At 37.8% G+C, this 62,817-nt stretch overlaps 2 protein-coding genes across 2 annotated transcripts; both read left to right on the top strand.

Moving 5' to 3' along the window:
• Window positions 1-2,461: 2,461 nt before the first annotated feature.
• LOC103517229 lies at window positions 2,462-38,732 on the top strand (the record flags this gene model as incomplete). Its single annotated transcript, XM_026829399.1, has 10 exons — window positions 2,462-2,544; window positions 8,977-9,105; window positions 9,180-9,497; window positions 10,194-10,295; window positions 10,929-10,969; window positions 13,264-13,550; window positions 13,849-13,900; window positions 19,624-19,910; window positions 37,181-37,378; window positions 38,724-38,732. Coding segments are annotated over 10 exons (1,506 nt in total), but the record flags the coding sequence as incomplete, so codon positions are not given.
• Window positions 38,733-58,776: 20,044 nt separating this feature from the next.
• On the top strand, window positions 58,777-58,933 carry LOC103517228 (protein grainyhead; the record flags this gene model as incomplete). Its single annotated transcript, XM_008482249.2, is given in 1 exon segment — window positions 58,777-58,933. A coding segment is annotated over 1 exon segment (135 nt), but the record flags the coding sequence as incomplete, so codon positions are not given.
• Between the last annotated feature and the right edge of the window lie 3,884 nt (window positions 58,934-62,817).

Below are 62,817 nucleotides of genomic sequence, written 5' to 3' on the forward strand. Positions count from 1 at the left end.
AAATTAAGACCAAAGTGTGGTTGAACAATTTCCTGCAAAGTGGAGGAGACGATCCCCAGTACTCTGAGGACGAGTCGACCTACTTGAATTGGTAAGTCGAAGATTTGGTTTAGGGAGTCGACTCAATGACTCAATACCTAAAATCTAAGGTATATTGAACCATGGACTGAAAAGTTCTAACTCTAGGTTAGAAAACTGGCAATCGAACGTAGGCACCTATAAAGATAAAGAGGGATACATTTTCGAAGACTAGTGAAATTTTACCTTCAAAATATCTACTTGAAAATTTTTAAATGCAAATTGCAAATATACGATTATTTGAAATTTTGCAGGTAAAAACCTATAAAAACCTATAGACTGCCAGCGCAGCCTGGGACCCAAGAATTATCTTATCTATTCATGAAATTGAAATTTTAGCACATCCACTAAAACTTAACAGATAATTAGGTGACTATTCTCAATAAAATATCGTTGTTGGTAGTTTTGGCACATCCACCAATAATGCTACAAACAATGCTATTGTGGATTATGGAAGTTTAGGCACATCCACCAATTTGTGGTTTTAGCACATCCACCAATAATAATACAAACAATGCTATTGTGGATTATGGAAGTTTAGGCACATCCACCAATAATAATACAAACAATGCTATTGTGGATTATGGAAGTTTAGGCACATCCACCAATTTGTGGTTTTAGCACATCCACCAATAACAAATGCTAACAATATGCTTTGTAAATTGTGAGAAAAAATTACAATAGTGTCAAGTTTCAAATCTATAGATCCAGCAAAATATGACTCGAAAATTAATTACAAAATCTAATTCGAACAGATAGAAGAAAATAGATAAATAAAAGCTCTAAGTACCTAATAGTAACTAAGTATCTAATGGATCTAATCTAAGTATCTAATATCTAATGGAAAAGAGCAAAATAGCATGGTCTCGAGTTTACACTGTTGAATATTTAAGTTTTATTTCATTAGATGTGCGATATGAGCTTCTTAGTTTCAAGTTAGAGAAATTAACTCCCCACATGTTGAGATGAATTTCACAACACACCTTTGAAAAATCGCACCCCTTATTGTCGAAATAATCTATCGAAAAAAATACTTTACCTAATAAAAAAAGAAAGGTTAAATAATTATATTGCCTTTTTAATCCCATCAAAATAGAAATTCGTACGTATATAAATAGGTAATACCTAATACCCATACGTAAACATAAGGATATCTAAAAATAATAAAAAGTCATAAAAAAATGAGTATGAGTAAGCTCATGAAAATTCATACCAAAAATAATCGTCTTGGGAAGCTCACTCCCAAAAGTGATACTCAATTCGCAAAAATACCAAAAATACCTACCGCAAAAATCTTAGAAGTTTAGATTAAGCTTAGGATAAGAAATTCTTTGTAAAAAAATTGATACCAAATAAAACATATACCCATACCCCATCAACAGAAAACGTCGATTTGAAATTTAGACAGCAACTTGGACTGAAATCATCCCTAAAGGTTGAGATCCAGCTTATAAAATGGGAATTAGGTGTATTCCAAATTTCCAAGTACAGAGCCGACTTAGGGTCTTAACTTTTTCAGTCTGCTTTCAAAGTCCCCTTCTCTCAACTTCTTCAATCTCTTGCGAAAGACTTAGCGTATATTTGCCAACACTTCCTGAGGTGTATCCAGAGGGGGATGATGATGATGACATTTCATCATTCCAAAATCAGAGGCCTCAGTGCTCAGTGGATCGTATTGAAAAAAAGTGCTGTGTTTAGACTTTATAGGTTTTTAGACTGTTGAGAATGTTGAGCTAGGACAGGTAAGTAGGTAGTTCCAAGGGAGCAAGAGAACAGAAAATAGAGCCTTTGGACCGATCCAATATTTGATAAAATTGGGTTTTGGATTCATTTTGAATGAATTGGAAATTGGTGGAAGTGGTTTTCCGCAAATGGTCCCTAGAAAACTGGAAATACCTATAGGTGCCTCAGTATTAGGTACATACTCCATTACTCCTTCCTTTTTGTGCCACGTCTGATTATTTTTACAAGACAAAACATTATCAATATCACTGAAAATCACTGAATTAAAATTAATTTTTTTTCACCTTGAAAATCCCCCCTTCTTCTCTTTACTAGAAAGAGAAAAAAAGGACTCCCCTTTTTTGTATTAGATCGATCTTCAGATCTTCTCTTCTCTCTTTGCTAGAAAGAGAAAAAAGGACCCCCCCTTTTTGTATTAGATCGATCTTCAGAGCTCCTTCTGTTCAGTGAGAGAGAGAGAGAGAGAGAGAGAGAGAGAGAGAGAGAGAGAGAGCTAGATAATGTTAAATAATTGAGTATTTATTTGAGTTATGTAAACATTACCATACTCTGGGGTTGCTGTGATGAAGGGTTAGGATATCTGTTGCTTTGAAAGAAGGGTAACGCAGGGATGTACACTTGGACCTTTGTTTTTGTTCAGATAGCTATTTTTGACTTCTATGAGTACTATAAGATTCCGCAGCTGCAAGGCGCCGCAGGACAGAATGAGAAGGACGTTTGGCCGTAAGTATTTTAGCTTTAATATTGTAGTTGAAAGTACGGCTGGTACTTATTCAGAAGTCACGTCAGTGGAAAATTGCTACAAAAAGGTGTCAAAAATGAGCAGTGATCAGTGTTATTATAGGGTTAGGTTATACACAAAAATTAGCTGTCACAAATGAGCAGTGATCAGTGTACCAGTGTTATTATAGGGTTAGGTTATACACAAAAATTAGCTGTTTTATCTATGAGTACTATAAGATTCCGCAGCTGCAAGGCGCCGCAGGACAGAATGAGAAGGACGTTTGGCCGTAAGTATTTTAGCTTTAGGTAATATTTTAGTTGAAACTATGGTACTTATTCAGAAGTCACGTCAGTGGAAAATTGCTACAAAAAGGTGTCAAAAATGAGCAGTGATCAGTGTTATTATAGGGTTAGGTTATACACAAAAATTAGCTGTCACAAATGAGCAGTGATCAGTGTACCAGTGTTATTATAGGGTTAGGTTAAACACAAAAATTAGCTGTCACAAATGAGCAGTGACCTGTCTTATCATAGGGTTACCTATGTTAAAAACAAAAAGGAGCTTTGTTTTTCACTGTCGTGGCTTCTGAATAATTACCATAAAATAGATACCTTCATAATTAGAAATGCAAGTGTGAATTTTTTCAAGTATGTTCATGCTTTTCAGGAGTTGATTGATTTCAAGGGGTCATTTCTTTCGATTTGTATGCACCCTGTAAATTGAGCCAAACGCTTTTGGCAATTTTGAAGTTCATAGTTGTGACTTGGCATTAATAAAAGAATATTATAAATACCCATATCTATAAATTCTATAATTTAGCATTTCATCTGGGTATGAATTTTTATTATAAATATACCTAGCTACCCATATTAATTTAGTATTTTAGGTGATGTGAATTTTTAATATAATTTTTGGAGCATAATAATCCTCGTCAAAGAAAGTAGATATGGTAGACACCTTACATATAAAACTGTAAAATTGAGTAGCCAATAAAAATTTGATGCTAATTTTATGAATTTTTTGAAGTCCGAAAAATTTGTCAACCTCTTGATATTTGGATTTAAAAAAAAAAAAAAAATCATAGGTATATGAATATCTAATCATTTTGAGGAACAGTCAACAGTCAAAATTGTGTAGGTCAGCGGGCGGGAATCGAACCCGCGGCCTAGCGCTTACAAGGCAGACGCACTACCAACTAAGCTAACTAGGCTGGCTATTCACTACACTTGAGGACTGAGGGCCACATTAAATTTCAGAAGAAAATATGTATTGGCTCTCAAACTGCGCTGAAGCATCCATTCCAATCATCTTGGCCAAATTTTCTTTCAGTCTGGCTCATGAAATGGGGTGTTTATTGAAATTGATTATTGAACCATTTAATAGAAATGTAGGTATTTATTTTTGGATTTGGACAGGAAAAAATCTTTTATTTATTTATTTTTTCTTCATTGCTGGATATGAATTTTGGTCAAAAATTTTTCCAAGCCGAAAAAAAAGTCAATTTTTTTCCGCAGTATGTAATAGAAAGTCGTGCGATGTGGGATGCTCACACCAGATACTTTTTTGATAGATAGATCGATGCTTTTTGGAGTAAGAAAAATACAGAAAAAATAGAGAGTTCACGGCATTATAGCTATTTTTTTTTATTCCGAGTGTTGCTTTTCCTACCAATCTATTATATTTGGTCACCCGAGGGCAGGACTAGAAATGGCCAATCAATCTGTCTCAATATTTGTAGTTTTAGCTTGATTGAACGAATTAAAATTAGTTTACCCAATCTTGCTTACTTTCCGTGTCCTCCCCTCCAAACGAATAAGAACCTGTAACCTGTAACTACTGAGAGCTAATTGTCCCGAAATCGAAAAAACAAGAAGAAGAAGGACAAGATAGGAGAAAGCCATCAGCCATTCTGAGAATGAACCCTATCTTTAAAAAAATAAAAAAAAGAGGTTTGACAGAGGGAACTGTAACTGCTATGGTCTTATCGTCCCGAAATCGAAGAGAGAAGAAAGACAGGATAGGAGAAAGCCAGCCGTTCCGAGAACGAACATCATCCCATCAGGACAAAATCCGCCCCGGGCGGGAATTGAACCCGCGGCCTAGCGCTTACAAGGCAGAAGCGCTACCAATTAAGCCAACTAGGCTGGCGAACCCTATCTGTTTGGGATAAATTTTGTCCCGGACAAAAATCGGACCCGCTACAGTTCCCTCTATCAAACCTCTTTACAGTTCCCTCTATCAAACCTCTTTACAGTTCCCTCTATCAAACCTCTTTACGCACATCTACCAATAATAATACAAACAATGCTATTGTGGATTATGGGAGTATATGCATCTCCACCAATATGTAGTTTTAGCGTCTCCATTCAAGTTTCAAATCAATCGACTCGGCAAAAGACGGCTGAAATACAAAAATTCGACTATTTATGAAGAAACGAGTATGAAGTTCAAAGTTATTTAAAAAAAAAAAAAGTTGAAAATGGAATCGAATTTTTTATAGTTTCAAATTAGAGAAAAACCGTGGAGTTCGGGGTGCAATCAACCTCGTGAGGACAATTGAGTTGCTACTTTAATCGAGTAGCGACCAGTGGCGGCATTACAAGTCGAAGAGACGAGCGATAATAAATATGATGATTGAGTAAATGAAAGACTTGTAATACTGTGATACCCACAAAGTTGTGAGAAAGCTCTTTGCTTTGCTCTGTGACCGAGAGGTCCTGGGTTCAATTCCCGGCAGGGTCCAAGTTTTTTCGGCTCTGTGCTTGAAAGTCAGGCTCGTGAGAACAATTGAGATCTGCGATATCCATAAAAGTCCATAAGAAGCGTCCATTTACATGGTTTTACTCAATTTGTTCACCATAAGTGGTATGATTTCATGGTTTCTTCATTACACGACCTGTCTCGATGGTGTAGTGGTCAAGACGCTCGCCTGGTAATCAAGAGGACGTGGGTTCAATATCGAAGAAGCGTCCATTTACATGGTTTTACTCAATTTGTTCACCACTAGTATGTATAATTTCATGGTTTCTTCATTACACGACCTGTCTCGATGGTGTAGTGGTCAAGACGCTCGCCTGGTAATCAAGAGGACGTGGGTTCAATACCAGGTCTAGAATACATAATAACCTCAACAATTTCCGAGATTTCTACCACAAAAAGAGACTCTTTGGTTCTCTGCGCGCACTGTGAATAAGCACTAGTATCATTATTTCCTGATAACCCTGTATTAATATAAATTTTCTATGAATATACGGAGATATCTTCCATGTGTGTTCCGTGTCCTTTTGTATTGCTCCCCCTACCTTCCTACCTGTCTCCCTTCTTCTCTTCTCTCTTTGCTAGAAAGAGAAAAAAGGACCCCCCCTTTTTGTATTAGATCGATCTTCAGAGCTCCTTCTGTTCAGCAAGAGAGAGAGAGAGAGAGAGAGAGAGCTAGATAATGTTAAATAATTGAGTATTTATTTGAGTTATGTAAACATTACCATACTCTGGGGTTGCTGTGATGAAGGGTTAAGATATCTGTTGCTTTGAAAGAAGGGTAACGCAGGGATGTACACTTGGACCTTTGTTTTTGTTCAGATAGCTATTCTTTATTTTTTACTTCTTTTTTTAATTATTTTTTTAGCAGCGTCAGTGGCCGAGTAGGTATTCAAGTTTGCACACCGAAGGTTCCGGGTTTGATTCCCAGAGGGGTCAAAAATTCGGTTCTGTGTCTAGGAATCTTTGGATGTCTGTTACGTTGAACACTTCTTTCGTACTTTCAATTTCAAACCTACAGCCTGCATTTGTCATTACCTTATTATTAATAAATTAGCACAATCAAATAAATAATGAATCATTAGTTAGGAATCTTTGGATGTCTGTTAATTTGAACACGTCTTTAGTACTTTCAATTTCAAACCTACAGCCTGCATTTGTCATTACCTTATTATTAATAAATTAGCACAATCAAATAAATAATGAATCATTAGAATCAACCACCACAACCCATATTCCACACAACAAGAGAAACCAAAGAATCGGTTTTCGCCAGCCTAGTTAGCTTAGTTGGTAGTGCGTCTGCCTCGTAAGCGCTAGGCCGCGGGTTCGATTCCCGCCCGGGGCGGATTTTATCCTGATGGGATAATGTTCGTTCTCGGAACGGCTGGCTTTCTCCTATCCTGTCTTCCTTCTCTCTCCGATTTCGGGACGATAAGACCCTAGAGTTACAGTTCCCTCTGTCAAACCTCTTAAAAAAAAAAAAAAAAAAAAAAAAAAAAAAAAAAAAAAAAAAAAACAAAAAAACAAAACTCTTTCAAATCAAAACCGGTTGTATAGTAGACACCCTGTAATTTGCTTCTTGCTTTGAACTGAAAGAAAATTTAGCTTATTTTTGGATGGTTTTATATTTTTAACTTGAGAATTTGTGTTTGTTTGGTTGATCGATTGACTGATTGGTCGATCGATCGATTGATTGTTTAGGATAAATCAAAACCGGCTACCATTAATAGACACCCTGTAACTTCCTCTGAACAGAAAAGTTAAGCTCGCCACTCACGATCAGTTTTTGGACTGATACGATCATCGGTCCATCGCATGCGATAAATCTGATCGTGAGTAGCAGGCTTTAAGTAATTTTTACAACGAGCTTTAAAAAATTCAGCCAGCTTAGTTAGATAGGAAGGTAGACACAAAAAGCCCACTCCGAGGCTTAGATGTAGGGGCGAACAGCCCTAAAGGATGGGTTAAGCTTCTACGAATCTAGATAGGAAGGTAGAAGGTAGCGCGTCTGCCTTGTAAGTGCTAGGTCGCGGGTTCGATTCCCACCCGGGGCGGATTTTAACCTAAACAGATAAGGTTCTTTCTCGGAACGGCTGGCTTTCTCCTATCCTGTCTTTCTTCTCTCTTCGATTTCTGGGCGATAAGACCTTAGCTCAGCAGGTACAATTTCCGCTATCAAATCCAAGTCTGTGAAAATTTTAATTGCACTTTCGTATTTCCTCAGAATCCTTAGATTAATGTCCTTTCTCCACGTACCTGAGAATTCGAAGTAGTCTTAATTTTTAGATGAATGTCTTTTATCTGATGATTGAAAGTAAAAACAACAGAATTTAAACGTGTCATCCCTTAAGGCTTTCCCAATTCATTTGCCTTTTGTTTTAAAAGAGAATCTCCCCCTTTTTTTACACACGAAATTTTTCTTTTCAATTTTTACACACAGTTTTATAATTTTCTTTTCGATTTTTAAAGGTCTCCTTTCTCAAAGGTCCAGTGGACGGGCATTTTCCCTGGCGAGTGTGAGAAAAGAAGACCCCTTCTTTGACAAAAAGTAGCCCCCCTTTTTTACATGAATGGCCAAGGGACAACACAAGATAATGGAATAATTTCTAGGGAGATTTTCGCTTTTGAATAGAATTATACACTTTTCTTTGTATTCTTTTTCTTGGTCCTTTTATTTCCACTGAAGAGAGGGGTCAGCCATGTCATTTTTTAATTTTTCTTTCTTTTCATTGGGAACTCTGTTTAAAAAGAAGAAATTTTGTTTGGTTTTTCAAAGAATAAAGAAGAGTTTTCTAATCTATTTTTTTTACCCCTTTTATTCGGCCAACTTTCCCATCGTTTGAAGCAGAAATACATTTAACTGGACAGCCGGCAGTTTTTAACTGTTTTGTGTTTACTGGGGATATTATTGTTATTATTTTTTGTCAAGAACAAAAAAGAACTTTTCAATTAAAATTTTTATTACAAAAGGGTTTATTTTACCATTCTAAGAAATCATTAGTACATTACCAAACTACCTACAAGTCTTCTTCTTTTTCTTTGCTTTTTCCCGTGTGCACAGACGGGGTCGGCGTTTATCGTCATCCCTCAATCAGCCCCAGGGTGATCGCTTTTGGGCTGACGTGCCGTTTGGTTTTGGCTACAACCTAACTCCCTTTTTTTTATAAAGCAAGGGTCAGAGCCCTGTTTATTTACAAGAATAAGAAATAAACAATACATAATATATGGTAAATAAGGGAACTATATATAAAACTTCCTTACTTATCCTATCCAATTCTGGATGTTTGCTATATTTGACCTGCTACAATGTGAATTACACTGTTTTACACATACCAAGTTTTTTAAACAAACCCAACTCCCTACAAGTGCAAAACTAAAAGAAAGTAATATGTATAATAAAATTAAAGTAAAATTATATTGTTTTTAACCCCTTCACTCCCCTGTCTTGTCTCCCCCCGATCGGCAACCCACTAACCCTTTCCGTCCTCTCTATTCACAGGAAGAGGAAAGACCTCCTATCAGAGGTATCATATCAGATTCAATTTTTTTTCTCTAGTGTATTTGTGCCCGAACCAAATATCAGCCTCAATGTACGCCCTAACTACTCTTAACCCATTCACTCTCGTCTCCAAATTCATTCATTAACCCTTTCCGTCCTCTCGTGTTCCCAGGAAGCGGAAAGACCGGGAGGCCGGCGGATCCGGCGCGGTTACCGCAGGTCCAGGCCGCATGTCTGACCTCGAACCGCCCTCGGCCCTCTCGTGTATTTGTGCCCGAACCAAATATCAGCCTCAATGTACGCCCTAACTTTTAACCCATTCACTTTCGTCTCCAAATTCATTCATTAACCGTTTCCGTCCTCTCGTGTTCGCAGGAAGCGGAAAGACCGGGAGGCCGGCGGATCCGGCGCGGTTACCGCAGGTCCAGGCCGCATGTCTGACCTCGAACCGCCCTCGGCCTCTGGAGGCGGCACAACGTCTACTTCGGCCGCGGACGACCCCGGCTGGCGTGCGTACTATGAACACCAACATCCCCTTTCGGCCGCAACTTCCGCCATGCTGAATATAAGCCAGGAGGAAAGTGCCGCGAGTTCGGCCGCAGGTGGAAATAGTATGCCGCCACTTATCTATGAGTACTATAAGATTCCGCAGCTGCAAGGCGCCGCAGGACAAAATGAGAAGGACGTTTGGCCGTAAGTATTTTAGCTTAAATATGTTAGTTGAAACTATTGTACTTATTCAGAAGTCACGTGAATGGAAAATTGCTACAAAAAGGTGTCACAAATGAGCAGTGATCAGTGTACCAGTGTTATTATAGGGTTAGGTTATACACAAAAATTAGTTGTCACAAATGAGCAGTGACCTGTCTTATCATAGGGTTACCTATGTTAAAAAGAAAAAGGATAAAAATCTATACCTACCTACCTACCTAGGTATACTTTTTTGTCCAAATTTTACATTAAACTGTTTTAAATTCCTTAACATTTTATGTCTTTTTAATTTATTAATTGCCGAGATAGTAGATAATAGGTACTATATTGAAAAAAAAAGTAAAAGTTTTAAGTAGGACCTAATAGGTCTTTTTGTGACAATACAATCACATCTTTTTCCCCCTTTCATTTTTTTTTTCCCCCAAACTAATTCTGAACCATACCTGCTGAAATTGATATTTGCTCATTACTCATTAGCATTCAAAACCATATTTACACGTTACCTTTTTACCTATACTACCAGCATAGAACTGAAAAGTCCCTTTACTCCCGTAGTCCAAGCAAGGTCTTATGTATTTGGTAAAGTGACTTTTCAGTCTCATTCTGGCAGAATAAACAGGGTATATTCTATTCTTAGTGACATTAAATTGACCTCATCCCTTCCCATCTGATCCACAGGTCCACCTCTCTCAACCAATCCGTGTTGACCAGCGTAGGCCCCGCCCTCAGTACCTCCTCCCTTCTCACCACCTCCAAGGTTTCCACTGGATATAAATATTGGTCAAAATTTTTCCAAGCCGAAAAAAAAGTCAATTTTTTCCGCAGTATGTAATAGAAAGTCGTGCGATGTGGGATGCTCACTTTTATGCATTTAATGTCTACACTGAGAAAAAAATGTCGCGGGTCTCACATAGAAACGTTGCGGTATATGAGCCCACATAATTAGTTTGCGGCCTTAACGGCAGATACTGAGAAAAAAATGTCGCGGGTCTCACATAGAAACGTTGCGGTATATGAGCCCACATAATTAGTTTGCGGCCTTAACGGCAGATTTTCTGTTATTGGATTTTGCAAAGGTCACAACGTTGAAATTAAAAAACGAGTTAAATTTAAATGATAAAACGAGTGTAAGGTTTGTACAGGGAAAAGCTATGTGGAAAAGAGAACATTTTATTGAGTCGACATGCAATTGAAAACTGGACTGGAAAAATCTTACAATATCGATCGCAGATCGCAGTATTGAATTGGTTGTCATGGATACAACACTCACACCAGATACTTTTTTGATAGATAGATCGATCCTTTTTGGAGTAAGAAAAATACAGAAAAAATAGAGAGTTCACGGCATTATAGCTATTTTTTTTATTCCGAGTGTTGCTTTTCCTACCAATCTATTATATTTGGTCACCCGAGGGCAGGACTAGAAATGGCCAATCAATCTGTCCGGGATGTTAGTAAGGTCTATCAGGTAGCAATTGGATTGGATACTGGATGGTCTGGGTCGATCCGATCGACAGTCATTTTTTTAAAGCTAAATTCCCTCTTTAGGTCATTTCGAACGAAAGTCACAATTTTGAGTCGGGGTTGTGTTTTTTCGGGTACTTTGGGTCACTAGGAAGCTATTCGCTACGCATTTTTTTTTACTTTCTATTACTACAGTATAGCGAGCTATACTAGTACTGAGAGTATTGCAATCGGTCCAAATTTTTTCTTTTTTTAGATAAAAAATCTCTTTTTTTTACTGTAAAAAAAGCTCTTTTATAACGTAAAGAGAAAATCTCTTTGTAAGGGGTTTTGATAGAGGGAACTGTAACTGCTGAAGTCTTACCGTCCCGAAATCGAAGATAGAAGGAGTACAGGATAGGAGAAAGCCAGCCGTTCCGAGAACGAACCTTGGATATCAGTTTAGGATAAATTCGCTCCTGGCGGAAATCAAACCCGTGACCTTTGAAGAAATGATCGCTGAAAATTCTTTTTGAAGAAATGATCCCTGTCCCAGATTGATCTTTCCTTGAAAAGTTCGTCGTCATATTAAAAAAAAAAAAAAATTACAGTGTGCTCCAGTTTCGACCGGTCTCACCCGGTAGGTATATCTATTCTGGTGGATAAAAACAGATTTATTTTCTACACAGTACTTACCTACAGATAAATAGACATTCCAGATGGATAAATAAACAGGGAAAATCTTTAGAGAAACCTTTGCAACTTTAGCTTCTTTTATGAATAATTCATGTAATAAATAGAGCTGATCAATTATCAATAATTGATGATAATCTCTCAATAAATAATAATCGATGATAAATCATCGATAATTTCTGCCGCATTAAAACTCTACCGGAGTCTACCGGATTTCTTATCAAATTATCGTAGAATTTATGTCAAAGAATTGGATTTGTTGCTGAATTATAGTACATTTTACGATGGGTTCCAGTATTGTATGAAGTTGTAAGTTGTAAAACAACTTGTTTAAGTACAACTTGTTCAAGTTGCAAGTGCTGTTTCCTCCTTAAAGTGATCATTGACAACGGATAGGTATACATTTTACATTTTATTTATCTTCAGTCTCAATCAGAAAAACCTGCTGAATGGGTAGGTAATTAGGTTTAGATACCTGCCTCGGTGGTGTAGTGGTCAAGGCGCTCGCCTGGTAAACAGGAGAGCGGGGGTTCAATCCCAGCCCAGTTATGGAAATTTATCCTCAATATAATGTGAGTATTTGACCACAATAATAGTAGTAGCCTACTGCTGGAGTAAAGGGACTGTTCAGTCCTATGCGAGGAGTATAAATAAACACTATTATTATTAGATTTTCGAAACTTGAGATACAACTTGCAATCTTTTATCTCCCGACTAACTTAAAAATAGATAACTTGTTTAAGTACAAGTCTCCAGTCAAGTGAAGACCATGTCTAGAAATATGTAAAAACAGATAGGTATAGTAGGCATAACTGTAATAACTTGATTTTTTTTTTTTTTTTTTTTTTAAGTAGGACCTCCTTCTTTGTTTGTTTGTTTTTTTTTTTTGTTTTTTTTTTTTTTTTTTTTTTTTTTTTAAGTAGGTAAGAATCGAAATTTTGCTGTCGAAGTTTTTCAAGCCCGAATTTTTTCTTCATACCTATTATACAAAGGAAAAAGCTGTGCCAAACTGGTAGTCTGTTTCCACTACCACCCTGTTTACCTGTTTATTGATATCCCTGGACAATGTTCATATTATGATGGTATAATTTAGCAGTGATTAGTTATTCTGATTAACCCTATATACTTATCTTATATGTACTTATATAGTCCTATACTTATATGTACTTATCTATATAATTCTTATAATATCGTCTCTTATACAAAAATAATAATAATAGTGCTTATTTATACTGCTCGCATAGGACTGAAAAGTCCCTTTACTCCAGCAGTAGGCTACTACTATTATTGTGGTCAAACTCTCAAATTGTATGAGGATAAAAATCCATACCTCGGCTGGGATTGAACTGGGAAAATGTACGTTGGTATACATCTTCTTGTCTTATACATCTTATGACAGGGATTAATAGAGCAGAAGCTAGGTCGTAATTTTACATCAAGCTGGGATTGAACTGGGAAAATGTACGTTGGTATACACATCTTCTTGTCTTATACATCTTATGACAGGGATTAATAGAGCAGAAGCTAGGTCGTAATTTTACATCAATTGGTTTCCTTGTCTTACATCCATTTTTAACCCTTTATTGTATTACTTTCGTTTTAACCCTTTCAGGCACAACCCCGTCCTCGATCTGTTCCGACCACACCCTGAACGCGCCCACCCCCCAGACACACCACATGGACCTCATCAACACGGACAACATCAAACACACCTCCCTGTATACAATGACGTCATCACCGACGATGACGTCATCACCGCAGTATAACATTGAGTACGGAACCGCGGCACAGTTCTCGACAGCGGGGTCGCAGCTGCGGAATTTATCGACGGCGTCGGATACGCAGTATTACCGGGAGTACTTTAACAGTACGCCGTCCGCGGAGTATGCGACTAATCAGGTAAGAGACGAGTTTTATGTTTATTTTTATTTCTCTTTTCTTTTTTTCTAAATTCTAAGTGCGCGTCCACAACGGAGAACCGATCATCGACCCTCGCCTAGTACCGACCCAAGAGAAAATAAACCATGCTAATGAATAGAAGCGTCCTCAACCGAGCCTTGACCATAGTACTGACCCAAGGGAAAACAAACCATGCTAATGAATAGAAGCGTCCTCAATGGAGCCTATAGCTGAGTATTTTCTCTGCGATGGTATCGGTGAGGGTCAATGGTCTATGTGGATGCCTATTTGGGATCAGAAAAGTTTGGAAAATTTTCGCTCGTTCAAGATTCGAACGCAGGACCTCCAGGGTGAGAATCAGTCCTCTTGTCAAGAATTAGCACTTCATCTGCATCATCATGTCTTCATTTTCATAATCATAGGAGTCAATATCTTGCTTAAACCGATAATGATTTTGGCTGACTTCTAATTCTTCATCTTCATCATGGTTTTCTTCTCCATTAAATTTTTCCTTTCCGCTTGGGATATGAACCCAGGACCACCTCCACGTTGAGACTCGGACGACTTAGTCTAACCACTTGGCCACCGAGGTGGCCTGGTAATCTGGTAATCTTAATCTAAGTAATCTTACACTTAGTCTAACCACTTGGCCACCGAGGTGGCCTGGTAATCTTAATCGAAGTAATCTTACACTTATGAAGTCATGAGAACCAACTGGGAAGTAGAAGTTAAGAGTCAGTTATTAAACACCTTTAGTAGAACTGTAGAAGTTAAGAGTCAGTTATTAGACACCTTTAAATAACTCATACTTCGTTTGACCGGACAATTTATCAGTTTCCTTTTTTCTTGCTAAACCCTTATGAAGTCATGAGAACCAACTGGGAAGTAGAAGTTAAGAGTCAGTTATTAGACACTTCGAAATTACTCATACTCATACTTCGTTTGAGCGGACAATTTATCAGTTTCCTTTTTTCTTGCTAAACCGACAGGCAGAAACGGCAGGCCTTAGAACCGGCAGATCCAGGTATTTAATAGACTGCCAGGAACACCTGTGATTGGACAGTTGGCATTTTGAATTTCAGCCAATCAGGTGTCGCGTTGGACATGTTCTGATAACCCCCCCATGAGAGAATCTGCCAGTGGCAGATTTTGTATTGAAGTTAGGGAGCACCTTTTCCATTGCCCTCCAAATTATTGCGTTAGGAGGTGAAAAACATTGTGTTTATAAAGTCCCGATAACCCCCATGAGAGAATCTGCCAGTGGCGGATTTTGTATTGAAGTTAGGAGAAACAGCGGCCACTGATCTAACTAGTACGACAATTACAGAAACCTTTAAAAAGGGGATGCCAGCCTAGTTAGCTTGGTTGGTAGTGCGTCTGCCTTGTAAGCGCTAGGCCGCGGGTTCGATTCCCGCCCGGGGCGGATTTTATTATAAAGTCCCAGGGCATCCTTTTAACTGTTCTCTCTGGGAAGTTGAAATTTTACATGCAGTCCTTAATTATGATGAAAATTTTTGGGAGGTACTCCAAATTTTGAAGGACCCCCCAGGGGCGGTCCCAGAGGGGTCCACTTTAAAATCTTAAATGAGAATCCCCTATTTTTGATGACATTCTATCAAAGATATCAAAGCTTGATCCGACAATCAGGACGGGACTTATGGCCTATTAAATTTTTCATTTTTCGATGTTCTTCAGCCAATAGGGGAAGCAGCAAAAATGGGAAATTCATTTTTTTTTTTTTAAGAGGTTTGACAGAGGAAACTGTAACTTGTTCGTTCCTCATTTAAATATACAAGCTCTTCTCTATCCAATTCATTATCTCGTCTGGGTTTTATATTTTAAGGTTTTTTTGATGATTTCCAAAGATAGAGATCTTCCTGAGACCTTTCGTTCCACTTGGAAACCGTGAAACCATGTTCGATTAAAAAAAAAAAAAAAAGGAGGGGCCGTTTTTTTTTAAAAAAAAAAAAAAAAAAAAATCAACAGGTCGTTTTGATCGTAACTAGTCGCCCCGGTTTGGGAAGCGCCTATAGAATGCCTAGATGTTTTTAATTATTAAATTATCCATTAATCATACCCCGACGCACTTAGCACAGATTAGATCGATCTAAATCTATTTCTAAATTAATCTATTACTAATCTAAGTAAGTAAATCTATTTTAAAATTGATCTGCATAATACTAAAATATAAGTTAATCTATTTCTAGGGGAAGAAAAGAAGAAAAATTGCACAAGTAGGGAGGTATCTTTTGATTGGCTAATTACTTTTTACTTTTTTTTTTTTAATTAGTGATTTAGATATGGACTCTTTTGAATAATCTCTGATGTCAGATGTCATATATAAATCAGACCAGCTTTCTTGGCAAAAATATATGCCTGAGCCTTCGCGTACGGGTAAGATGAACTGAGGATAAAATGCCATACCTAGGCCGGTATTTAACCCACATTCTCTAGATCTCCAGGCGAGCTTTTTGACCACTACACCACCGAAACTAAAAGCCGCAAAAGAGTCAAATCAAATATCTTTTTATAACCAACTCTTATCCAAAACCTAAAGGCCTTTATGATCACTCTATTAGGTACTCGTTATTTAGTACTCAGATGAGGTTGTTCATTCTAGTATGTAATACAGTCGAACCTGGATAAAGAGGACTCGGATAAAGAGTAAAACTGGATAAAGAGGAAAAAAATTGTGGTCCCTTCATTTTTGACCCAAAAACCTGGTTAAACAGCAAAATCGAGCCTCTAAGTATAAAGAGCAATGATTTTTTCCGGAAAAATCACGTGTTTGCAGTCACGAGCCTCTATAAAGAGCAATTTTGTTTTTCTGGACCTCTATAAAGAGCAATTTGTAGAAACTTGTCGTATTCTGTCGAGAGCGGTTTGTTTTTCTACCCCCTTCTTTGCCTGCTGGATGAGGCTCATTTCATCAGACGGATCCCGGACCTCTATAAAGAGCAATTTGAAAATTTAGAACCTCTCTAAAGAGTAGATTATTTAAAGAGCAAACCTCTATAAAGAGCAAAATATTGCCGGTCCCTTGGATTGCTCTTTATCCAGGTTCGACTGTATATGTATACACGACATCGCCAGTACTGTGAGTATAATTGCACTCATATGACTGTAACTCTCTATCTCTAGGAATAAAATTACCTCTTTTTTTTTTTTTCAAACCACAGAATAGGTAATTTAACTATACCTAGATAAGTAGACACCGACAGGTAAAAATCAGGAGCATCAATTTGGCCTTTTTTTAAGATTGACTTGTCTGCATTTCATAAACTGACCTATGTATCTTCTGCAGCCAGCCTAGTTAGCTTGGTTGCTGTGTAGCGCGTCCCGCCCGAAGCAGATTTGATCCTGAAGGAATAAGGTTCGTTCTCGTTCTGCCAGCCTAGTTAGCTTGGTTGGTAGCGCGTCTGCCTTGTAAGCGCTAGGCCGCTGGTTCGATTCCCGCCCGGGGCGGATTTTATCCTGATGGGATAATGGTCGTTCTCGAAACGGCTGGCTTTCTCCTATCCTGTCTTCCTTCTCTCTTCGATTTCGGGACGATAAGACCTTTGCAGTTACAGTTCCCTCTGTCAAACCTCTAACCTCTTTTTTTTATCATCTGGAGAAATCAGCACGCAAAAGGTCGTTCCGTTCGCAACTAGCCTAGTCTAAGGAAGCGCCTAGATGTTTTTAATTATTAAATTACCCATTAATCATACCCCGACGCACTTACCACAGATTAGATCGATCTAAATCTATTTCTAAATTGATCTATTACTAATCTGAGTAAGTAAATCTATTTTAAAATTGATCTGCATAATACTAAAATATAAGTTAATACTATTTCTAGCGAGAAAAAAAGAAGAAAAATTGCACAAGTAGGGAGGTATCTTTTGATTGGCTAATTACTTTTTACTTTTTTTTTAATTAGTGATTTAGATATGGACTCTTTTGAATAATCTCTGATGTCAGATGTCATATAAATCAGACCAGCTTTCTTTGCAAAAATATATGCCTGAGCCTTCGCGTACGGGTAAGATGAACTGAGGATAAAATGCCATACCTAGGCCGGTATTTAACCCACATTCTCTAGATCTCCAGGCGAGCTTTTTGACCACTACACCACCGAAACCGAAAAGCCGCAAAAGAGTCAAATCAAATATCTTTTTATGACCAACTCTTATCCAAAACCTCCTAAAGGCCTTTATGATCACTCTATTAGGTAGTAGGTACTCGTTATTTAGTACTCACATGAGGTTGTTCATTCTAGTATGTAATACAGTCGAACCTGGATAAAGAGGACTCGGATAAAGAGTAAACCTGGATAAAGAGGAAAAAAATCGTGGTCCCTTCATTTTTGACCCAAAAACCTGGTTAAACAGCAAAATCGAGCCTCTATAAAGAGCAATGATTTTTTCCGGAAAAATCACGTGTTTGCAGTCACGAGCCTCTATAAAGAGCAATTGTGTTTTTCTGGACCTCTATAAAGAGCAATTTGTAGAAACTTGTTGTATTCTGTCGAGAGCGGTTTGTTTTTCTACCCCCTTCTTTGCCTGCTGCATGGGGCTCATTTCATCAGACGGATCCCGGACCTCTATAAAGAGCAATTTGAAAATTTAGAACCTCTCTAAAGAGTAGATTATTTAAAGAGCAATCCTCTATAAAGAGCAAAATATTGCCGGTCCCTTGGATTGCTCTTTATCCAGGTTCGACTGTGTATATGTATACACGACATCGCCAGTACTGTGAGTATAATTGCACTCATATGACTGTAACTCTCTATCTCTAGGAATAAAATTACCTAGGCCCCCTCCCCCTCCCACCCAACTCATAAACCATAGGGCTAATTACTGGCCAACATATAACTTATATACAGGGTGTTTAATAAGTTTTTTGTTTTACGTTTAGGATATACCTGAATGGCAAAATTGCTCGCTGCTTGTCGGAGGACGGAGACCAACAACCTCCCTCGGTGGAGCTACACCGCTCTACAACAAGGAAATTTAAGCCTCATGCCCTCGCCTCGTGTAATTCAGCCATTAACTCTGGGTCAATTCGTAAAAGATATATCAACTATTAACCTAAGTGGCTAAGTATCTATCTAATACTTGGAATTTGAGAGTAGGTCTGTAGGTAGATTTAATTACAGGAGCCCATTTAAAATATGGAGCGAAACAGTTTAAATGGCCGAAGCCAAAGTTCTAGCTCGAAATTAATGTTTTTTTTTTTTTTTTTTAGATAGGTTGTTCTCAACCAACTCCTACGGTGGTGGTGTAGTGGTCAAGGCGCTCGCCTGGTAAACAGAAGGGCGTGGGTTCAATCCCAGCCGAGGTATGGAAATTTATCCTCAATATAATGTGAGTATTTGACCACAATAATAGTAGTAGCCTACTGCTGGAGTAAAGGGACTGTTCAGTCCTATGCGAGCAGTATAAATAAACACTATTATTATTAGATTTTCGAAACTTGAGATACAACTTGCAATCTTTTATCTCCCGACCAACTTAAAAATAGATAACTTGTTTAAGTACAAGTCTCCAGTCAAGTGAAGACCATGTCTAGAAATATGTAAAAATAGATAGGTAGTAGGCATAACTGTAATAACTTGATTTTTTTTTTTTTTTTTTTTTTTTTTTAAGTAAGAATCGAAAGTTTGTTGTCGAAGTTTTTCAAGCCCGAATTTTTTCTTCATACCTATTATACAAAGGAAAAAGCTGTGCCAATCTGGTAGTCTGTTTCCGCTACCACCCTGTTTACCTGTTTATTGATATCCCTGGACAATGTTCATATTATGATGGTATAATTTACAATGATTAGTTATTCTGATTAATCCTATATACTTATCTTATATGTACAATTATACATATATAGTCCTATACTTATATGTACCTACTTATCTATATAATTCTTATAATATCGTCTCTTATACAAATGTACGTTGGTATACATCTTCTTGTCTTATACATCTTATGACAGGGATTAGTAGAGCAGAAGCTAGGTCGTAATTTTACATCAATTGGTTTCCTTGTCTTACATCCATTTTTAACCCTTTATTGTATTACTTTCGTTTTAACCCTTTCAGGCACAACCCCGTCTTCGATCTGTTCTGACCACACCCTGAACGCGCCCACCCCCCAGACACACCACATGGACCTCATCAACACGGACAACATCAAACACACTTCCCTGTATACAATGACGTCATCACCGACGATGACGTCATCGCCCCAGTATAATATCGAGTACGGAACAGCGGCACAGTTTTCGACAGCAGGGTCGCAGCTGCGGAATTTATCGACGGCGTCGGATACGCAGTATTATCGGGAGTACTTCAACAGTACGCCATCCGCGGAGTATGCGACTAATCAGGTAAGAGATGAGTTTTATGTTTATTTTTATTTCTCTTTTCTTTTTTTCTAAATTCTAAGTGCGCGTCCACAACGGAGAACCGATCATCGACCCTTACCTAGTACCGACCCAAGGGAAAACAAACCATGCTAATGAATAGAAGCGTCCTCAACGGAGCCTATAGCTGAGTATTTTCTCTGCGATGGTCTCGGTGAGGGTCAATGGTCTATGGTCACTAAAGGGCCGTTTAGACGCTCAGTCCCGGACTGCAGTTCCGGACTGCCGTCCAAGTTTGATGAAAGTTTGAGCGTGTAAACGCTAGTTTGATGGTTTGCAAAAACGTTTGCGCAAACCAAAAAAAAATCTTCAACTTGTCAAAGACTTTTACGTCAAACCCGGTTTGCACAAACCCAGTTTGAACGTGTAAACACCTGTTCAGTCCATACCTCAAGCCTCCCGTCAGTCCTCACGTGCACAAACCCAGTTTGAACGTGTAAACACCTGTTCAGTCCATACCTCAAGCCTCCCGTCAGTCCTCACTCAGTTTTTGTGATAACAAATAATTGCACTCATATGACTGTAACTCTCTATCTCTAGGAATAAAATTACCTAGGACCCCTCCTCCCTCACCCAACTCATAAACCATAGGACTAATTACTGACCAACATATAACTTATATACAGGGTGTTTAATAAGTTTTTTGTTTTACGTTTAGGATATACCTGAATGGCAAAATTGCTGCTTACAGTGTGTTTCAACTCATAAACCATGGGACTAATTACTGACCAACATATACCGAATGGCAAAATTACTATCTACAGGGTGCTCCAATAAAGTTAGGACACACCAGTGTGTTGTAGCGCTTTGGCTTCACCGAGGGTAGTTAATGGTCTCTATAGATTTACTAGGCCCGTCCCGAACCGCAGTCAACCATCATGAGGACCTGTGCTTTTCCTTTGAAGCATGATAAACCCGCCACTCACTGATCAGGCAAACCTGATCAGGTCCGCCTGATAGCGTGTCTTTTCATCAGGTATACCTGATAGGCGAACCTGATCAGGTCTACCTGATAGCAGGCGAACCTGTCAGGTCTACCTAATAGTGTGTGCTCATCAGGTTTATTTTATTGTGAGAGACTGGGCTTAAACCTTGTTTAGAGGTTTAGACTGATGAGGTAAAGGCACTTTTTAGTCTCATATTTTATTTTCGTGTTCACCCTGTAGATTGTATGATTACATACTGGAGTGTACCTGATAGTGTGTGTGCTCATCAGGTCTATTTTATTGTGAGAGACTGGGCTTAAGCCTTGTTTAGACTGATGAGGTAAAGGCACTTTTTAGTCTCATATTTTATTTTCGTGTTCACCCTGTAGATTGTATGATTACATACTGGAGTGCATATAAGGCCCTAATGTAGCTGATAAATGAGGGGCTCTGTATGTAATTAACAAATTAACAGTGCTGAAGTTATTTAATGTACCCCAGAGTACTTGAAGTTTCAGCGGTGCTCAAACCAGAATCACTAGATTCGGTTTGACCAACTTGGGCCGAATATCGCTCGGTGGTTTTAAAAACTATTATTAGCTTTGTGAACACTGTCTGGCTGGGGGACGTTAAACAGGGAGTAGACCAGCTTAGTCTTGCTGGGGGACTTTAAACAGGGAGTATACCAGCCTGAATTTTCCTTGCTAAAGAAGTAGCAAATGTTGTGTGCGAAGGGCATCCACTCTTGAAATTTTGTCGCCAAAACTAAATTTGGCTTAACTCCATTCAAAAAATGCCCACTCCGAGGCTTAGGTGTTGGGGTTATTGCCCCAAAGGATGGGTTAAGCTTCTACGAATCTACGAAGTGACAGCCCAAAAGCGATCACCCTAGGGTTGATTGAGGGCTGACGAAAAACGCCGAACCGGTCGAGTTAAAACATAGACCTCACTCTCGATCGGCCAATAATATTGGGCGTCTTATTCTTGCCTGTAGTGACCGTGGTCCATTGTAGGTCCCCTTCTAAACGGCCCTTAACGCATGAATCATTGATAGTGGAAGCCTCTTTTTTTTGTGGTTATCACAGCATTACTAAAAGGCCCCCTTTACCAATTCTGTTAATTCTGTCAACTCGGTACTATTCCTTTTTACTCTGGTAATATTGTCGTTGCGTAGGGTGCTACTTGAGAAAAGTAGGGCTAGAGGCTGAGATCACCCCGTATTTCAAGCACAGCACCGAAAAAGACTCTGACGAACTTAAGGCCTCCAGTTTGCAAAGGTTTACAAAATTTCCGCGGGATTTGAACCCAAGACCTCCTCCAGGTTGAGACTAGGTCCCCTTTGGTCCACAGTTTAGACACCACTGGTCGCATTACTATGTTGATGATTTGTTTAGGTTCCTATGCTAGTTCTGCATGATGTATTATTATGATCTTTCTTATCTGAGTACGCCTGCCTAGTTAGCTTAGCACGCCTGTCTTGTAAGCGCTAGGACGCGGGTTCGATTCCCGGGGCGAACTTTATCCTGTAAACAGATAAGGTTCGTTCTCAGAACGGGTGGCTTTATTCTTGACCCATACACAAAAAGTCCTGTAGGGGCTGTTTGCCCCTACAGCCCTAAAGGATGGGTTAGGCTTCTATGCATGATGTATTATTATGATCTTTCTTATCTGAGTACGCCTGCCTAGTTAGCATAGCGCGCCGGCCTTGTAAGCGCTAGGGCGCGGGTTCGATTCCCGAGGCGAACTTTATCCTATAAACAGATAAGGTTCGTTCGGAACGGGTGGCTTTATTCTATCTTGTCCCATACATAAAAAGTCCTGTAGGGGCTGTTTGGCCCTATAGCCCTAAAGGATGGGTTAAGCTACGAATTTTCTATCCTGTCTCTGCGAACTCTATCCTAAACAGATAAGGTATAGGTACAGTGTGTTTCAACTCATAAACCATGGGACTAATTACCGGCCAACATATACCGAATGGCAAAATTACTATCTACAGGGTGCTCCAATAAAGTTAGGACACACCAGTGTGTTGTAGCGCTTTGGCTTCACCGAGGGTAGTTAATGGTCTCTATAGATTTACTAGGCCCGTCCCGAACCGCAGTCAACCAACATGAGGACCTGTGCTTTTCCTTTGAAGCATGATAAACCCGCCACTCACTAATCAGGCAAACCTGATCAGGTCCGCCTGATAGCGTGTCTTTTCATCAGGTATACCTGATGTTTTTCTATCGTACCTATTATAATTATTTTGATACAATAATTTTATTTTGACACAGAACAGGCAAGTGACAGGGCGAGAATTATCACAAGACTGAGGTTTGTGCAAACCAGGACTGAACGTTTGGACGCGAGCTGATTTCTGTCACACTGGACTGCAGTCCGGGACTGAGCGTCTAAACGGCCCTTAACGCATGAATCATTGAATCACTGATAGTGGAAGCCTCTTTTTTTGTGGTTATCACAGCATTACTAAAAGGCCCCCTTTACTAATTCTGTCAACCCGGTACTATTCATTTTTACTCTGGTAATATTGTCGTTGCGTAGGGCGCTACTTGATAAAAGTGGGGCCACGAGGCTGATTTCACCCCGTATGTCAAGCACAGCACCGAAACATTGCGACTCTGACGAACTTAAGGCCTCCAGTTTGCAAAGGTTTACAAAATTTCCGCGGGATTTGAACCCAAGACCTCCTCCAGGTTGAGACTCGGACGACTTGGTCTAACCACTTGGCCACCGAGGTGGCCTGATAATCTTAATCTAAGTAATCTTACACTTATGAACCTGGGAACCAACTGGGAAGTAGAAGTGGATAAGTCAGTTATTAGACACCTTTAGTAGAACTGCAGATTCTGTAGAAGTTAAGAGTCAGATATTAGACACCTTTAAATAACTCATACTTCGTTTGACCGGACAATTTATCAGTTTCCTTTTTTCTTGCTAAACCGACAGGCAGAAACGTCATATAAGGACCTAATGTAGCTGATAAATGAGGAGCTCTGTATGTAATTAACAAATTAACAGTGCTGAAGTTATTTAATGTACCCACAGAGTACTTGAAGTTTCAGCGGTGCTCAAACCAGAATCAAACTTGAGCTAAATATGGCTCGGTGGATTTAAAAACTATCATTAGCTTTGTGAACACTGTCTGGCTGGGGGGACGTTAAACAGGGAGTAGACCAGCTTAGTCTGGCTGGGGGACTTTAAACAGGGAGTATACCGGCCTGAATTTTCCTTGCTAAAGAAATAGCAAATGTTGTGTGCGAAGGACATCCACTCTTGAAATTTTGTCGCGAAAACTTAGAAATTTGGCTTAACTCCATTCAAAAAATGCCCACTCCGAGGTTTAGGTGTTGGGGTGATTGCCCCAAAGGATGGGTTAAGCTTATACGAATTTACGAAGTGACAGCCCAAAAGCGATCACCCTAGGGTTGATTGAGGGCTGACGAAAAACGCCGAACCGGTCGAGTTAAAACATAGACCTCACTCTCGATCGGTCAATAATATTGGGCGTCTTATTCTCGCCTGTAGTGACCGTGGTCCATTGTAGGTCCTCTTTGGTCCACAGTTTAGACACCACTGGACGCATTACTATGTTGATGATTTGTTTAGGTACCCATGCTAGTTCTGCATGATGTATTATTATGATCTTTCTTATCTGAGTACGCCTGCCTAGTTAGCTTAGCGCGCCTGTCTTGTAAGCGCTAGGGCGCGGGTTCGATTCCCGGGGCGAACTTTATCCTAAACAGATAAGGTTCGTTCTCGGAACGGGTGGCTTTATTCTTGACCCATACACAAAAAGTCCTGTAGGGGCTGTTTGCCCCTACAGCCCTAAAGGATGGGTTAGGCTTCTATGAATCTTCTATCCTGTCTCTGCGAACTCTATCCTAAACAGATAAGGTTCATCTTGTCCCATACATAAAAAGTCCTGTAGGGGCTATTTGCCCCTACAGCCCTAAAGGATGGGTTAGGCTTCTATGAATCTTCTATCCTGTCTCTGCGAACTCTATCCTAAACAGATAAGGTTCGTTCTCGGAACGGCTGGCTTTCTCTTATCCTGTCTTTCTTCTCTCTTCGATTTTGGAACAACAATACCTCCGTTGTTACAGTTTCCTTAATCAAATCTCTTTACATTACTTTCCATTTTCCGTTGATCTTTTTCCTTTTTTACATCACCTTTTTTCTCTTCTTCTTCTTCTTCTTCTTCTTCTTCTTCCTCTTCTCCCTCTTCTTCCTCGTATTCTCCTTCTTCCTCTTCCTCTTCTTCTTCTTCCTCTTCTTCTTCTTCTTCTTCTTCTTCTTCTTCTTCTTCTTCTTCTTCTTCTTCTTCTTCTTCTCTCTTATCCTTTCCTTCTCTCTTCGATTTCGGAACAACAACACCTCCGTTTTTATACAGTTTCCTTAATCAAATCTCTTTACATTACTTTCCATTTTCCGTTGATCTTTTTCCTTTTTTACACCTTTTTTCTCTTCTTCTTCTTCTTCTTCTTCTTCTTCTTCTTCCTCGTATTCTCCTTCTTCTTGTTCTTCCTCTTCTTCTTCCTCTTCTTCTTCTTCTTCTTCTTCTTCTTCTTCTTCTTCTTCTTCTTCTTCTTCTTCTTCTTCCTTTTTTTTACACCTTCTTCTTTCTCTTCTCCTTCTTCTCCTTTTTCTTCTTGTTCTTCCTCTTCTTCTTCTTCTTCTTCTTCTTCTTCTTCTTCTTCTTCTTCTTCTTCTTCTTCTTCTTCTTCTTCTTCGTGCCTTCTTGTTAGGGTTGGAATGAAAAATCCCCCACTATCAACTAACAGGCAAAAAACAGATCCTTCTTTCTTTTATCTGGGAAAAGAATCAAAGAAATATGTATCTTCTCTGAAGTCTTTCATTTTCATATGTTTATCCCTCATCATCTTCTTCTTCTTTTGCCAATACTTCATTTTTCCTTTTTTTGAAGATTTTATGGGTAGGTACTTCTTCCAGAGATTTTCTATTTTTTTTATTTTTTTTTTTTCAAATGTGTACCTAATAGATACAATTTTTTCTATTTTCCAAACATTTTGCTAGATTTGAAGATTTTTCTCGAAGTGTTGTGTAGGTAGGTATTCAAATTTTCCTATTTTTAAAGCCTTTTCTTCCTACTGGTTCATTTCATCTCATGTGATTTCTTTTTACCCTTCTCACTTGTTTATCCTTTTCAAATATTTTCTTTTCAACGTCATCTCGAGTTTATAGAATCGTGTTGAAGGTTCTCTTCAATTTGATTATGCATGCTCATCAAGTCATCACTCTCATCACCTATCTAAATATTATCAGAGACTAGGTATTATCTATTTTTTCTCTTCCTTTTTTTTAAGTTTCTTATTTTTCCAATTTTTCCTACTTTCTTCAAAGATTTTTCGATTTTCAAGTTTCTTTTTTTTCTAATTTCTTCAATGATTTTTCCATTTTTGAAAATCCTTTCTTATATGCATTCACTTCTTTTTCAAAGCTATTTTTCCCCACTTATCTATTACATTTCTTTTCTCTTCCTACCCCCCTTTTCTAATATTTTCTTCTTAACGTCAACTCAAGTTTATAGAATCGTGTTGAAGGTTCTCTTCAATTTGATTATGCATGCTCATCACCTATCTAAATATTATCGGAGGCACATGCACTCAGCTCCTGTATTGGATAGGGAAAGAGGATGCATATATTACATACCTCAATGCATATATGACAGGTATAATGCATATTTTACTATTGTATATTTTAGAACATATTTTACTAATGCATATTTTACTATTGAACGAAAGAATTGACTTAGGTTGCTTTAGCTTCCCCTTTTGAATTTCTGTTAACCAAGGGGAATTTCAGGCTGGTATACTCCTAGTTTAAAGGCCCTACCCCGGTATCCCAGCCAGACAAGCTCCCTGTTTAACCCATAAGAGCCGAGCTTTTTCTTCTTCAATATTTTCAATTTTCCAAAGGGGATACTTTGTCAAGTAGCATTATAACTAGAGGTGGAATTGAATAAACTATGTCTTCACTTGACTTGGACTATTTGAGATTGTATATTTATAATAGATACATAGGGGTTACTATACAAAGATTACAAATTATACAATGGTTGACATGTTTCGCACATCTCCTGATGGCATTTTCAGAACCACTCCAACTTTCAGGCATTTTCAGAACAACTTTTTCTTCTTCGTTGGATCTTGCTGAAATCTCTCCGCTTCCAACTCCGGACCGATACTGAGTAAATATGTCAAATAATAGTGAAAATAGTAGGAAATTTTGTTTTCTAACTAATAGACAAATCCCCAATGCACTCTGACGTGGAGTGACCGAGATATAAGCAAAAAAGAGAGGAGAGTTTGGTCAAGTTTGGTGTGACTTTAGTGTTGACCTCGGATCTCATGGGTTAAAAACCCCCCGGCAAGGCGACAAGTATTTGATTCAATTTTCTTTCTCCTTCACAGGTGCGGTCCGGAGCGTACGTCGGGGACATGGAGGGCTCCCTCATGGAGCGGTATGTGGCATTTTCAGAACAACTTTTTCTTCTTCGCTGAAATCTATCCGCTTCTAACTCCGGACCAGTACTGAGTAAACATGTCAAATAATATTGAAAATAGTAGGGAATTTTGTTTTCTAACTAATCGACAAATCCCCGATGCACTCTGACGTGGAGTGACCGAGATATAAGCAAAAAAGAGAGAAGAGTTTGGTCAAGTTTGGTGTGACTTAAGTGTTGACCTCGGATCTCACGCGTTAAAAACCCCCAGCAAGGAGACAGGATTTGATTCAAATTTTCTTTCTCCTTCACAGGTGCGTTCCGGAGCGTACGTCGGGGACATGGAGGGCTCCCTCATGGAGCGGTATGTCCGATCTCAAGTATCTAGAAGTCGTAGAAGAAAAAGAAAAATTCCGTTGGTCCTCATTTTTCCTGCTCTATGAAGCGCGACTGATATTGTGTTTTTAAAGATGTGGATTGTGGATATCCAACAAATATTTTTATACACAAAACGTTGTTCGTTCCTCATTTAAATATACAAGCTCTTCCCTATCCAATTCATTATCTCGTCTGGGTTTTAAGGTTTTTTGATGATTTCCAAAGATAAAGATCTTCATCAAACCTTTCAGTCCTCATAGGAACCGTAAAACTATTATGTTCGATTTTTTTTTTTTTTTTAAAGACGAGTCGTTTTTAAAACTAGACAAAAAGCAGGTCTATCAGTGTAATGCCAACCCTACAAAATCAGAACGGTTGGTCCAGTGGTAACGCGCTTGCTTGCCATGCAGAAGGTCCCGGGTTCGAATCCCACCATCGACAAAAATTTGTAGTGGTAACGTGCTTGCTTGCCATGCAGAAGGTCCCGGGTTCGAATCCCACCATCGACAAAAATTTGTACTCGTTTTTCGATTGCAAATAATTTACGGGTTACTTTCTGGTTCTCGTGTTGAACCCAGCACCTAAATGGGAAGTATTGTGTCTCTTCTCGCCCATCTGATGAGAGGCATACTACGGGATGGTCATGCTACGTATGCACCAGAAGAAAAAGTTTGAAATACCTATAGGGTGTTTGAAAAAGAAGGTGTACAAATACAGGCAGCACAAGGTAGGTTTTTACAACTTTGTAGAATTAGGTATAGAGCGTTTCATCTTTCAACTAGAAGATTTGAATCGATATTAGGGTCTGGCTAGGGGACCTTAAACAGGGAGCAGACCAGTGTCTTGCTGTGGGACTATAAAAAGAAAAAGTTTGAAATACCTATAGGGTATAGGGTGTTTGAAAAAGAAGGTGTACAAATACAGGCAGCACAAGGTAGGTTTTTACAACTATGTAGAATTAGGTATAGAGCGTTTCATATTTCAACTAGAAGATTTGAATCGATATTAGGGTCTGGCTAGGGGACCTTAAACAGGGAGCAGACCAGTGTCTTGCTGTGGGACTATAAATAGGGATAAGAGCAGCCAAACCCTAACAAGCTAGCTGGAGGTTACAAAGGGTTTATCATGATTCAAAGGAAAAGTACAGAGCACAGGTCCTCATGATGGTTGACTGCGGTTCGGGGCGGGACAAGTAATCTTGGCCGGAGACCAACAACCTCCCTCGGTGGAGCTACACCGCTACAACAAGGAAAATTAAGCCTCGTGCCCTCGCCTCGTGTAATTCAGCCATTAACTCTGGGTCAATTCGAAAAAGATATATGAAGAGATTGGAAATAAAGGGTGGTTTGCAAAAAAGGGGAATTGATCGAGTAATTGAAAGATATACCTACTGGATGTTTCAATCAAAAAGTGTCGTTCTGCTTCTGAGTGTGTTATAATGAGTGGCCACACTATATGGCCGATTGGGCCATATTAAGTAGGTGTAAGATCAAAGGATTGATCGATCCTATTAGAACGGTTTGGAAATTGTAGAAAGAAAAGAGGAGTGACTGGAATTAATCCAGAGGAGAGGGAAGAATTAGCAGGGGAGGGCAGAATTGCTGAATTTCGGGGATGGTTTGTATTTTGGAAATGCTAGAAAAAAAGTTGGTGCTTCTACATTTTTGGTAGGTTAGGGTCGTATTTAGATTAGATTAGGTTAGGTTAGGGTCGTATTTAAGGGGGTGGCGGAGGGTTGGGGGCGAGCTTCATTTTTCTCCTTTACTGAACGTCAGACTCCGAAATTTCGGTCGAATTTGGTTCCATGTTTAATTGGATCGTCTTGAACCGCCAAACGAGACCACTAAATCACCTGCCTCGGTGGTGTAGATAATAAAGAGGTGTGGTTGACCAACCTTTTTTCTCCTCCTACTCCTCTTACTGCTTCATACCCAATTTTATTTGTGGTCAACTTTCTGTTCCTCTATAAATAAGAAAGCTCAACAAATAAATGTTGATTTAACCTACCTACGTGATGGTACTTTTATTTTGACGTTCATAGTAGGTTAGTAGGTATCATTACTTAATTAGGAGATTTTTTCTTCATAAGAATTTACGTACACATATTAAGTTGATGTTTTCGAAAACATCTGATTAGATACGTTAGACACAAATTTTTAAACAGTTACCTATTAGTTGGGAAATTTTACTGTGCTTATGAAAATATTTTTCAAGTAATTAAATGACGTACCCACACCTCTTTGATTTACCCAACTTATTTGCTCTATACCTAATTACCTACTCGTGAAAGTCAATCATTATTTATTTTTATTCTCTTTGCAATTTTCAATGTTATAAACCATCGGCGCAAACGACCTACTGTCCGTAGTGGTAAAAAGCGCCTAAAAGGAAAAGTTAAAACCATGGCTTTATCATTGATGTCCTGTTATATTTTTTGTAGATTGACTTCGAACTTCTGACCTTCTCAATTTAATTACAAGTAGGTACTTGGTATTGGATCACCAAAAACTCCTTCTTGGACGATTAAAAATACTCCCATTAGTGAAATCTCTAAGTCATTAAGTCATTAGTGAAATCCACCATTAATGAACTTCAGTGGTGTTAAAGTGCTTAAATGTTAATAATAGTGCTTATTTATATTGCTCGCGTAGGACTGAAAAATCCCTTTAATACAGCAGTAGGCTACTACTATTATTGTGGTCAAAGTCTCAAATTAATATATTGAGTTTGAAATTCCATACCTCGGCTAGGATTAAACCCACGCCCTCCTGTTTATCAGGCAAGCGTCTTGACCACTACACCACCAAATTTGGTTTGGTTGGTATCAAATGCTCGCAAACCAATATGGTTGGTATCAAATGCCCGGAATTGACATTTTCTGTTGCACCGCTTTCCTTTAAGCGATTTCGCGGATTCACTGAATCCGATTCAGTCTAAAGGAGGAATAACCTAAGCAGACAGACAGAAGGGGTGAAACCACAACAAAACTGATCATCAGAAACCAAGATCTAAGGCTTTACTCATCCAGTTTAAATTCAAACTGTTAAGCGTTGATGGTGAAAACCACAATCATCAACAGACAAAACGAGTACAAACATATGCCTCAGGCTAGTTCATCTCATATTTCAATAGAGATAAAGTACTTGGTATCAGTTTTTTATTTTTTTTTCTTATTATTATTATTATTTATTTTTATTTTTTTTCCTTCAAGGTCGGGTACTATACTTTTTCGGCGACTGATCCGGAAGAGATAACCGATTTGATTAATTAATGTCTGTGATCAAAAAAAGACGAGGCATGAAGGTAAAGAGTGAAGATGATAAAATAAATACATACAGGGAGGCATGTAAAATTATTGACCGAACGAAGTGAAGGTCTATATGTTTTAACTCGAACGTTTTGCATTTGGTTTAGATGTTTGTTTATGTGTTTGTTCCGCTATCAGTCGCGATTGCCTGGTCCGATTTTGATGAAATTTGAAATTTTGAGTTCCTTGAATCCAAGACACATCGATCCTTGAAATTTTGGTGTCCCAGGTACAATTTTGGTCACGAACTTTTGAACACGGCAATAGATAAATTCTGGAATTTACGAAGTACCCGAGACTTTTATGGCTTTAGTGACAATATTCTCAGATAATGAGCTCTTCCACCCAACCGATTTATAAGTGTGGTTTATATTGGAGGTTTTTTATTCGCAGACGAAATTGCATTTACGAAATGGCCTCAAACTCAACCGTAAAGAGAGAGATGCGCCGACTTCTCATAAGAGTAATAAATGTATGAGTATACTTATCACTTACACAACTCAGGGGAATGACTATAGAGAAGAGGAAATAGGAATTCAGTCTTTGTAATTTGTCCGCAACCTTGGGAAAGACCGCATTTATGACCCTTGTAGCTTGTAGGTATACCCTTTTATCACAATGCCTGTTTTTGGACCAGTAAATTTATTGCCTGTGCGAGTATGTGGGTACAAAGAAAGAGTTTTGAGAATATTCCTCCTATACGGTTCAGAAATTTAATGTGAAATTTCAGATCTATAGAGTTTTAATGAAATTATTTTTTAACATGAGATATTTTTTTTAAAACAGTCAAAACCAAATTAACTACAATCCTCTAGTTCAGGTTTTAGATGCTATGGGGAAAACTACGTACCTAAGTATACTTATTATTACTATAGAGGACATAGAGGTAAATACGTATAGGTACGTACATAATGGGTAAATGAGTACGAACACTTATCTCACCCTGTCTAGGACTTCACATATAAGTACACATTGTTAAGAAGGAGTTACAAGTAGGTACCTATGTATTGTCTTCCTACATATTTTTAAAATCAAATTGTATTCGAGATATCGTACAATGTAAGGTGATAAAATCAAAAGATGATGACACGGTTTTAAAATGAGAAAAACAACACGGAAGCAAATGGGAATCTGTGAATTTGAGACTCAACCTTCGCTACAGTGCTGTTAAAATTTACACAATATCAGGATTCACATGTTGAAATGAAACAAGTAATCAAATTGGACTGATCAATCGGACGATTTCAAATTTTGGATTAAGATTAAGATAAATCTACTGCTGAGTTTTCCTCTTTTACTCTACCTTTTCCCAATTCTATTTGGAGCCGGCATTTCCATCCTCTACACTATCCATCGCTTCCTCTTTTCTCCTTTCACTTTATCTCTCCATCTTATTTTCGACCAACCCCTCCTCGTTTGATTCCCTACCATTAATCTTTCGACACCATGTGAGAAGTTCAGAAGTTTCTGGCTTCAACAGCTTATTCCTTCAATAGTCTACTGCCTTGCCCCCATAAGAGGAATTCTTTAATCGCCTTTTGGTTTTATTTGCAATTGGAATTATTTCAATAGAGTCATGGAAGTTGGAAAGGAACTTATCACTTATTTGTTCAATAGGAATCAATAGTGAGACACACACACATGTTACAGTTTGTTTTATATTTGCCATTCTGCCCTCCAAGCTCTAAGTTTGAGTTGAGACACTTGTCTTTGTGAGTATGCGCGTAGGCAACACTTGATCATTTGCATATGCTGATATACTTTTAGCTTTGTAGGTAAACTTTGCCTATGCTATGTATAGGAATGCCTGTACTAACTATGTCTTTATTCGTGCTTTTACATAGGTACCTATATTGTGGACAGTGTTTTTATTCATACTTTTTTTTATACCTAGGTGGTATGTAGAGTACGTTCATACGTTGGTCTTTAACCCTTAACTGGTCAGGAGGGTCTCTGACAGACCCCAAAAAAATTTACTTTTGTATTTTTGTTGTAGGAACTAATTTTAGGGGTTCGTTACTCCATTTTTAATGGGTTCCACTTGATCTTGATCGATTTTGGTTGACTAGTGTAGACGCATTTGAATTTCTACGCGATTCAGTGTAAATTCTGCTAGACCATTTTTGTACTCTATTTTTCAGGATGTCATTGGCGAAATAACTCGAAGATATTTTTTTTTTTATTATTATTTTATTTTTAACAGAGATCCCAAGTTAGATAAAACCATTTAAAAATGGGCATACTTTGGAATATTACCCATTTTATAGCAATGTGTAAGGTACCAAAACTTTTTTACCTGCATTCAGCACCTGAAATATGGGATATGCCATGCCAAAGATGGAGTCCGTTGGAGCTCAATTCAATTCAATTTATTTTTTTTGTACATAATATAACATTAAAAATACAACATTTCAATGAATACAATATTGTACAACGTCAGTTAGAAAAGAGCTTTTATTGCTGCTAATGCAATGGTACATGGACATGACCATTGCCCAATCTAAATCAAAAGAAAACAATAATCATGAATTCATTTTATTTTGTTGATCAATAATTTATTTACAATAACCATCTTGATCAATAGCTTTTTGGTCAATAGCTTTTTCATAAATATGCCCTAAATGCCCCGAATGTCGAAAACTTTTTATCGGTTCAAAATCGGAATGCTATGCCTCTTACAAACCAAAATAATAACAATAACAATTATAGGTAATGTACCTACTTTAGAATGAAATATGTCTCATTCATTTATTTCATATTAAATAAATAAAAAGTCATCTGTACAACTTGAAACTGCGTTTATTGAGACTGAAAAAAGAAACTGTCAAGAGAAGAAATTTTAAAAGAGAAGTAATAATAATTAAACAAAATTGACCTACCAACCTTTGTGTACCTACATATCTAATCGTCCCTACATAACCAGGTAAGTTTCAATAGTAAAGAATAATGATATAAAAAATAATTTAATACAATAAAATGAATTTAGTAAATAAAAAATAAGAAAGTCCAAAGTACCTGCTCAATGTATTTCAAATCATAATAAATTGAAATGGAAAAAAAGAAAAAGAATTTTGGAGACGTCCGTAATAAAAACAAAAAAGGTCTTGGCCATTATTGTGACAAAATTATTGGCCAGTTGTTAGAAATAGTTCTATTTTTTTTTTTTAAAGCTCAAAAAAGTTTCTGGCCACCATTATCATGACAAAGTTATTGGCCAGTTGTTAGAAATGGCGACCGTCAAGATTTTTATTAATATTACTATTACTATTTTTCGGGTCCGATTGAGTTGTCCTCGTAAAAAGTAACGACTTAATTGCAGCAATTCTTCAGTTGGCAAAATTTGTCACCTAGATGCTTAATTGCCCACTGCCAAAAAATACCTTTCTGAAGAGAAGGCCCAGAGGCTGGCCATCTTATTGGGGCAACATTTTTTTTTATTTTATTATTTTCAGCTTTGGATGCACCACTGATTCAGTACTAGGAGTAAATCTAGCAAGGTCGTGCATCTAGCATTTTCCTAACTGCGGACTTTACTTTTTCAAATGGTTTATAAATAAATTTATGTTCTTACTAACGATTGTGATGGAGAGATAGGAGAACTTGGTATGGAGGGAGGAAAATAGAATATAGAACATAGAAAAGGATAGATTAGAATAGAAGATTGTAGGAAAATAGAATAATAGTGGATTTCACCAACGACTTAATGAGAGATTTAACTAATGGGAGAATTTTTAATCATCCAAAAAAGAGTTTTCAGTGATCCAAAAAGTATCATAAACCCATATACAGTATGCCGATCTACTGGTGTACTTAGAATCCAAATTGAATAATTTTCAAAAGGGTAATAATAATAGTGCTTATTTATACTGCTCGCATAGGACTGAAAAGTCCCTTTACTCCAGCAGTAGGCTACTACTATTATTGTGGTCAAATTCTCAAATTATATTGAGGATAAATTCCATATCTCGGGTGGGATTGAACCCACGCCCTCCTGTTTACCAGGCGAGCGCCTTGACCACTACACCACCGAGGTAGGTTCTATAAACTATAAACCCATATACAGTATGTCGATCTACTTGTGGTCTTGGACCGGCCATCCACTATTAGGTGGACCTGATCAGGGACAGGATACACCTGATAGTATATGGCAGGGAAAATAGGTCCCTTAGGCTACCTGTCAGGTCTACCTGACGGTGAATGGCTGACCTTACGCCCGGCACTCATACTCAGATCGTCTGAAAGACGACGGTCTCAGAGACCTGAGTCTATCAGAGAGCCGGAACGTACGTGGTGGAAAAATCTAGACTGCCTGACAGACCCGAGTCTCAAGCTTTAAAAAGATGAGTGTTCCACCGCCGTTTTTATTTCGTAGCAATGGAACAACTGCTACATTAGACGCTTGTGGCCTGTGTCGTAGCATGCCCATCCCGTAGTATGCCTCTCATCAGATGGGCGAGAAGAGACACAATACTTCCCATTTAGGTGCTGGCTCAACACGAGAACACCAGAAAGTAACCCGTTGAAATATTTACAATCGAAAAACGATGCCTTAATCATTGCGAACACCAGTAACCCGTTGAAATATTTGCAATCGAAAAACGAGTACAATTTTTTGTCGATGGTGGGATTCGAACCACGATCGACCCAGATCTGACAGACGGTATGAGGGTCAACAAACAAACAGCTTTGGATGCACCACTGATTCAGTACAAGGAGTAAATCTAGCAAGGCCGTGCATCTAGCATTTTCCTAACTGCGGACTTTACTTTTTCAAATGATATAAAAATAAATTTATGTTCTTACTAACGATTGTGATGGAGGGATAAGAGAACTTGGTATGGAGGGAGGAAAATAGAATATGGAACATAGAAAAGGATAGAATAGAATAGAATAGAAGTATAGAAGTAAGTAGGAAAATAGAATAATAGTAAATTTCACCAACGACTTAATGAGAGATTTAACTAATGGGAGAATTTTAATCATCCAAAAAAGAGTTTTCAGTGATCCAAAAAGGAGGAGTTTTTGAAAACTCCTGTTTGGATCATGAAAAACTCCTTTTTTATCATTGAAAATTGTCCCATTAGTTAAATCTTTCATTAGGTCGTTGGTGAAATCCACCATTAGACTGAAAAGTCCCTTTGCTCTTGCAGTAAGAACAAGGTCTTATTTTTTGCGATAATCTTGTCTCTTCTCTTCCCTCCTTCTCTTCTCTTCTCTTCTCTTCTCTTCTCTTCTCTTCTCTTCTAAAGCCTTTTTTTCCTACTGGTTCATGTCATCTCATGTGATTTCTTTTTACCCTTCTCACTTGTTTATCCTTTTCAAATATTTTCTTTTCAACGTCATCTCAAGTTTATAGAATCGTGTTGAAGGTTCTCTTCAATTTGATTATGCATGCTCATCAAGGCATCACTCTCATCACCTATCTAAATATTATCAGAGACTATTATTTATTTTGTCTCTTCCTTTTTTTTTAAATAAGAATTTTTCCAATTTTTCCTACTTTCTTAAAAGATTTTTCGATTTTCAAGTTTCTTTTTTTTCTAATTTCTTCAATGATTTTTTTTCCACTTTTGAAAATCCTTTCTTATATGCATCCACTTCTTTTTCAAAGCAATTTTTCTCCACTTATCTATTACATTCCTTTTCTCTTCCTACCCCCCTTTTCTAATATTTTTTTCTTAACGTCAACTCAAATTTATAGAATCGCGTTGAAGGTTCTCTTCAATTTGATTATGCATGCTCATCACCTATCTAAATATTATCGGAGGCACATGCATTCAGCTCCTGTATTGGATAGGGAAAGAGGATGCATATATTACATACCTCAATGCATATATGACAGGTATAATGCCGGCATTTTCAGAACAACTTTTTCTTCTTCGTTGGATCTTGCTGAAATCTATCCGCTTCTAACTCCGGACCAGTACTGAGTAAATATGTTATATGTCAAATAATAGTGAAAATAGTAGGAAATTTTGTTTTCTAACTAATAGACAAATCCCCGATGCACTCTGACGTGGAGTGACCGAGATATTAGCGAAAAAGAGAGGAGAGTTTGGTCAAGTTTGGTGTGACTAGTGTTGACCTCGGATCTCATGGATTAAAGACCCCCAGCAAGGGGACAGGTATTTGATTCAATTTTCTTTCTCCTTCACAGGTGCGTTCCGGAGCGTACGTCGGGGACATGGAGGGCTCCCTCATGGAGCGGTATGTCCGATCTCAGGGCGGCCCTAGCGGCGCCTATCACACGAAGAGCGTCATTTCGGCGTCCGGCCTAACCGTAGATCTGCCGTCCCCGGACAGCGGCATAGGCGCCGACACTATCACCCCGCGGGATCCCACTGCCATTCATCAGGTAAGACTTTTTAAATAAAATTACTTTATTTTCCAAACGGGATACTCTGTCAAGTACCATCATAGCGTCTGCCTTGTAAGCGCTAGGCCGCGGGTTCGATTCCCGCCCGGGGCGTATTTTATCCTGATGGGATAATGTTCGTTCTCGGAACGGCTGGCTTTCTCCTGTCCTGTCTTCCTTCTCTCTTCGATTTCGGGACGATAAGACCATAGCAGTTACAGTTCCCTCTGTCAAACCTCTTTTAAAAAAAAGTCCCAATACTAAAAACCTTAGCGGATATAAGACAGTAAACCTCTATCACACAAAGAAGCCGAGAATACCGGCCTGAAGACCGAGTTGCAAAAGAATGTGGTCAAAGCGAAGTATTTCGTCCCAATGCGTAAGAATCAAGCTACCTATATCAAACCAGAAGCCAAATAACTAAAAGTAAATAAAAAAAATCAAGCGATATCAAAAGAGAAGCCAAATACAATCAAGACATAAAACAAGCAATTCACAATCGAACAATAAATACTTCAGGAAACGCCAGAGGGAAAACACATCAGGTTCAATAGAACTGCGGGCCCATAGAAGTAATAAGGAATTTGCTACAATTTGTTTTTTTTTTTTTTCTTTTTTTTAAGAGGTTTGACAGAGGGGAAACTGTAACTGCTATAGTCTTATCGTCCCGAAATCGAAGAGAGAAGGGAAGGACAGGGATAGGAGAAAGCCAGCCGTTTCCGAGAACAAAACATTATCCCATCAGGATAAAATCCGCCCCGGGGATGGAATCGAACCCGCGGGCCTAGCGCTTACAAGCAGACGCACTACCAACTAAGCTAACTAGGCTGGCAGTTTACAACCTTTACAGGGTCCGTTTGACATCAATACCCCATTTTTCACTAGAGACAATGAGAGAATCGTTAGATCGTTTCATCTATCATAGGTTCAAAACAGGAATTTGTATGGAAGCACACTGGAAACACACATTTGCTACAATTTGTTTTGTGTCCCTGAAAAGTTTCAACAGTTTACAACTTTACAGTGTTCCGTTGTGACATCAATACCCATTTTTCACTAGACAATGAGAGAATTGTTTGAGTCGTTTATCTATGCATTAGGTTCAAAAGGAGATTTGTATGGAGACACCACTGAAACACAATTTGCTACAATTTTGTTTTGTGTTCCTGAAAGTTTCAACAGTTTACAACTTTACCAGTTGTTCCGTTTTGTACATCAATACCCATTTTTCACCTAGACAAATGAGTGAGAATCGTTAAGATCTGTTCATCTATCATAGGTGTCAAAAGGAATTTGTATGGAGCACACATGGAATACACACATTTGCCTTACAATTTTGTTTCAGTGTGCCTGAAAAAGTTGTCAACAGTTTACAACCTTTACCAGTGCTTCCGTCTTGACATCAATTCATTTTTCACTAGACAATGGAGAGAATTGTTAGATCGTTTTCATCTATCATTAGGCTTCAAAAGGAATTTGTATGCCGAGGACACACTGGAAACACACATTGCTACAATTGTTTTGTGTCCTGAAAAGTTTCAACAGTTTACAACTTTACAGTGTTCCGTTTGACATCAATACTCATTTTTCACTAGACAATGAGAGAATTGTTAGATCGTTTCATCTATCATAGGTTCAAAAGGAATTTGTATGGAGATACACTGGAAACTCACATTTGCTTCAATTTGTTTTGTGTCCTGAAAAGTTTCAACAGTTTACAACTTTACAGTGTTCCGTTTGACATCAATACTCATTTCTCACTAGACAATGAGAGAATTGTTAGATCGTTTCATCTATCATAGGTTCAAAAGGAATTTGTATGGAGTCACACTGAAAACACACATTTGCTACAATTTGTTTTGTATACTCAAAAGTTTCAACAGTTTACAACTTTACAGTGTTCCGTTTGACATCAATACCCATTTTTCACTAGACAATGAGAGAATTGTTAGATCGTTTCATCTCTCATAGGTTCAAAAGGAATTTGTATGGAGACACACTGAAAACACACATTTGCTACAATTTGTTTTGTGTCCTGAAAAGTTTCAACAGTTTACAACTTTACAGTGTTCCGTTTGACATCAATACCCATTTTTCACTAGACAATGAGAGAATTGTTAGATCGTTTCATCTCTCATAGGTTCAAAAGGAATTTGTATGGAGTCACACTGGAAACACACATTTGCTACAATTTGTTTTGTGTACTCAAAAGTTTCAACAGTTTACAACTTTACAGTGTTCCGTTTGACATCAATACCCATTTTTCACTAGACAATGAGAGAATTGTTAGATCGTTTCATCTCTCAAAGGTTCAAAAGGAATTTGTATGGAGACACACTGGAAACACACATTTGCTACAATTTGTTTTGTGTCCTCAAAAGTTTCAACAGTTTACAACTTTACAGTGTTCCGTTTGACATCAATATCCATTTTTCACTAGACAATGAGAGAATTGTTAGATCGTTTCATCTATCATTAGGTTCAAAAGGAATTTGTATGCAGACACACTGGAAACACACATTTGCTACAATTTGTTTTGTGTCCTGAAAAGTTTCAACAGTTTACAACTTTACAGTGTTCCGTTTGACATTTTATTTATTAGTGCCTCAACATCAAATATATTATATCGAACTTTGGCAATGTTTATTATTTTTATTTTAGAATTTTAGGACCTAGATACTTGAAATGTATCTGTTGTCTATCACTATTTCATTGCTCTTTTTCGGTTGTTCTTTAGTAACTTTTGTCTTTGGGCTTTGTTATATTGATTATTTCATTGGATGGCTTTTGTTCCAAAATAGAATATTATCTCTTTTGGTTCATGTTTTGTTAATTTTTCTGGCCTTCTTCTTATTCTTTTCAAACTTTTGTCTTTAGGCTTTGCCTTATTGATTATTTTACTGGATTGCTTGTATTCCAAAATGCAATACCTATATTCTCTTTTGGTTCATGCATTGGTAATTTTTCTGGCCTTCTTTTTTTCAAACTTTTGTCTTTAGGCTTTGTCATACTGATTATTTCATTGGATATAGGTACACGTAAACCATACGAATATATATTTCAAAATGGAATATATCCTCTTTTGGTTCATGTATTGTTAATTTTTTGGTGATCTGTCAACACACAAATCGTCTGATTTATTTATTGTCTCCTGTCATCAGAATTTGAAATCCGAATCCCAAATGTCAAATCTTTCACAGACAAGATCTTCCGTCAGGGCAATGTAGTTGAAACTTTTGCAGGTATGATCGCTGAAATGTAAAAAAAAAAGAAAAAAATGGCTGGTTTTTTACTTTCCTTATCCTATAGGAAGGAAAGTAATTTATTATTAGTAATGTGACCGGAATATGACCTGAGTAGTGATTAGTGGAAATCTTACTGAGTTAGTACAGGCGCTCTCACTCCAAAAGAAGTAAAGAGGGGAAACGAGCTTCAGAACAGGGGAAATTGCGAGAGAAAAATACTGCTAATCAATAAATATTTATAAATTATAAATCAAATGTGTATATACCCTTGCAATATTGTAATCTATAATTATTGATGCAAATAAACAAATTACAATTACAATTACAAATATTAAGGACATGGAAGGAGCCCAGATATTGTTTCTGGGCGTCCAAAGGGTTTTAAACCCCAATCCTTCCAACGTGAAATAGGTGCCATGACTATTTACGGACACGGAAAGGAATACGAGTATTTCAAATTTTACAAAGTTCACTTGTACAAATTCAACAAGCATACCCGGAATTCCGTCTCGCAGTTGCCCTAGAAGCTCTCTCTGTCTAGATTTGGTCATCGCTGATAAAATTTGGTTTCGTTGAAGATTTTTGGTTTGTAGGCCTAGTCAAGATCAGCAGCCATCACCAAAAATCATCTCCAATTTTGAGAAATCCTAAAATGTCAATGAGATGCTGTGTGTGTACCTACTTTTTGGATTTTTTTTTTTTTTTTTTTTCTNTGGTTGTCAAACTAAAAACATAAACGAAACTCAAATATTAGGCGAGTGAGGAAAAGTTTTCTCTCCCGCAGTCTCTGCAGCTGCACTCTGTGTATTTATGGTGATTTTAGCGATCAAAAATTGATCATATCTCAGGATCGGTTTAGATTTTCGCAAAATCCTTTCTTATTGCACACCTAGACCATAAAAGGAATATTCCTACCAAATTTCAGCTTTCTAGGTGTTGTGGTTCTAGAGATAGAGCGATCAGTGTGTGAACTATGAAATGTGAATGAGTGAATGGATCTCGTTCTTATAATATAAGATTTTCTACAAGTTCGGCCATGCCTGTTCTACAAGTTTGGCCATGCCTCGGGATGAAGTAGCGGAATTCAGCTAGTTAAATAATAATAATTGCATAATGCTCCTGTTGGAGTTTCGGAAAAGTTTACGCAAAGACCTTTTTTACTTTCCTTATCCTATAGGAAGGAAAGTAATGTAATCGGGTCAAAATTTCGATGGTCAGTTTTTAGTGCCAAAACACGTTTTGAGGTCCGAGCCTAAATCCAAAGTTTCAGCCATTGGTCCTATTTTTAGTGCCAAAACACGTTTTGAGGTCCCTAGAGCCTAAATCCAAAGTTTCAGCCATTGGTCCGTGTGTGTGTCTGTCTGTATCTGTGCGTCTGTAAACAAAATATCTCGAGAACGGTAAGAGATAGAGACTTGAAATTTGGTATGTAGCTGTCAAATGTGACAAGGATGCGACACGAAACTTTTGGTTAAGACCGGTGCAATGTTGGCGGCATTTTACCGCTTTTTGGCGGTTTTCGGTGTAATTTAACAATATCTCGGGAACGGTACAAGCTAGAGACTATGTAGTTCACAAATGTGACAAGGATGCAACACAAAACGTTTGGTTAAAATAGGTGCTGCGGTTGGCGGTATTTTGGGTTGGCGGCATTTTACCGCTTTTAGGTGTAATTTAACAATATCTCGGGGACGGCATGAGCTAGAGACTTGAAATTTGGTATGTAGTTCACAAAATAAATGTGACACAAAAGGATGCAACACAAAATGTTTGGTTGAGATATTTGCTGCACTTGGCGGTATTTTGACGCTTTAGGACAGATTTTGCTGTTTGGAGCTTTAGGGGCCTCCGTTAGGACCTTTTCTTTTCCAAATCCTACAGCTGACTGGACCTCAAGATAACTGTTGACCAGTCTAACTACCTAGCCGAATTCAGGGACCTGCCTATTTTCATCTAGGCACTGAATAGGTCCACAAGCTCATCACATTAAAAATTGTAAAACACACTGAAATGCATCATAGATCACATCATCACAGATAAGAAACCGAACATTAATCGAATACAAAATTGAAACTGATACCTCCATCTTCTCCTTTTTTTATGTTTGTGGTGCATATTTTTGACTACAATCTTGACGTGAATAGTCGAAATAGAAAATGTCACACCACAGTGAAAACAAGATTAAAAAAATATACCTACTATAAATCTACAAAAAACTAAAACCTACCAAGCTACTAATACGTATAAAATAACCAATAAGTTTTAGATTCTCAAAGTATGTCCAACAGCTGATGGCCTTTTCTGAACGATTTAGCAAGAATTAATGTCTTCTATTAGGTACTTACAATATCTACAATCTATTCCATCCCATTCCATTGCAATCTATTCCATAAAATTCTATTATTTTATAGAATAGGCTATAAGTTATATTATAGAAATGTATTTTATAGTAGCCCATTCTATAAAATAATCTATTCCATTATTTCTATTCCAGTAGAGAAGTTTGATGCCTTCAGACACCCTGTCTTCATATTCCTTACATCCTGTATAATAAATACCTACATAAACCGTCCAATACATATAAATAGGTACATATGGGCCATACGTATATGTAAAGGTGATCTCAACCAGACGACCTTTGGAAATATGTTTTGAAATTGTAGGCAGTGTCAGAATCAGTGCCGTTTGGTGATATTTTCAAAAGGGGAATCTATAAACTATAAAACCATATACATTGTGGCGCTCACTACAACACTCGACACTAAATAAAATCTTACATAGAAAATGCAGGTTCTCGTTTCTCCACAATTTCCATCTCTTTTTTTTTAAGAGGTTTGACAGAGGGAACTGTTACTGCTATGGTCTTATCGTCCCGAAATCGAAGAGAGAAGGAAGACAGGATAGGAACCCCAATTGACGTCATTCGTGACTTTGATTCGAGGAAGGGCAGCAGAATTTCGTCTGGGAAAAGTGGGTCATCCGGATTCGGCATTGTCAAGAATTTTTCAAGATTCTCGACAGATTTCGTGGAGTTGATAAGTCTCATCAGGTTCCAGTTTTGGGTCCGACCTTGATTTCCAAAAGTGGTCTTCCTTTTTGGGTGGCTTTTCTGGTTCCAATTGACGTCATTCGTGACTTTGATTCGAAGAAGGGCAGCAGAATTTCGTCTGGGAAAAGTGGGTCATCCGGATTCAGCATTGTCAAGAATTTTTCAAGATTCTCGACAGATTTTGTGGAGTTGATAAGTCTCATCAGGTTCCAGTTTTGGGTCCGACCTTGATTTCCAAAAGTGGTCTTCCTTTTTGGGTGGCTTTTCTGGTTTTTCGAGCCAGGGAGGTCACTTGGTTTTCGAGTTTGGCCTTAATCTTGGTTGAATTGCGTACGACTTTTTAATGGATTTTACAAATTTACACCCAAGGTGATCCAAGGTGTTTTTAGAATTGTTAACAATCACTCCAATAAATAATAAAATAAATATTAACGAAATAAGTAAATACGTCGGTATTTATGGACACTTAATAACTTACTTGTAGGTCAGGTGACTTTAATTGTTCCATTACAGGGAATTTGAACTGTAAAATCAAGTTTTTATTTACATATAATTATGTAGTAAATACTTGTAACTTTTTGGGGGGTGTATCAAGTATGTTTTCAATAATATGTTTACTTACATATTTACTTGATCATCTATTTTTACACTTGTTGCTTCATATTGCATTATTGATCTTGGATTCTCGGTCAGGTTTGGGGACAATCAAATCAAGTTGGTCTTCAATTTGTTTATTGACTGGTCTAATTTGTTTGTTGACTGGTCTTCTTACACTTGTACATACGAGTATATCAACATATTTCTTCATATTTTCGGACAGTAAAATCAAGTTTGTTTACATTGTATTTATTTACTAGTCTGTTTGTCCACACTACACATTGCGAGTTCATTTCTTGTTGCATTTTTGATCCTCGGGTTTTAGGATCATCAAATCAAGTTTTGTCTACATTGTCTGGTCTATTTTTGGGACAAAATCAAGTTTGTCTTCATTTTCTCAATAATATGTATGTTAATTAGTCATCTAGTTTTACTTGGTTTATGCACTTGTTTCTTCATATTGCATTGATCTTCCTTCAAGTTTTGGGGGTTTGTGAACTCTTTGGCTTGGAACCGGCCCATGGGTTTTCTTATTCATCAGGTTTCTGACAATTAAATCAAGTTTTTATCAACATGTTCATGCATTGGTCTAGTTTTACATGGTTTTTTACATATTGCTCATCAAGTTTTGACGGTTTGATTTCTAACTGGACATCCACTTTTGTCATATCTAGTATTTCTACCACGTTGCCTGTGAGCCAGTTTCTGGTGTCATGTCAGCCTTTTGATCATCTTGTCCTTTTGGTGTTCCGTTTTTTCAAACCAGGTGTCACTGAAGTAGTCGAGTATTGTATGTATTTAGATGTCACTCATGTGGTCGAGGGCATACTATGTATGTACTACACAGTTCGGCGTTCACTTGTGTGGGTGTTATGATATCAGGCTTTTGACCAACTAGTAATTTTGGTGTTCCATTTTTTAAACCAGTTCCTCAACTGTCATTCACAAGTCATGTAAAATGGGGTAAGAAATTAATTTGTTTTTTTTTTTTTTTTTTTTTTTTTTTTTTTTTTTTTTTTTTTTTTTATTAATCCCATAAAATACACGAGACCTTGTTTAGACTGCTGGGGTAAAGAGACTTTTCAGTCTCATTCGAGCAGTATAAGCAGGGTATATTCTATGCTAGATTTCTTGAATTGGCCCGGACTCGAACCACCAACCTCCAGCGTGCTAACCGCACCACTGAGATTGTAAAGAGAGAAATAAAATAGAAATCTCAACATGAAATCTCTGATTCACTGAGAATCAATTATTTTTTTTTTTTATGGCCAGTTTATTATTTCTGTAAAAATCGAATGATAGCCAGTAGCACGCGTTTCCAATATTAATATACGAACAGGTGAGGTTTGTCCCGGGTTGGGTGGCAGAGAATGACTCAATTGCTTTTAGGAGCCAAATGATAGAGAAGCGTTGGTTCTAAAGGTTGGTAACGATGAGCCAAATCTCTTTGGATAACAAGATATTTCGTATTAGACGAAACTTAGCTAGGTATTTTCAATTGCTCTCCAGCTTAGTTAGCTTATTTGGCAACGCGTCTGCCTGGTAAGCGGAAGGCCGCGGGTTTGATTCCCGCCCGAGGCGGATTTTAAGAAAGTCCTTCCGAGAACGAACATTTTATCCTGAACGGATAATGTTCGTTCGTCCTGAACGGATAATGTTCGTTCTAGGAAGGACTTTCTTTCTCCTATTCTGTCTTCCTTCTCTCTTCCATTTCGGGACGATAAGACCTTAGCAGTTAGTGTCCCCTCTGTCAAACCTCTTGAAGAAAATAACAATTGACACATTTTTACTATCTGTTGCACTGACACACCTGGCTGTTGCATTGACACACATAAAGTGAAACAGCGACGACCTCTATCTAGTAATGTCCGTGGACTTATTCTAGATTCTTTAAACGGCTAAACTGTCTGGCTATTAGTACAGATCTAATAGTAATGTCCGTGGACTTATTCTACATTCTTTAAACGGCTAAACTGTCTGGCTAGTAGTACAGTAAACACGTCGTAAAAATATAGTTAAATTAAAATTAGTACAGTAAATAAAGCATTTTAAGAACATCGATTAAAGATAGAGAAATAGATAGAATTAGTACAGTAAATAAAGCATTTTAAGCACATCGTTTAAAGAGAACGGAATAGAAATAAATAGAATCAGTGCAGTAAAAAGAGAAAGAAATAGAATTAGCACAGTAAGCATGCCGTAAAAAAAGATATGGAAATAAAAATAGAGAATTGTTTGTTCTCGGAAGGACTTTCTTTCTCCTATCCTGACATCTCTCTCTCTTTATTTCGGGACGATAAGACCTTAGCAGTTACTGTTCCCTCTATCAAACCTCTTGAAGAAAATAACAATTGACACATTTTTACTATCTGTTGCACTGACACACCTGGCTGTTGCATTGACACACATAAAATGAAACAGCGACGACCTCTATCTAGTAATGTCCGTGGACTTATTCTACATTCTTTAAACGGCTAAACCGTCTGGCTATTAGTACAGTAAACACGTCGTAAAAATATAGATAATTTAAAATTAGTACAGTAAATAAAGCATTTTAAGCACATCGTTTAAAGAGAACGAATAAACAGAATCAGTGCAGTAAAAAGAGAAAGAAATAGAATTAGCACAGTAAGCATGCCGTAAAAAAGATATGGAAATAAACATAGAGAATAAATAGGTAGATATTGTAGAAATTGTAGAAGAATACCTACCGAGAAATAATATCAATACGATTACCAGGCGAGCGTCTTGACCACTACGCCACCGAGGCCCTTTAGTGGGAACTGTTGACTTATGGCTAATGGCCAGATCCACAAAGTGAGTTTAAACTCCGTTTAGGTTAAACTCCTGAATGAAGCAATGTGTTTGGGTGAAATTTGTGGAAAATTTTGAATGTCACGTGACGTGAGGTCAGTTTGGCTATCATGAGCGAAATTACCTACAATATAATGGGAAAACTTTTAACTACCTACCATGTTTCTAATTTTGTTTAGTTTGAGATAATGGTCAAGTACAATATCATACATATTTCTGGACATGGTACCACCCCCCACCACCACCCCATCACCACTCCAGTCAAGTGAAGACCATGTCCAGAAATATGTATACCATGTTTCTGACTCCCCATGAGCTCACGTGACGTGACGTGATAGTAGCGTATTTTTAACCCTAACCCTTCTCGTCATGAAATGATGTTACCTACTTCGGTGGCTATTTCACATCCTGCAGGCACAGGATAAGGTGTGGTCTATAAATATGTATAGGTCTGTGTTTGGTTTAGATCGATCTGAGCTTGGTTTACACAGTACACCAGTTAAGTCTTCAGGCAGGATTTGGATCTGGTGCAATCTCAAGTAAACCTTTTTATATACAGGGTGTTGACCTCCTCGGTCAAAGATAGTTGATATAGGAATTAAAGATAGGCACTACCAAGCCAGCCTAGTTAGCTTAGTTGGTCGTGCGTCTGCCTTGTAAGCGCTAGGCCGCGGGTTCCATTCCCGCCCGGGGCGGATTTTATCCTGATGGGATAACGTTCGTTCTCGGAAACGGCTGGCTTTCTCCTATCCTGTCTTCCTTCTCTCTTCGATTTCGGGACGATAAGACCATAGCATTTAAGGTTCCCCCTGTCAAAACCCTTTAAAAAAAAAAAAAAAAAAAAATCAATTTGCACACCCTGTACATAAGAAAAACAAGTGCAATATTGAACACACTATACCAGGTTGCCAGCTTAAAGTTATAACATTGAGATACAATGATCAGATTTTACGAGTAAAACCAAAGTGTGTCTGTAATAGTCAGTGGAGAGACACGAGATTTAAAAAAGGGAAAACTTTTAAGAGGTTTTTTTTTTCAAGAGGTTTGACAGAGGGAACTGTAACTGCTATGGTCTTAATCGAAGAGAAAAGGAAGACAGGATAGGAGAAAGCCAGCCGTTCCGAGAACGAACATTATCCCATCAGGATAAAATCCGCCCCGGGCGGGAATCGAACCCGCGGCCTAGCGCTTAAAAGTCGTAGGTGCAGATACCTAAGAACCCTTTAATGATAACTATAGGTACTCTGGTGGGAGTATGAAGGAGGGAGAAAAATTAATTTCAACTGTGTTTAATACACTTTGTCTTGTATTATGTAGTTTAAAAAATAATAAATAAAAAAGAAAGAAAGATGAGTGTTCCACCGCCGTTTTTATTTCGTAGCAATGGAACAACTGCTACATTAGACGCATGTGGTCTGTGTCGTAGCAAGCCCATAACCCTTTCTGGTGATGATTCATAGTTGCTGTTGTTGTTGTTGTTGTTGTTGTTGTTCTTGTTGTTGGTGTTTTTTGGTTTCACGTTATTGTATTACTCCAAAGAGGGTTTTACAATCCATCAGGAGACAAGCTATCTGCGTACTCACAATAACCCAACCCAGCCTGAGTGGGGCCGAGAAAAGCCAGTACTGGATAGTCCAGATGGTCACCCAGCCGGATACTAACCACGCGCTACGTGCTTAACTTCGGTGAACAGGACATTTTTGTAAAAACTTTGCTCAAATGAATCAATACCTCTTAAACACAAATCAATAGGTTGCCATGTTTATTTTATTTTTACTATTATTATTATTTTTTTAAAAAGATGAGTGTTCCACCGCCGTTTTTATTTCGTAGCAATGAAACAACTGCTACATTAGACGCATGTGGCCTGTGTCGTAGCATGCCCATCCCGTAGTATGCCTCTCATCAGATGGGCGAGAAGAGACACAATACTTCCCATTTAGATGCTGGGTCAACACGAGAACACCAGAAAGTAACCCATTTAGTGCTTATATGTGATTATGGTCATACATAATATCTACTGAAATTTTATTGTAGTCATAAGAGTCATAAAACTTGAGCGATAGGAAAAGAATTACTAAGTACCAACTGATAGCCTGAAGGTCCTGAAGTCAGATGGATCAAATATTCGCAAGTAGTCGAAGTCGTCAGCAAATTACGTGAGATATTCAATAACATAAAGATACATAAAAATAGAAAAAGAATATCAAATATTCACAAGTAGTCAGCCTGCAACTTAGGAGAGATATCCAATAACATAAAGATTCATAAAAATAGGAAAAAGAATAACAAATATTCACAAGTAGTCAGCCTGCAACTAGGAGAGATATCCAATAACATAAAGATTCATAAAAATAGAAAAAGAATAACAAATATTCACAAGTAGTCAGCCTGCAACTAGGAGAGATATCCAATAACATAAAGATTCATAAAAAGTATAAAAAGAATAAAGATGCATAAAAGTATAATATGAATACGTTTACTCAGAAAGGTATAGGAACTCCTAGCTATCCAAGAAATACGAATGAAATCAATACTGAAGTATGGAATACAGTTGAAGAAATAAAATTAAATATATTACAAGATGTTAGAGGAATACCTGAGATGGGTAGGAAGTTCCAAGTAATTCAAGTTCGAAGTAAGGAAATTATTCATCCAACATTCTAACAGAAGTAGGTAATATAAATATACTAGTAACTCAAGAATACATGAGAAGTAATGGTAATACTAGATAAAGATAGTATAGAGAGTCGGTATTGGAATTTAGATGAATAAGTAGGTAGGTATGTGAAAAGAAAAAGAAGAAGGAATAGACAAACAAGAAGGCATATGAGAAGAAGAAAAAGGAGTAAATATCTAAACAAAAGGAAGTGGATAAAGAAGAAGAACTAGACGGAGCAGAAATATAGGTAAGCACAAGGATAAGTGGACGCGGAAGGAGGAAAAGATAATAAGAAGAGGAAGTAGTAGATGGAACAGAAACATAAGAAGAAGCATAAATACCTAAGTGGATAGTAAGAGGGTATAGACAAAGAAGATGATAAAGTAGACGAAGGAGAAGAAGAGGAAGAAAACGAAGTTGAATCATAGACTCAATAAATTTAATAACCTCAACTAAACAACCAATTACCTACCGACTTAGAGAATTCTCCCTGAACAGTTAAGTAGGTAAGTAAAAATAAATAATGGAACAAATAAATACATAGGTAGTTATAAAAAATAAAATAGATCAAATATTTTTTTTTTAAAAATTATTAATGAATAAAAAATAAATTGACACGAAAGTCCTGACAACCACTAACACACCTAATCATAAAAATGTTTAGGAGGAAAAATAGATAAAATAATAATATAAAAAAAATATTCAAGTAGGTTTAAAAAATAAACGAAAAGCATTTTAATAAATAAATAAGTAGCAATTATATTTTCTCTCGTCGCTTGTCAATCAACTAGGGAAAAAAAATCTCCACTGAAGAATTCCACTAACTATGATTCTATCCACTAAGCTAGGAATGAAATTGTTGATGGGAGTTTTGTGAAGGTTCTTAATCTCATTTCTATCTCAATTGAATTCTACTTAAAAACTTAATAAGTTAGTTATAAACTTATTAAGTTTCAATTGAGTAAGGCCCGCCCACACTAGACAAATTTTCCATAGACATTCTATCCCGTAAGAATGTTTCACAGAAAAGTTCTTACCTGAATGGAGGGATTGGAGGACTGGATATCACTATCCGTTCAGGTCATGCTCCAGTCACTATCCGTTCAGGTCATGCTCCAGTCACTATCCGTTCAGTTCATGCTCCAGTCCACTAACTAGGTGATTGCTTTGCGCTAACATTTGGTTTTGGCTACAAATTTTACGAGTGGATGCCCACCGAAGACTACACCACCGAAGCGTGGAAAAGTGTATACGCGCCTTTACATTAATTGATTTTTACTTCCAATTCCCCCCTCATATCAGCAGCTATCACGATCACAACCTCTTTCCAGCGTGTCAATCAAACTAACATGCCCTGTCCAAACACAGAGTCAATCAGCGGTTGTGACTAGTGGACTGACAGTCCGGAGTCCGCGGGATTGGCGTGACGTGATTTGATGATAGGACGAGCGGTTGGTAAACTGCGAACCGTGGGGAGGGGGGGGAAGTGGACGTGGATGAAGTTAAAGGAATAAAATGGAAAGGAGAATGGCACCAAATTGAACCGATTTACACCAAATTGAACCGGTTTACATGCCTAAACTACTAAATGCATTCGTATGAGCATCCTTTCGGGCATTTGTCCCCTACACCTAAGCCTTAGAGTGGGCTTTGTGTTTGGAGTGAAGCTTTTGAGGGTGACGGGTCTGCCTTAGATCGCGGGTTCAATTCTCGCCGTTGATGGTGAACTTATCCCAAACAGATAGAGTTCGTTCTGGGAACGGCTGGCTTTCTCCTATCCTGTCCTTCTTTTCTCCTCGATTTCGGAACGATAACTTGTATTTTCTGGCTTTCGGATGGTTGGAATTTATGGGTTTTGGTTGGTTGGGAATTCATGGGTTTTTGGCTTTTGATTGATTGGACGGGCTTTGTGTTTGGAGTGAAGCTTTTGAGGATAGCGGGTCTGCCTTAGATCGCGGGCTCGATTCTCGCCGGTGGTGAACTTATCCCAAACAGATAGAGTTCGTTCTGGGAACGGCTGGCTTTCTCCTATCCTGTCCTTCTTTTCTCCTCGATTTCGGTACGATAACTTGTATTTTCTGGCTTTTGGATGGTTGGAATTTATGGATTTTGGTTGGTTGGTTGGTTGGGAATTCATGGGTTTTTGGCTTTTAATTGATTGGACTTTATGGGGTTTGGCGCTTGTGGATGGGTAGAATTTTTGCGTTTTTTTGGTGCTTGGATTGTATGAAATTTGTGGGTAAAGAGTTCGGATGGTACCCGGTCGACCACACTTTAGCAACCACTGGTCTAGTCTTGCCCATTTCAGCATGTAAGGATTAAAAGTGTTAATTAAACACGACGCTAAGTTATGACGAGTTGACTTCCTTGCATAGTCTTCGTGGGTAGAATTTTTGCGTTTTTTGGTGGTTGGATTGTATGAAATTTGTGGGTAAAGAGTTCAAGAGTTCGGATGGTACCCGGTCGACCACACTTTAGCAACCACTGGTCTGGTCTTGCCCATTTCAGCATGTAAGGATTAAAAGTGTTAATTAAACACGACGCTAAGTTATGACGAGTTGACTTCCTTGCATAGTCTTCCATCTTTATGGCAAGAGAGGTTTTCATACTTGATAAGTACGAGGGTTTCATACTTGATAAAAAGTTTTGATCAAGACAGGTATAGAAGACTAGATAGACTGATAAAGTATCTTAGTGAGTACTTAATAAGTATTTGTATCTAAAGTATTTGTTAATAAGTGTTAATACTTAATAAGTATTTGTATCTAAGTATTCGAACTACCTATTTAATCCAAAACTCACATAAGGTGTCTGAAAAGTAATCTTGATCAAATTGTCACTTTAGCGCGCAAAACTTATCATAAAAGTTCTCACTTTCCGAAAATTTTCATCTCGCAAGGTTTAAAAAAATAAAGAAGGTTTGACATATGGAACTTTAACTTTCAAGGTCTTATCGTCCCGAAATCGAAGAGAGAAGGAAGACAGGATAGGACAAAGCCAGCCGTTCCGAGAACGAACATTATTAAAATCTGGAAGACTAGATAGACTGATAGAGTATCTTAGTGAGTACTTAATAAGTAAGTATTTGCAAGTAAGTACAGTACTTAACTACCTAGTTAATCCAAAACTCACATAAGGTGTCCAAAAAGTAATCTTAATCAAATTGTCACTTTAGCGCGCAAAACTTATCATAAAAGTTCTCACTTTCCGAAAGTTTCCATCTCGGAACTTTTGAATCCTGCCTCGATGGTGTAGTGGTCAAGACGCTCGCCTGGTATACCGTAAAGAGGAGAGCGTGGGTTCAATCCCAGCCGAGGTATGGAATTTTATCGGTTTATCCTCAATATAATTTGAGAAATTTGATCACAATGAAAGTTTTAGCCTACTACTGCTGGAGAAAAGGGGACTTTTCAGTCCTATGGAAGCAGTATGAATTTGTAAATAAGCACTATTATACCTACCTCGGTGGTGTAGTGGTGAAGACGCTCGCCTGGTAAACAGGAGGGCGTGGGTTCAATCCTAGCCGAGGTATGGAATTTTAGCCTCAATATAAATTGAGAATTTGACCACAACAATAGTAGTAGCCTACTGCTGGAGTAAAGGGACTTTTCAGTCCTATGGAAGCAGTATAAATAAGCACTATTACTACATATTCCCTATATAAAAAAAGGACTGATGACCTTCATGTGTGACCTTCACCGTCGGCATTGGACTTCAAGAAACAATCTGTATCTAATGAAAAAAGTAAAAAAGAATCTGGCTAAACATTATTTTTGAGCCAAGCAATTATTTCCACCTCTGTGGATCTGTGATCCTCGCAACCCGAGAATCAATTTGCACCTCGCTTCATATGCAAATTAGTATAAGATACTTAGATAGGTCTACAGTGTAATATGCCCGGGACGAGAACCCAGTCACTGGATTGGGCTACCAGTACCCTAGTTATTTTCTCAGTGCAGTTCCCTCTATCAAACATCTTTGAAAAAAAAAGACTGATGACCTTCATGCGTGACCTTCACCGTCAGCATTGGGCTTCAAGAAACAATCTGTATCTAATGAAAAAAAGTAAAAAGAATCTGGCTAAACATTATTTTTGAGCCAAGCAATTATTTCCACCTCTGTGGATCTCTGATCCTCGCAACCCGAGAATCAATTTGCACCTCGCTTCATATGCAAATTAATGTAGATACTTAGATAGGTCTACAGTGTAATCTGCATATTAGATAGGTCTACACAGGTCTGCACTACAGATAGGTCAACGAATGTGTTGATGTTAGAGCTAGCACCTGAGAATAGACACAAGATCCGAAAGATAGACGAATAGATATAGATATTGGATTACTGGGTAGCTGGGGCAGAAAGAAAAAAAAAATATAGAAATTTCGTGCATATTAGATAGGTCTACACAGGTCTGCACTACAGATAGGTCAACGAATGTGTTACTAACGTTCTAGCACCTAGCACCTGAGAATAGACACAAGATCCGAAAGATAGACGAATAGATATTGGATTACTGGGTAGCTGGGGCAGAAAGAAAAAAAAATATAGAAATTTCTATGAGAAGTCTAACACTCGTATTTATGAACAAGAATGATCGTTCTTAGATCAGTCTCAAGTCAAAATTTTATTGATGTTAGAGCTAGCACCTGAGAATAGACACAAGATCCGAAAGATGGACGAATAGATATTGGATTACTGGGTAGCTGGGGCAGAAAGAAAAAAATATAGAAATTTCTATGAGAAGTCTAACACTCGTATTTATGAACAAGAATGATCGTTCTTAGATCAGTCTCAAGTCAAAATTGACCAATCAAATGCCTTGAGACTATGCTTGGCATCACGAACTTAAGAGCCAGCATTTTGTTCATAAATATGGGTGTTAAGGTAGAAACACACCACCATCACGTTACGTCACGTGACAGTAGTGGGACTGTCCTGAACGAAATTACCTACAATTATTGTGGGACAACTTGGGCTACATCTTTCTGACTCCCTATGACTTCACGTGACGTGATAGTAGTGGGACTGTCCTGAACGAAATTACCTACAATATTGTGGAACAACTTGGGCTACATCTTTCTGACTCCCTATGGCTTCATGTGAGGTGATGGTAGTGTGTGTCTACCTTAATACAAGACAAATTTTTAGTTGTCTTCCTTGAGAAAAATGAGAAAGCCAGTAGAAGGTCAACTTGGGCTACATCTTTCTGACTCCCCATGACTTCACGTGACGTGATGAAAGTGTGTGTCTACCCTAATAGAAGACAAATTTTTCGTTGTCTTCCTTGAGAAAAATGAGAAAGCCAGTAGAAGGTCTAGTAGCTCTTTTTCTTATGCCGCGGCCACTCACCCTCAGATCGTCGCAGTCTCTCAGAAGGTCTGAAGATCTCGAGCTTTTCTCAGAAGGTCTGAAGATCTCGAGCTTTTCTCAGAAGGTCTGAGATCTCGAGCTTTTCTCAGAAGGTCTGAGATCTCGAGCTTTTCTCAGAAGGTCTGAAGATCTCGAGCTTTTCTCAGAAGGTCTGAAGATCTTGAGCTTTTCTCAGAAGGTCTGAAGATCTCGAGCTTTTCTCAGAAGGTCTGAAGATCTCGAGCTTTTCTCAGAAGGTCTGAGATCTCGAGCTTTTCTCAGAAGGTCTGAAGATCTCCGCCAAACACGTTCAGATTATCTGCCAGACCTTTTGTTCGTTCCAAGTCTGTAGTTATTTCTGTCTCACACTGTAAGCATAACCCTATCTCATTCCTACTGAAAGCTGGATGGCATTTTACAGAACAGAAATAACTTGTCACATTTCACACCAGAGGTCGGTATCGTTTCACATCAGCATAATCCTGCATCCAGCCACAAGGTGATAGAGACATGATAGAGGACTCAGTAACTTTGTGAAGTTCCATAACATAAGTAGAGTATAAGTTATTTCTTTTACATCTATACTTAATAAGTTAGTTATAAACTTATTAAGTTTCAATTGAGTAAGGCCTGCCCACACTAGACAAATTTAGTATTTGGTTTTACTAGAAGAATGTTGAGCAAATAGATTGGCAAATCCTCTTCAAACCAGGAGACAGGTGGGGTGGGAAGAGTGGGTGGGTTTTGGGCCTACCAGTAACAGATGGGGATGGAAGAACCTGATGGGACTTTGGCTACTACAACAACAGTATTTGGTTTTTGGCTACAAATTTTACGAGTGGATGCCCACCGGAGACTACACCACCGAAGCGTTGAAAAGTGTAAACGCGCCTTTACATTAATTGATTTTTACTTCTAATTCCCCCCTCATATCAGCAGCTATCAAGATCACACAACCTCTTTCCAGCGTGTCAATCAGACTAACATGCCCTGTCCAAACAGAGAGTCAATCAGCGGTTGTGACTAGTGGACTGACAGTCCGGAGTCCGCGGGATTGGCGTGACGTGATTTGATGAGAGGATGAGCGGTTGGTAAACTGCGAACCGTGGGGGGAAAGTGGACGTGGATGAAGTTAAAGGAAAGTAAAAAGGAATGGAGAATGGCACCAAATTGAACCGATTTACATGCCTAAACCACTAAATGCATTCGTATGAGCATCCTTTCGGGCATTTGTCCCTTACACCTAAGCCTTACACCCATATTTATGAACAAAATTCTGGCTCTTAAGTTCGTGCTAAGCATAGTCTCAAGATATTTGATTGGTCAATTTTGACTTGAGACTGATCTAAGAACGATCATTCTTGTTCATAAATACGAGTGTTAGAGTGGGCTTTGTGTTTGGAGTGAAGCTTTTGAGGGTAGCGGGTCTGCCTTAGATCGCGGGTTCGATTCTCGCCGGTGGTGAACTTATCCCTAACAGATAGAGTTCGTTCTCGGAACGGCTGGCTTTCTCCTATCCTGTCCTTCTTTTCTCCTCGATTTCGGAACGATAAGACCTTGTATTTTCTGGCTTTCGGATGGTTGGAATTTATGGGTTTTGGTTGGTTGGGAATTCATGGGTTTTTGGCTTTTGAATGATTGGAATTTATGGGGTTTGGCGCTTGTGGATGGTTAGAATTTTTGCGTTTTTTGGTGCTTGGATTGTATGAAATTTATGGGTAAAGAGTTCAAGAGTTCGGATGGTACCCGGTCGACCACACTTTAGCAACCACTGGTCTAGTCTTGCCCATTTCTGCATGTCAGGATTAAAAGTGTTAATTAAACACGACGCTAAGTTATGACGAGTTGACTTCCTTGCATAGTCTTCCAACTTTATGGCAAGAGAGGTATTCAAACTTGATATAAGTACAAGTACTTGGTAAAAAGTTTTGATCAAGACAGGTAGAAGACTAGATAGACTGATAGAGTATCTTAGTGAGTACTTAATAAGTATTTGCAAGTAAGTACTTAACTACCTAGTTAATCCAAAACTCACATAAGGTGTCTGAAAAGTAATCTAAATCAAATTGTCACTTTAGCGCGCAAAACTTATCATAAAAGTTCTCACTTTCCGAAAATTTTCATCTCGGAAGGTTTAAAAAAATAAAGAAGGTTTGACACAACATGGAACTTTAACTTTCAAGGCCTTATCGTCCCGAAATTGAAGAGAGAAGGAAGACAGGATAGGACAAAGCCAGCCGTTCCGAGAACGAACATTATTAAAATCTGATAAAAATCTGCCCGGGACGAGAAACTTGGGCTACATCTTTCTGACTCCCTCTGACTTCACGTGACGTGATGGTAGTGTGTGTCTACCCTAACACAAGACAAATTTTTAGTTGTCTTCCTTGAGAAAAATGAGAAAGCCAGTAGAAGGTCTAGTAGCTCTTTTTCTTATGCCGATGCCGGCTACTCACACTCGGATCGTCGCAGTCTCTCAGAAGGTCTGAGATCTCGAGCTTTTCTCAGAAGGTCTGAAGATCTCGAGATTTTCTCAGAAGGTCTGAGATCTCGAGCTTTTCTCAGAAGGTCTGAGATCTCGAGCTTTTCTCAGAAGGTCTGAAGATCTCGAGAAAAAAGGAAAAAGAATATGAAACATCCCTCCTTTCACGATTCTCATTATCTTCTTTGTTACCTTTTCTGGTTCATTTACATCCATAACACATTTCCAATTTTTCACGCAACAAGTTTATGAAACTTTTGGTGGAAGAACTCTAATAATTATTGAGTTACTTCCTGATATAGAGTTCAATATTAAAGTTTGGGCTCCCAGTTTGGGCACCCAGTCACTCGGTTATGTTTCTAGCACCCTTGCGTAGGTTTTCTTTCTCTCCATGTGGAAATTCAGGACTAAGAAATTCGACCGTAGGTACAAGAAGAGGTTAAAATCTTGCACTTTGGTCACTTTGTTAGACTTGGCATCCGATCCGGTGTAACCTGACCTTTTGCTACTTTGACCACTGACCACACGGCCCGTTTACATCGATGACCCTCTCAGCTTCAGCTCTCTGGGAAATGAGGATAAATTAACTGAAAATCTTTTTTTTTACTTTCTATTTTTAAGACCAACCACTCACTATCAGTTCGACCTGACAGGCGGACCTTTTCAGCCGTACCTGTCAGGTCTACTTGATAGTGTGTGTGCTCATATAGGTATACCTGACAGGCGGACCTTTTTAGGTGTACCTGTCACGGAAGTCTCGGTGACTTTGTGAACTTTTTCTCTCTCCTACCGGATTCATTTTACTATATGAAATTTTATCAGATAAAACTGTATGGATTAGCAAAATTATCACTGATGATGCCCTCACGGGCGAAACATGTCTGATAAAACAATAATCTAAAACGTACCTGTGAAGTTTTCCCTCTGTCTTTTTCCTAAATGTTTCCATTTCGATGTTCCTTCTAATTCATTTTCTTTCGTCTTTCCTGCTTCTCTTTACAGGTTTCTTCTTTTTGATGTTTCAATTCTTTATTTTTCCCATGCTCTTGTCAATTTTCTTTTATATCTTTTTTTTTTTTGCTATCTTCTTCTTCCTTTTCTTTCTGTTTTTACTTTCTATTACGACATATGTATAGCGAAGTTATACCTACTTGGTTCTTCTAATCCAAATACATTTTCTTTTTCTGGTTCCAGGTTTTCATCTTACGGTTTCAAATATCACATGGAAACTCCTATCTCCACCAATCAGAGGCGAGAAGACGACCGAGTGACGTACATCAACAAAGGCCAGTTCTACGGGATCACCATGGAATATATTCCCGATCCCGATAAGCCTTTGAAAAGTCAGACAGTAAAGGTAAGAGAATTTTCGCCTTTGAACTCTGAAATTCCTTCTTTTTTTTTCCAGTCCCCTCGGACCGTCTAAAAAACCCATTTTTCCAGAGGGAAAATGATGGAAAGATACCCATCAATTTAATCGTTCCCAGGAAGAAAGGCCTATCAGTTCAGTTAAGTAGCAGAAATAGCGTAGGCCGTCCTTGCTGAAAAAAAAAAAAGATTCTTTTTACAACTCACTTTTTCTTTACACCTCTCTACGCCAAATGAGGAAAAATAGACTATTCCAATTCCAAAGTTTCCGAATCGGAAGGATTTCAAGATTTTTTCCTGTTGTACACGATTTTTTCCTGTTGTCAACCTGCCTTGGTGGTGTAGTGGTCAAGGCGCTCGCCTGGTAAACAGGAGGGCGTGGGTTCAATCCCAGCCGAGGTATTACACCTCTCTACGCCAAATCAAAAGAAGCAACTTTACATTCCAATCCAATTTTACCACACTCTAAATAAATAATAAAGACAATAAAAAAAGAAGCATCAAAACTGGCTAAAAAATATGTGCGTATTTGCGTAGGAGAACAGGTGTCAAAATAGGCCATAACAGAACTCTGAATCTTTGGGGTCACTAACAAGTTGGACTTTCAAAACGCCAAATCAAAAGAAGCAACTTCACATTCTAATTCAATTTTAGCACACTCTAAATAAATAATAAAGACAATAAAAAAAGAAGCATCAAAACTGGCTAAAAAATGTGTGCGTATTTGCGTAGGAGAACAGGTGTCAAAATAGGCCATAACAGAACTCTGAATCTTTGGGGTCACTAACAAGTTGGACTTTCAAAAGCGCCAAAGATGGACAGATAAGGAAAAGATGTACAATGGTATTTGAATAGAGAGAGGAAAAGGTTACAATGGTGCGATATATTAAATTTGTCAAGATAGAAGAAAGAAAGAAGAAGAAGAATAAAAGAAGATGACGCAGAAGAAGAAGATGACACAAAGAGAAGAAGAAAGCAAAAAAGAAGAAGAAGAATATAAAGAAGAAAGCGAAGAAGGAGCAGAAGAAGAAGATGCAGAACAACAAGAAGAAAAAGACGAAGAAGCAGAAGAAGAAGAAGAAGAAAGGAGCAGAAGTAGAAGACGCAGAAGTAGAAGACGCAGAAGAAGAAGAAGAAGAAACTAACATTCCTATGGTAACAACTAGATACATACTAACGAGGGACACAAAAATGCGTACACATCTTACTAATAAAAGAAGATGACGCAGAAGAAGAAGATGACACAAAGAGAAGAAGAAAGCAAAAAAGAAGAAGAAGAAAAAGTCGCAGAAGAAGAATATAAAGAAGAAAGCGAAGAAGGAGCAGAAGAAGAAGAAAAAGAAGCAGAAGTAGAAGACGCAGAAGAAGAAGAAACTAACATTCCTATGGTAACAACTAGATACATACTTCACGGGTTCACTGAAATGCGTACACATCTTACTTAAAGATACGAATCTGTATAATTTATGAATTAAAATGATTCAAGATAAAGAAATATTTATGAATCTGTTGAAATTCATAAATTCAATATAAAGAAGTACCTAGATAAGTACAAAAAAAAAGAAAAAAAAAACTTCAACAAACGGTGATATATGAAATAACTATGTATGACAATGATAATTCAGCAAAAGAAGAAAGCGTAGATGAAGCATAAGAAGAAAACGAAGATCATAATTCTATGATAAATCAGCATAACTACGAAAAAGTATAATAAATATAATAAAAAAAAGGAAAAAGAATATGATACATCCCTCCTTTCACGATTCTCATTATCTTCTTTGTTACCTTTTCTGGTTCATTTACATCCATAACACATTTCCAATTTTTCACGCAGCCTTTATGTCAATTCGTAAAAAAAAAAAAAAAAGAAAAGACAAGAAATAATAATGTACGAGGTACAAATAGGGAACAACATAAGAAAAAATATTAAGATTACTAAGAAAACTATGAATAATTGTACACATGTAGAAAGGTAATAATTTACATATGTAGAAATAGAAATATGTATAAAAACGCGAATGGAGGGTATCTGTGAAACTGTGCCAGTGTATTTTCAGTTAAACCCATCACAGAATGATCATCAAATCAACAACTGAAGGATTATCTTTTAGCTGTTGCATTTGAAACATGATACCTCGTGCTCTATAAATTTTTTGACGAAGGATCTGTCAAGAAGATTTTCTTTGATGAGGATTTGATTTGGATGACGCTTTTGACACTGTTGATGATGATGATTTTTTTATGTCAATTCGTAAAAGAAAAGACAAGAAATAATAATGTACGAGGTACAAATAGGGAACAACATAAAAAAATATTAAGATTACTAAGAAAACTATGAATAATTGTACACATGTAGAAAGGTAATAATTTACATATGTAGAAATAGTATAAAAACGCGAATGGAGGGTATCTGTGAAACTGTGCCAGTGTATTTTCAGTTAAACCCATCACAGAATGATCATCAAATCAACAACTGAAGGATTATCTTTTAGCTGTTGCATTTGAAACATGATACCTCGTGCTCTATAAATTTTTTGACGAAGGATCTGTCAAGATTTTCTTTGATGAGGATTTGATTTGGATGACGCTTTTGACACTGTTGATGATGATGTTACTGTCATCACGGCCCTTGTTGATCATCATTGCTACCTCTTGCCGTTGTTGCATTTGAAACATGATACCTCGTGCTCTATGAATTTTTTGACGAAGGATCTGTCAAGAAGATTTTCTTTGATGAGGATTTGATTTGGATGACGCTTTTGACACTGTTGATGATGATGATGTTACTGTCATCACGGCCCTTGTTGATCATCATTGCTACCTCTTGCTGACATAGACACGGTAAATATACATTTGTACAGTTTGTATGTTGATATAGAACGAAGCGTTTGACAGTTTGTTAACACTGGAGGGTTTCCTCAAGGAGAGGGTTTTTCGCCCTAGGAGGTATTTTCCTTCTGGGAGGTATATGTTTTACCTGCCCGGGAAGTGTGTATTTTGTGTTTTTTCCCAATGTGTAATGTATTGTATGATTTGTGTTATGTGCCGAAAGCGTTTTTTCGTGTGAATTACAATATCGAGGTCTATTTTAATTTCTTCGATTCGATGTTTGAAGTTTGTACCGTTCTGATGTAAAATTACCTATTGGAACGGACTTTTTTTACGGACTATTTAATTTTGATCCTAAAAAATATGGTCTGTTTTTGGTTCTAAAAATTAAGAGAGAAAATAAAACCACGTAAGAAACTAAAACGTCTTATTCGAAAGGAAGAAAAAAAAGGCCTAAATTCTCAAATTCCGAAGGCCGCAGGGGATTTATTCAAAGTTCACAACATTAAATATTGAGATATAACTAATTCAGTTAGGTCTATTAATAGAAATTTAATCAAATTCTAATCACATAATTAATATTAATTATCTCTGCTTTGTTTACATCTATAATAAGGGGAGTTTTACTATTTAAATATCCTGAGTAGGCAGTTTTTTTTTTTTTTTTTTTTTTTTTTTTTTTTTTTTTTTTTTTTTTTATCTTTTTAATAGGTGTTTTACCTGCCCGGGAAGTGTGTATTTTGTGTTTCTTCCCAATGTGTAATGTATTGTATGATTTGTGTTCTGTGCCGAAAGCGTTTTTTCGTGTGAATTACAATATCGAGGTCTATTTTAATTCATTCGATTCGATGTTTGATGTTTGAAGTTTGTACCGTTCTGATGTAAAATTACCTATTGGAACGGACTTTTTTACGGACTATTTAATTTTGATCCTAAAAAATATGGTCTGTTTTTGGTTCTAAAAAGAAAATAAAATCACGTAAGAAACTAAAACGTCTTATTCGAAAGGAAGAAAAAAAAGGTCTAAATTCTCAAATTCCGAAG

This window comes from Diaphorina citri, unplaced genomic scaffold (genome assembly GCF_000475195.1).
Source record: "Diaphorina citri unplaced genomic scaffold, Diaci psyllid genome assembly version 1.1 scaffold1784, whole genome shotgun sequence".
Lineage (NCBI taxonomy): Eukaryota > Metazoa > Arthropoda > Insecta > Hemiptera > Psyllidae > Diaphorina > Diaphorina citri.